Consider the following 72,089-nt stretch of genomic DNA (forward strand, 5'->3'; position numbering starts at 1 on the left):
AATTGGTGATAAGAATCTCAAGGGGACTTTTCTGCACAGGCTGGCATTGAACTGCAATCCTCAGATCTCAGTCTCCTGAGTAGCTAAGATTATAGGCGTGAGCCATCAGCACCGTGCAAGAGTTCCAATTTTTTTCTAACTTTTTTTTATGTATGCACATTGTTACAGATAATTTTTCCAATATGTCACGATAATACATTGATAATAACGAAATCAATAACAATATTTCTTCTTGTAAGATGCTTATTGAAACTTTCATATTTGTTCTAAGAATTATTTATTTTAATCTTCACTACTACTGTGACTTAAGTATTTCCTTACCCCCACTTTATTAGTGAGCAAATTAAGACTTTTAGAATTTAATTTATTTTCCAAATTTACACAACTAAGTCTAGGTTTCTGGACAAAATATTTGTGGTAGTAATCTTTTTTATCCATACCCTTAGTTTACTAAATATGTCTTGAAACATTCTGTGGAAATGTCATTAAAGAAAACATCATAGTTCTTACAGAGTTTCATCTCAGACAATACACTAATGCAACAAATTTTTAAAATTCAACTTTTCCATAGTACATACTTCTTGAAATTTTTCTTTTTAATAGATTACTCTTCTCAGTTTACATCTGTGTTAGCAGTTCTGAGCTAATTTATTAACATTTCTGTCTCAAATTTTATACCCCTACAAATCTCTGAAGCTATTGATGCATGGTTGTGAAAAGAATGTATGCTATAACACAAAGATAACAACAAAAATGCAAATTCAATAAATGCAAGCAACAAAATATCAATAACCTGCAGGTATACTTGCTGTGATAAATTGTCCCCAGATACTAAATAAGTATCCGCCAAGATACAAAGGCCACTGACCACGTACTGACATTTTCCAAGTTTGAGGCATAAGTGTACTTTGAAGAATGTACAGTAAGAGAGTAAAAGGATTTCTATAAGGATCATGATAACTAATTTCAACATCATAATACATTTCAAATGTTTGTGCCCTCCCAAAACACTAAGGTTTCCTATAGTCTACTTAAGGGACTTTGGGGAAACACAGTTCCTTGGCTTTGTATTTTGAAATAATTTTCTATTTCTAGAATAACTACAAAAATATTTCAAAGAGCTACTTGTCACTTATCAGCATCTCCTAAGGCTGAAAACCCACAGAACTTTAGTATAATTACCAAGAGAGGTAATGCTTTAAACTAAACTGCTTTAGTTCATTGGCTTTATTAATACTCACCAGCATTTTTCACTAATACTCTATTTCCATCACAAAATCTAATCTAAGCTGCTTAGTTATCTTGTCTACCTAGCTTACCTAATCTGCAACAATTCCTCTGTCTTGCCTTGTTTTTCATTAACTATAGCCTTGAGGCTTTCAAATATTAATTTGAACAAAGTCTTCCAAGAAAATGGCCCTCATAAACAGGCTGGGGTAGTAATACTAATATCAGATAAAACATATTTCAAATTAGAATTAGAAAAAACAAAGAAGGGTATTTCATATTAATAAAATGAACTCTACATTAGGTTTCTGTCTGATGTGGTTCTCTAGTCTTGGTTATTTTCTTCAGGCTATATTCCTCCATTTAGCACTTTTTTTTTTGTTTTCTGGGTCCAGTCATGGGGCCTGAACTCTGGGCCTGGGTGCTGTCCCTCAGCTCTTCAGCTCAAGGCTAGCGCTCCACCACTTGAGCCATAGCACCACTTCCGGCTTTTTTATTTTCTGCTTATGTGGTGCTGAGGAATCGAACCCAGGGCCTCATGCATGCAAGGCAAGCGCTCTACCACTGAGCCACCTTCCCAGCCCCATTTAGCACTTTCTGTAGTGCTAGCTTCTTGTTCCTGAATTCCTTTAATGTTTCTTTATTATTAAAATTTTTAGTTTCTCCATCACATGTGAATGCTAGTTTCACTGGATATACCAGTTTGGGTTGGCAGTTTTGGTTTTCAGGGCTTGGATGGTACTTTTCCAGGCTCTCCTTGTATTGAGGGTTTGTATGGAGAGGTCTGTAGTGACACTAATTGTCTTTCTGTTGAAGTATACAGCCCCTTCCTTCTTTGATTGTACAACTTTTAAAATCAGCTCTTTGCAATTCAGGTCCAGTAGCTTTACTACAGTGTGTCTAGAAGTGTTTCTTCTAGGATCCTGTCTTCTAGGTGTTCTGTATGCTTCTGTTATGTGGGTGAGGTTTTCTCTATTGAGATTGGGGAACTTTTCTGTAATACTCTTATTGAATAACTGTTGTATCCCTCTATTCTGGTATTCCTCTCCTTCATCAATCCCAATTATATGAAGATTAGATTTCTTGGCATTGTCCGCCAGTTCTTGGATCTCCCTTTAGAAATTTCTGAGTGTTTTTCCCATATCTATGACTTTCTTCTCCAGCTCCTCTGTTTTATCTTTAACTCCTGATAGTCTATTTTCTATATTATTCATTCTGTTATCTATTGTTTCCATTGTGGTTTGCATTGTGGAAATAGATCTATTTATGGTTTCTATATGGATTCTCAAAAATTAATTTCATTTTAAGGAGTTAAGTACTGTGTCCATTCTTTATTTTTTATAATTTTTTAGTTTAAGTGATTACACTGCCCAGTCCTGGTGGCTCATGCCTGTAATCCTAGCTATTCAGGAGGCTGAGATCTGAGGATCATGGTTCAAAGCCAGCCCGGGCAGGAAAGACCGTGAGACTCCTATCTCCAATAAACCACTCAGAAAACTGGAAGTGGCGCTGTGGCTCAAGGGGTAGAGTGCTCACCTTGAGCTGAAGAGCTGAGGGACAGCACTCAGGCCCAGAGTTCAAGCCCCACGACTGACCAAAAAAAAAAGTGATTACATAAATTTCACAGTATTGTGGGATAGTAATACTTAAAGCCACAAACACATTTTAACCTTCACGAGGCAAATTGTCTTTATTGTGGTCTATAAAGTTGGTGAATTCTATGAACTTTGACAATACAACTATTTCTTCTTTCCCTCTCGTTTCCTCTGGGTCTATTCCTGACTGCATCTCTTTTTTTTTAGTTCTGGGAATTCCTTTGGTATTTCTTCTTTGTACTCTTGAAATCGCTGTTGTTAGCTCTCTTTGTATTACTTTGGCCAAGTCTGCCATCATTTTTTTGGGGGCGGGGGGGTCTGGTTGTGGGTCCTGAACTCTGGGCCTGGGTGCTGTCCCTCAGCTCTTCAGCTCAAGGCTAGCGCTCTACCACTTGAGCCATAGCACCACTTCCGGCTTTTTTCTTATGTGGTACTGAGGAATCGAACCCAGGGCCCCATGCATGCAAGGCAAGCGCTCTACCACTGAGCCACCTTCCCAGCCCCTGCCATCATTTCTTTATTTACTCTTCTGTTCTCCATTTCTTCTTGGCTCTCACTGGAGTTCTTTCCCGGGTGGACCACACGCGTGTTTCGCGGTACTGGTGGCCTCAGCAGCTTAGGATCCCGGTTGGGGTCCACTTGCTTGTCAGTTCCCAGTGGGTTGGGGGCACTCTGAGCTTACACACGATTCCCAGCTCCATCTAGCCAGGGACCAGCGGCGCAGGCCGCTCCACACCCCCTCCCAGGGCACACACAGGTGCTGGAGCCCTTGAACAGTTACGGTGGGCTCGGCTGTCTACACCGTCAGGCTCATGAGCTATGGGAGTTTTCTGCGCTGGAGTTCTACAGGCGGCCTGTGGCTCTGAGGTCTCAGCCCTGGGCGCCAGGGAAGGGGTCTTCAGCTTTGTGCAAGTTCTGAGGGGTTTTTTTTTCTTCTTTTCTTTTTTTTTCAGTTCCTTTCTTTCTCTGGATGTTTGCCTTTTTGCTTCTGTCGATCTCTTGGGGGAACTGCATGTTGTAACTTGAATTCTCTAGTTGGAGAGAGAGGTGGCGTTTCCTTACTGGTTCATCGCCATCTTGGATCCTCTCTCCAAATGTTCACAAACAAGACCACACTAAAGCTACCAGCACAACTATGTTTATTGCAGCATTATTTACTATAGCTAAGATATGAAATCAACCCAGATGCCCCTTAGTAGATGAATGGATCAAGAAAATGTGGTATATATACACAATGGAATTCTATGCCTCCATCAGAAAGAATGATACTGCCCCATTTGTTAGGAAATGGAAAGACTTGGAAAAAATTATATTAAGTGAAGTAAACCAGGCCCAAAGAAACATAGGTCCCATGGTTTCCCTTATTTGCAATAACTAGTATATGTCTGAGTCAAGCAGAAAAGGTCAAATACGCTGATGTTAAGGAAATGAACCCTAAGATATGTATTCAAATGTTTTTTTTCTTTCAGGTGATTGTTTCTAACGCATTTATAAGATTATTTCTTTGTTGCTTTGTATGTCCCTCCCCCACAGTATAACCCCTGCTTTCACTGTATTTGATGTTGATATAACTTATGGAGGGGAAGGGAAAAAACAAATTGTTTAAATGGGGATAGAGGTGGACCCATTGCAACAATGAGATGTACAAGTCCTTATGTCGAAAAACGAACTTTACAACTTTGGGGGTGGGGGAGGATTGGGTGAGGGGTGGGGAGAGGATGGGAAGGGATGGGAAGGGGAAACAAAGGAGGAGGCTACAATACTTGATAAGAAATGTACTCATCTTGGGGCTGGAAAGGTGGCTCAGTGGTAGAGCCCTTGCTTTGCATGCATGAGGCTCTGGGTTCGATTCCTCAGCACCACATAAGCAAAAAGAAAAAAGCCGGAAGTGGCGCTGTGGCTCAAGTGGTAGAGCGCTAGCCTTGAGCTGAAGAGCTGAGAGACAGCATCCAGGCCCAGAGTTCAGGCCCCACGACTGGACCCAAAATAATAATAATAAAAAAAAAGAAATGTACTCATCTTGCCCATGTAATTGTAACCCCTCTGTACAGTATTTTCACAAAAAAAAGAGTTCCAATTTTTAAAGGTGCTAAATTCCCTAACCAAAGTTGATTGTCCAGTCAATTGTTTGGAAAATACTGGATTCAACTGAAAGATTTCTCAGAAACATAGTCAATATGCACATTGACCATGGTTCCAGGACTTGTTGCATTTTCCAAACTGTTCCTAGAGCAATTCTCTCCCCATAGAGTTTCCCTCAAGGATCCTAAAACCAAAACATGCCACAGGAATACAGAGACTAAATGAAGCCAGGTTATAAATAACAGAGGAAAAGGCTGATGAGGAAGAACAAGACAACATTGCAGTGAAACCAACGGTGGTTGGAGGAAAGAAAAGATAGGTAGGGGATAGCAGAATTCCTTGACACTTGGTAAGATGTTCACAAAATCTATTATATTAAACAACTAAAAGCCACTTGTAAAACAAACAAACAAACAAACTTTGATGTGACACTTCTCAAATAAAAATTTACAGGTTAGATGAATTAAATAAAGGCTATTTGCTATAATGTTATGGTGACCTCTTGTGGTTCAAGACCAAAATGACCCTTTGAAAGCAATTCCAATGCCCTGAGTAGATTCATTTATTTTGGTATCTTGTTAGTCTCATTCAACTGTTCATACGAACTGTTATTAGTGGATCTCTTTTCAGAGGGTTTTCATCTCATACATTCTTATAATGGTTCAAAAATATGTTACTGAAAAGATAATAAGAGTTGGAGTGTGGTGACATGGCTGTAAATCCAGCACTTAGGAGATGGAAAACAAGCATTGAAAATTCTAAACCAGCCAGGGCCACACAGCAAGACCCTGTCTCAAAACAGCAAAAAAGGACCTGGTATGATGGCATGTGCCTGCAATCCTAACTACTTGGGAGGCAAAGTTAGGAGAACTATGATTTGCAACCAGATCAAAAGTAAGTGGAATCCTAAACACTGCGTGCGCGCGTGCGCGCGCACACACACACACACACACACACACACACACACACACACGCCGGGTGTGGTTCATGTCTGTAATCCCAGCTACTTAGGAGCCTTAGGTAAAATGATTGAAGCCTGAGACCAGTCTAGGCAAATAGGAGAGGCACTATTTGAAAAGCAAACTAAGAGCAAAAAGAAGAGGCCTGTAATTTAAGGTAGAGTACTTGCCTAGCTGGCAAGCTTCAAAGCCCTGAATTCAAACTGTACTATCACACACACACACACACACACACACACACACACACACACACACACACACACACACACGAGGACAGACAGAGCAAAATAAAATATATTTTAAAAAGTAAGTACTGCTGGGCACCAGTAGCTCACGTCTATAATCCTAGCTACTCCGGAGGCTGAGATCTGAGAATTGCAGTTCAAAGCTAGCCTAGGCAAGAAAGTCCGTGAGACTCTTATTGCCAATAAACCACCAGTGCTGTGGCTCAAGTGGTAGAGCACTAGCCTTGAGCTTGAAGAGCTGAGGGATAGTACCCAAACCCAGAATTCAAGCCCCTTGACCACCACCACCAACAACAAAAAAGTAAGCACTCTAAATTACTTTTAAAAGTAAGTTCATTCCACTGTAAACCAGACAATACTTTTTTCTCATTGAAGTACTAAGGAACACCCTGAAGCATTTGAAATAAACAGCCATTCCATACTTTTTCAACCTTTCACCTCACTTATTTTTAATCAAGCCAATGTATATAGCTTCTCTCATTGCTAATGAGTACTGATCGACTTTTCTCCTCTTCTACTCAGCTTAAAAATTCTTGCCATAGAACAGATTTTATAATAAGGAATCAAATAAGTCATCCAAGAACAATGAAATACTGTGAAGGCGCATACAAACTCAGGTCCAGGGTTAATTAATACAAAAAAGCAAAAACATCATTGTACTAAAGTACAGAAGGGGAAACAACAGGGCAAATGGTGTATCAGGAATCACAGAAGCCATGAATAATAGATGGCCACACCTGAAATTCCATTAGTCTTCTCTTCAAGAAAAAGAAAATTTGTGAACACTCTTACGTCATCCCAAATCAGCCAAGTGTAAATGTTCTGAGTTCTAACCTCAAACCGAAAGGAGATGTTTATGGCTGGAGCAGTTTGGAAGTCAATGGCTCTGAGGACAGGCAGTTCACAAACTCCCAGGAGTACAAGAAGCAAATTAAGCCAGAACTGTGCTGTTCCTGAACATGGTGATAGCTGTTCTTAATCTAGAAGGGTTTTCATTGGCCAGCACCACAACAGTGCTGAAGACATTAATTAACATGTTTCCTGGTTTTGCTCACTGAAACCCACTTGAATCCAGATAGGATTCTTGGAAGAAATATACACAGGTTTTAAGATCATGTGGCCTAAAACTCGTTTTTTTCCCCCCCCAGGATTCCATTCTTTTTTAGACTGATATGGGAGGTTTGTTTTTATTTTTACATACTGTTAATCAAAACAGGGATGCAAGGAAAGTGAAGGATAAGTTAACCTCTTAGTCACCTACAAAAGCACTGGAGGCTCTTGAGCACAATTGTTCCCAGAAATCGGACACCTGGGCATGGACTCAGCTTGCACAAAGGAATGTGGCCATCATGCCACCTGCTTCTGACTCACTACATTTCAGGGACTTTGCCTTGTTCTTCTAGTCTTGACCTGAAACACTGGTGTACACCAGTAATCTTAGCTACTCAGGACGCTGAGATCTGAAGTTCACGGTTTAAAGCCAGTCTGGAAAGAAACATCCTTGAGACTCTTCTCTCTAATTAACCAGAAAAAGCCAGATGTAGATTTGTGGCTCAAGTGGTAGATCATCAGCTTTGAGTGGGGGAAAAAAAGAAGCCAAACAAGGGTGAGAGGCCCTGAGTTTAAGCCCCAGTATGGATGCACACACACACACACACACACACACACACACACACACACACACACACACACACACACTGAAAATTTTTTTTAAAGACCTGTAGTCCTCCATGGTTCATCTGTATTCTGACAAATGATAAGATTTCTTTATTCTTTTCTTTTTCTTTTTTTTTTTGGTGTGGTACCAAGGATTGAATAATTTCCTTATTTTTTATGATTGAATAATATTATACTTCATTTCAAAATTTCTTTCTTCATTGATCTGCTAGAGCTACTTGGGTTATTTACATGTCTTGACTCTTGTAACTATGCTACAATGAACATGGTAGTGAAGATAATCTTTGAGACACTGATTTCAGCATGTATATATATATATATATATATATATATATATATATGAATTAGGATGATGAACACCAGTTGATCTCACTTATATGTGGAATCTGAAACAATTGATTTCATAGAAACAGAGAACAGAATTATAGTGGTGGTCATCAGAGACTAGGGAAAGAGGAAATAGAGAAGGAGAAATGTAGTCTGAAGTAGGGATGCTGAGTCTAACCAGCACCATCTTGGCATATGGTAGATGATAGGGTATTAGGTTTAACTGACACCATCTTGTCTTCACAGTGGAGACAGGGAAGTCCTACCTACCAGTTGATGGGTGTGCCTGAATTCCCAGAGGCAGGGAAAGGGATTTGGACAATAGGTTGCTGGCCTGCCAGTCTTGGGTCATGAACTCTCAAGTTCCCTGTGACCCCTGCCCCTTGACCTGATTCTATATGGCCTGGACCAGAAATCAAATTTTACCTACTATCCATGTTATCAATAAAGTTTTATTGAAACATAGTCATGTTCATTCACTTATGTGTGGACTATGACAGTTTCCTCACTGCAATGGCAGAGGTTAGTAGTTTTAACAGAGATGGCATGGTGCACAATATAAAACAAATGTTTTATATTTGACAACACACAGACAAACCCTATTTATGTCTGATACAGCTGAACCAAGGTTAGCCATGAGTAGACAGATAATTATAGAGGCTGAGTGATAGAGACATGGGAACTAATTACAGCAAATTTTCCTTTCTATGTGTTTTAAATTCTATAATAATAATAATAGCTCTAAGGCTTTAAAAAAAATCTGATAATGTTAGTAAAAGCCTTGGCTTGACCTGGACTTTTCATTATGGCTGGTACCATGGGTCTGATCTAAGGAACATCCTTCACAACACTGCCGCTGAGGAAGTTCACAAAGCCTGTTTGAATCCAGTTTAGCAAGGTGTGGGCCTGCCTTTGGGGGAATCACTGCACCTACAGCCAGCAGCCTGCATTTCCACTGCTTGCTTCCTCACCATGTGTTAACAAGCTGAATACATCCAGAAAGAAGTTTGTCTTGCCTGGCATAGCAAACATAATCCTTCTTCAAGGGACATCTCTATTCTTTAGAAGAATAAATTGATCCTCTACTGTGATAAAGGAATGGTTCTTGAGAGATCTTCAAATGTATAGAAAGTCTTTGTGTCATACAGATGTATGCATATCCGCAATTACAGACATATAGACATCTACTACAAATATATATATATATATATATATATATATATGTATATCTATCTATCTAATACTAAAGCACAAAATACCCTCACTATTCAGCCACTTACCTAATGTAATGTTTCCTATATAAGCTGTTATGTTTTTGTTTTTCCCCTTCTGTTGCTGTACTTTTTTTTGTACTTTTTGTTTTGTATGTAAATTTATCTGTTTGGGGAAAGGCAGGGGGAAGCACAGAAATAGTGAGACAAAGGGTGAATTAATTCAGTAGTGATACTAGACACTGCATTGAAAATGAACTATACAATTTGGGAGGGGGAGAGGGAAGAAAATAAGGGAAAAAGTGACACTGTTGAAAAGAAATGTACTCATTACCTGACCTATGTAACTGTAACCCCCCTGTACATCACCTTTACAATAAAAATAAGAAAGAAGTAAGCCCTTCACCATCTTCATTTACATTCATTAATAGCATGAAAGTGAATCCATAAAATTAGTGAAGGACTGTGATGGAACTTCACTCATTCCACATAAGGGCAATAGTTGCTTTGCAATTCAGGTACTGAAAGATTTCTTTGAAAATTTTGCATCTCATGATGTAATTGTTAGAGACACCTCTCCTTCCATCTATCCATCTTTCTTTCTTTTTTCTTCCTTTCTTTTTTCTTTCTTTCTTGCTTGCTTCTTTCTTTCTTTCCTTTTTTGGTGCTGGTCTTGGGGCTTGAATTCAGGGCCCAGGAGTTGTTTTTTGCTGGAGGCTAGCCTTCTACCACTTGAGCCACATCTTCACTTCCAGCTTTTTGGTGGTTAATTGGAGATAAGAGTCTCATGCACATTGCTGCCAGGCTAACTTCAAATCCTCAGATCTTAGGCTCCTTTTGACACTTATTTCATTTTATTTCATTTATTTGTTTGTTTTTACTTATTTTTAATATAATTTTATTATTATTAAGGCATTATACAAAGGAATTACCATTTGACACCACACATTTCTAAATTTAACTTATTCTATTAACATTTTATCCATCATTTTCTTAAAATTAAATAATCAAACAATAAATCAAGCCCTATTTCTTTATCCATGTTCCTATTTCCATGGTACAAATGATCCTGCAATTGTTAGTGAAGGATGCCACACATCCATTCCAGGGGACCATGCAGAGGCAGGCAGGCAGGCACAGGAGAAAGATTATTACAAGGTTTATTAGAGGAACCATATTTCCCCCAAGAGGGAGCACATGGCCTCTGGACCAACCAGGTAGCAGGAGGGTCTGGGGGAGAGGAACTGGGGTAGATGGGAGTTCAGGCGGGTCAGGGGCCAGCTGTATGGTGGGAACTCCAGGAATGGGAGGGGGCCCAGGTCTGGGTGGAGCTGAGGACCAAAGGTGAGCATAATACTAACAGTTAGCCAAGAAGAGATGCATGATAGAACACTGTTCTGTGGAATATCTACAATACTTGGCAAGTGATATAGCTTAGTGGTACAGTACTTACTTAGCCAAATGTGAAACCTTGAGATCAATACCCAGTTTGGCAAGAAGGGATGGAAGCCAGGAAGGCAGAAAGATAGAAAAAAAGGAAGGAAGAAAGGACAGGGAAGGAGGAAGGGAGGAGGGAGGGAGGAAAAGAAGAATGGGGGGAGAGGGTGATGGAAGGAAGGAGGGAGGAAGGAAGCAAAGCACTCAAGATCTTTGAGGATAATGGAGTTGTGGGAGGAGAAATGATAATGAAATATTAGAATTTCTGTTATCTAGTGAATGCCTTCAAATTTGGGCACTGTATAAATTTAAGTTTGATTCCATGGAATTTTCATAAATTAAAGCGGAATTTACATTAATTCTCTCTTTTTTGCTTCTCCCAAACAGTTTGAAAATACTGAGACAGAGCCCAGAGAGTTTCTGGCACTTTAACTCCAATTAAGGATTTGACACATTACAAATGAAATACAGCACATGCAAATAGTGTTCAGGATATTTGACACAGTTTTTGGGCTAAGTATATTGGGAGAACAAGTACTCCTTTTTTGGAGCATGAAACTCAGCAATTAAGTCCCTGCTTCATTAAATACCTACTGTATTAGCAGCTGTGCAATTTGACTGCTTGGAAGCTTCTGGGAGCTAATGTCCTATCTGTGATCTGAGCAGAAATATTATTTGTACAGATACATCCCTGAGTAATCATGGAATTCAAATAGAAAAAAATCAAGCGTGCCTTGCAATCAGATTTTGCAAAACTGGGAGTGTTCTTGGAAAGTCAGCACAACTAATCAACCTTGATCCTTGCAATCTGCTAAAGAAGAATTCAGTGAAAGTGATGGAGAGTTGGTTAGGAAAGAAATTACGGCAGAGAAAGGAGATTATATGTTACAGGCATTCCCTGGGAAGACAGCATTTTAGTTCATCTTCGACCATCTTCAGAGTACAGATATGAGCATTAGGTTTAAACAGAGAAATAATTAGGGACAGGGGACAAAGGTAGGATCATGTGGCCTGCCTTGTCATTATATCAGTTCTGGTTCTTCCAGGTTCCAGAGAAGTTATTATCGACATCAACACTTAAAGAGAACAATTCTCCTGAGATGATTTCTGCAGTCTGATCATTATTGGCAATTACCCTCATCTGGGGTGATCTGTCCTGCAAGGCCCTGCTGTTCCTCAGCAGTAGTTTTGGTGCTTTGCCATAAAGACACTACTGAACTGTCCTGCCTTTCCTGGTGCCTAAGGTAGTTACAAAATGACTGAAGAGAACAGCTTTGAACAATGGCGAATGCAAGATGGAAGCTGTAGACCTCTCTTCTGTTTGTAGTTAATTGATAGCAGCAAAAACAGGTTAAGAACTGGTAACAAATACACTTTCACTAGACTGACAATGGTTTGTCTCTCTGGTGAGAATAACAGCATTAGCCTTAGGGGATAGAGTTATTGAGATTGCCAGAGAGGCATTTCCTATCCTTAGATCTATTCCACAGGACTGAGACTACCTTGAAGAAAGTTTAATTACTATATTTTGTCTGAAACCTTGTGATCACATTCTCCATTTAAATTCCCTTCATTTCCCTGTTGCTCATGGCTAGCTACTTTCTATCCATGGCTCTATTAAGACACACCATAGGGCTTTGTCCCTAGATTGCAAAGGAAACATCTAGCAGCGTTTGACAACTTTAGTACTGTGCATTACTAACCATCTATTCGATAAATGTAGTGTGTCAGAGAATTAATATTTCAATATTCTTCAAACTATCCACATGTGATCTAGTCATATAAATTAATGCATATTGAAAAGAGATCTTACATTGTTTGTATTATAAATCCTAAAAAAAAAAAAAAAAAAAAAAAACAGAAGCAGCAAATCTAATTTACAATTTCAAGGTTGGGACCCCGGTAGGGATGCTGACAAAACACTCAGGTGTTTGCAGCCTAAGAATAGCAAAGCCAGTCAGGGCAGGGCCTGGGGCAGGAAAGAGTTGAGCACCCCCCCACCCCCCTTCTCCTGCCCTTCCTCTCCCATTTCTTCTACTCTCCTCCCAACAGTGGTTGGCTTCCTGGGTCATCTGGCTGATTCATTGTTGCTGTAAAAACAGGACTGAGTTTACAGTGTGGGAAGCCACTGAAACCAGAGGAAACTAGTCACACCGAAGCTCTGCTGATCAGCTGAGCGATTGTGCCACCAGCCCTGTCCTTCACGGGTGTAAGTTCTTTAGGGCTGACCGGGACTTCAGAACTCTTCTAGCCAGAGTTGGCTGAGATCTTTCCCCCATGCTTGAGAGTGCAGAGCTATACTTCAACGTGGACCATGGCTACCTGGAGGGCCTGGTACGAGGCTGCAAAGCCAGCCTCCTGACCCAGCAGGACTACATCAACCTGGTTCAGTGTGAGACCTTAGAAGGTGAGTAGAGCTCTCCTTACCCTTTGAAAAGGAAGAAAGGAAATGATGGTTCTCAGGAAGCAAGGGGAAGGGACTAGGATCACACCAAAAAGCCTTAAGCAGATTCCTTTTTTTTTTTTTTTTTTGCCAGTCCTGGGGCTTCAACTCAGAACCTGGGCATGTCCCTGAGCTTCTTTAGCTCAAGGCTAGCACTCTACCACTTGAGCCACAGTGCCACTTAGGGCTTTTTCTGTTTATGTGGTACTGAGGAATCCAACCCAGAGCTTCATGCATGCTAGGCAAGCACTCTACCACTGGGCCACCTTCCCAGCCCCTTAAGTGTATTCTTATTCCTGCAATCTAAACTTCTAGTGATAAAGACTTAGATGGAGAAAAACATTAGATCTCTATTTCCTGGAATTTAGACTTCTAGTGATCATGACATAGATGACAAAAAACATTAGATCTCTATTTTCAATATCTTCTAAGTGAGTTTAATATGATCTTTCCTTAAGGTTATAAAATCCCAGTAGTTAACAGAATCAGTGTCTGTGATGATCACCAATAGAAAATTCAATATTGTCCGATCTTTTTAAAGTTCTTACAGATACTTTAAAACATCATGGTGGGTTTTCTCCATTTTAATATCTCAGTAAGGAAATATCAATATTTATTACAGTTTACAACATTCTAAGCCAGATATGGTGGTGACCCCAGCACTCAGGCAGCTAAAATGGGAGGATCATGAGTTCATGGCCAGCTTGGTATAGCAAGACTCTGTTTTAAAACCCAAAAGGAAAACATTTCATGACTATGTCACAAGCAATTTAATTCCCTTTGCATTTCCATTCTACGTATTTATGAATACAAATTGGAACAGACCTTCACCAAATTGCCAAGTGATCGCTGGCAAAACAAAAACAACATGAAAATTTTGGTTTGTCTTTAACTGAAGTCTAAAAAAATAAATGACTGGACTGTGAAGGGTCTTGGCATGAATTCAGAATTCCTGCCTTTGACCTCTGCCACTTTAAGTAGATGACCTTGGGACTCTAAGCCTCTGAGCCTCAAAGTCATCACTTGTGAAGAAGATGTTGACTTAGGTGAGAAATAGTGAAAAATATAGGAGAAAACTCTCAGTGGAAAGAAATTACCTTCAAACTACATTTGTTCCCCCAAATTTTACCAAAGATAGCACATGTAGAGTAGTAATCTGTTATTAACAACAGCTCTACTGGCTCATGTTGACTTATACAATCAAATAGGATACTTTAAAGCTTTTACGTTAATTTTAGAAGCAGCAAGTAAGCTCTATAGAGAAAGCCTCCTAAGAAGGGTATTAGCAGGTGAAAACAAACTAGAAAAAAATGTGAAAGTGATCTTGCAGGCTTTCAGGATAGAACAGAAGGGGATCTGGCTACTTGTTTTTGATTGTGACCAGTTAAGGCTAGAGTTCTGGCCACATTGGCCAAGCCAAGAAAATCTGACCTATCTATCATTAGCATTAGGAATAGGAAGACTCTTTCAGATGAGAATTCTGCTGGCTATAAATCGTCATCTATAATCACTGGAAGTTTGATGACTGAACAGTGTTTAGGCTACTCATAAAACTATTCAGAGAGAAACCAAGGGAATTCATAACTAAGGCCATAAAAAGAATCCTAGGTAATAAAACGGTAACAAAGATTAAAAAAAAACAACAAGAATTAAAAGGTATACCCAATATTTTCTGCTATGGGCCTTCTGACTAAAAGACTCAATTCAGAGACGGAGAAGGAAGAGAAGCCTTTAGGATAACACATCTGTCATCTGAATAGGCATTTGGCTGAATCTGGTCCCTTTATTTTCAATTTGGAAGAGAAAGAAAGGATTCAGACTTATTTTCAAGAGACCACAGAACACAATTGGAAACATAAATAAGTTCACACATGCAGAATCCTACCCCCAACAAAGTTGGGCGCCAGAGACCACCCAAAGCCATCTCTGACCCCTGGTTAAGAATGCCCGCCACACACATCATTGCCTTCATGCCTCTACCTTTCTTCCTAGAAATCAGCTTTCTCATTTCCCAACTCTATTTGAAACTGTGTATAATCTGCTGTTTGAAGAACTGCCAGAAATCAAAGTGAGCCATTAAACCATGTTTGGGCTATCCTGGCTGTTGGAGAAATAAATCTAAATAAGATTTAATGTCTTCAGGTGAGGACATTGAAGCTTAGGCTGGTAGTAAGGAAACTACAGGCTGCCAGTGATGGAGTATACAGAGATGTCTGTCTCTTTTACCACTAAAATGCAACTGCTTCCTGTGTATAGGAGGTCAGTTTATTGATGAATGTCAGATCCTTTTGCAAATAGAAAATAAAAAGAACTACACTGCTGATTATTTTCTAGGATGGGGAGGGGGAAGAACTGGTGGCCACTTGTGAAAGCAAAATATTCTTCTTCTTCTTTTTTTTTTTTTTTTGGTGAATGTACTTGTAGAGACCCAGCCATTTCCTAAGCTAGATTCAGAGTTGAGAATCAATCAGTGTCATTTGTTGAGCTAGAATTAAACACTTCAGGGTTTGTGTTTACTTTTGCCAAGAGCATATCCGATCACAGATAAAGAAGAGAAGATAAAACTGTGTCCAGTAGACTACTCCACGCTGAAGCAGAAGCATGCTGAAAAAGAAAAGGTGACTTGGCAGTAATTGAATTGCTTGACTCTATTTTAAAGTCCTCTAGTCTTCCTTGACAAGTATTCTGGCAGGAATGGTGTTGAAGCACTTGAAGGAAAACATGAGTGTTTCAGGTAAATTTAGAAGAAAGGAAAGAAAGATGGTCCAGAAATACATTGGGAAGTCTTAGTATTAACAGCTGTGCTGGATTATATTCCTAAATGGGCAATGTGGTCAGAAATACTCATCTTTTCCATGGCCTGACCTTGACTAAAAGGGACTTGAGCCACAGTGGCACCACTGTGACTCACTTTTCTGGGTAGAAAAGAAGGAAGCTAGTATTCTTTTGAATTTATTTATTTATTTACTTATTTATGTTGGTTGTGGGGCTTGAACTCAGGGTCTCGGTGCTTTCTCTGAGCTCCTTCGCTCATGGCTAATGCTTTAGAAACTTTGAGCTACGGCTCTACTTTCGATTTTTAGTGGTTAATTGGAGATAATAGTCTCACAAGGACTTTTCTGCCCTGGTTGGCTTTGAACTGTGATCCAAATAGCTAAGCTTATAGGCATGAGTCACCAGCACCTGACTCTTTAAAAATATTAGCACTGTTATTTTCATCAACATTGGAAATACAAATAAATTACACGTAAATTTGTCTCTTGTGTGGCAAAGACAAAGACTAATACTTCAAGATTATCAATGAATAGCCTTTTCTGAAACATACAGGGTAAAGGTTTGCCTTGGCTCTCAGGATTCTGGGGGAGCTCTGTACTCTGGATTGCGTTTTCACTGTAATCCTTGTCACAGATTTTTGGAAGAGTCTGAGGGAAGAGCATGCTTCCCTCCCTTAACAAAGCACTTGACCTTCTCCAACTCTACTTCTCATTAGAAGTTAATTCAACAAGTGTATCTATACTAAGCACTTTCTACCAAAGGCCGGAGAATAAAGATGAGTTAAGATACAGATCCTGCTTCAAAGTAACTCCTACTCTGGAGAATAGAAAGAGTTGAAAAATAAGAAAGCTGAAAGGAAGACATTGGATACTAGCTACAGAAATTTGGCACCAACTACAGAAATTTCAAATGCTTATCCACTAAGTTTAGAAACCCCAAGGCTCTCAAAAAGTTCCACACAGGAGATGACAGCGCTCTTCATGTAGTCCTGTGAGGAGTACTGAAAGATGGAAATAAATCAAATGATTCTTTTCACTTCAGTAAGTTATGGGACTTTCTTATAATGGAATATTTTACAGTTAGGAAAACAAGCAAATAACAAGAACAGTAGCACAACAATAAACAAAAAAGCCCAAGGAAGCATTCTAAGAAGGCAGAAATAGATTTCCAAATGCATTAATTGAGATAAGCAAGGGAGAGAACCACTGTAGCATGATACTCTAAAAGGGTAGTTTTAACTTCATATGCCAGTGGCTCACACCACGAAACCTAGCTACACAGGAGGCTAAGATCTGAGGATGGAAGTTCAAAGACAGCCCAGCCAGGAAAGTCCCTAAGACTCTTATCTCCAATAAATTACTCCCCTCAAAAAGTCAGAAGTGGAACTCTGGCTCAAGTGATAGAGCTCAAGTATCCTTGAGCAAAAAGCTCAAGGACATCACCCAGTGCCCAATCCTGAGTTCAAGTTGCAGGACTGGCACCAAAACAAACAAGCAAATAAATAAAAAATAAGAATGGGGCTTTCACTATTTTTGGTCATGGGGCTTTAACTCAGGACTTGGGCATTGTCCTTGAGCTTTTTTCAAGGTTAGTCTCTAGAGCTCTACCACTTAGAGGCAGAGCACCACTTTCAGCTTCCAGGTGATTAATTATAGATATGAGTCTCAAAAACTTTCCTGCCCAGACTGGGCCAGCTTTGAACAGCAATCTTCAGACTTCAGCCTCTTGAGTAAAGGCGAGAGCCACCAGCACCCAGCTTATTTGTCAGTATTTTCTGTATAATTGTGTATCTATAAAACAAAAATTGTAAACAGATCCAAGAGAAATAAAAGGTAGTGATTATCTGAAGCCAGAAATAGGTGGCAGAGAAGGTACACGTATGTGTGACAGGTAGAGGAGAAAGTTCAGTTTACCTATGTTTATACCTACTGCTTATCATTATATTTATACATACAAACAAGAGGAAGACTCTTATTCCAGAAGGAAGACTCTTATTTCAGAGAACTTTCTCCATAATGTCTTAGATGTTGTTTGTATTTCTAATTGTATCTATTTTTTAAACTTAAAATGAAAACCAATGCACCCCCTGGTTTCCATGAGGAAAGACATACTTCTTTCTTAGCTTAAAAAAAAATTCTCACTGATCTCAGCTTTCTCTCAAGCATTTCTTCACATGCCTGCATTTTTCTAAAGCTGGTCCTTCTACCACAAATTCCATCCACCATCTGCTTTGCCTGGAGAACATAAAATTCTCCTTTCAAGCCTGACTCAAACCACTTCCTCCAAAGAGCCTTTGCTACTGTGTTCCTGTGAGGTAGAACTGCTGGGTGCCAACTTCATGTTCTGTTGTGACCAGTAATGAACTCAATCCTAATCAGTGACATCAACTTAAGTGTATCACCTTTGGGTTGGCCACTTGCCTCATCTGCTCACTATGGTGACTCAAACAGGGTAAGTGGCTTTGTCTCCTATGTTGTATGATGGATTTGTACTTTTCCTTATCTCTTCTCTCTCTTTTTCTCTCTCTCACTTGCTCGCATGTTAGGCAAGTGCTGAGCTAGTTCTCTAGCCCTATTCTTTAAGGCAGCAAAAATACCTTAATTTTCTTTTTCCTTCCCTCTAGAGTCAAAGATTGTACTTTGCATAGTCCAAGTCTGAAAGTATACACTAGAAATGTCTAAATGTTTGAGTTCAAGACCTCGCTCTTCCTTGCTCTGAGATGTTAAGCTGCTTTGTTTCCTAAAGCAACAACTTTCTTTTCTGATGTTTAGATAATATCTCTCTGGCCTACCTACGGTTCAAGAGAAGATCCGAAATATCTGACAATGTTTTCTGAAGTACAAATCTTAAGTATTTCTAGATTTACCTCTGAACTGTAGTGAATTTACACCCAAAATTAGATTTACCCCTATGTTAGACTTTGGAGTTCCTGAATCCATTTCTTCCCATTTCATAGTTTAGGGTAGTGGTGTTAGGTGTATGGCTAATTGATTTCATTCTCCATCAGAGACCACCAATATAACAATATCCATTCTGGGGGAGGAATTAAAATAAGGAAATCAGGTGTGGTGGCACATGCCTCTAATCCCAGAATTCAGGAGGCTGAGGCAAAAGGATCTTGAATTTAAGACTAGCCTGGGATACATAGCCAGCTTGGGTTACATCGTGAGATCATGTCTCAAAGAGCCCGAAACATTAAAAATGTGGTTCAAGCTTATACTGGAAAACAAGACAAACCTTGAATAACAATGGCTGGGAAAAAGTCATTGCTATGGTATCTGGGGAGGAAGAGTTGTGAGGGGCAAGATATTCTAGATGGGCAGGAAAACCAATGGATCACAGAGGAAAGGATCAAATGTGTAGTAATTATCTAAGAGGCAATATTGGAATATTTAGAGTCTATACTGAAAAAAACAAACATTGTAGTGTCTTGAAGATCTATCAATACTTAAGTTTAAAGGCAGTACTGAAACTAACATGGAATGAGGATCAGAGTCCTTGGAATTTTTAGCCAAATACCTGCAGCAAGGAAACATGCATGAGTTACTTCATTGAGTCTGGGGCTTATTTGTGACAGTTAAGAGGTAAATACATATTAAAATCATTCTGACCGCGGTAAAGCACTCTATAAATCCCACAAAAGCTGATCTTGGTTTACCTAAAGCTTCCAGTGGGGGCTGGGAAGGTGGCTCAGTGCATATTTAGTGCATGCATGAGGCCCTGGGTTTGATTCCTCAGCACCACATAAGCAGAAAAAGTCAGAAGTGGTGCTGTGGTTCAAGTGGTAGAGCGCTAGCCTTGAGCTGAAGAGCTCAGGCCCAGAGTTAAGGCCCCACAACCCCCCCCCAAAAAGCTTCTAGTGGCTTCAAGCTACTTGTAATATCATATAAGAATATTTGAAAAGATTAAACTGTAAAGGAGCTTTTGAGAAAAAATAAAGAAAGAACCTGAGCAGACCAATTAAGAGATTAACACAGTAATCTAGGTGTCAGGTGGTCATTCTAAAACACAAAAGTGGACAACAGAAATCAGAGGAAATGTAGGGATGTCTATCATCTCAGCTCTCAGGAGGTGGAAACTGAATTGTGAGTCCCAGGCCAGATGAGGCTACACAGGGAGACCCTATCTCAGACAAACAAACACACGATTAGTAAACATAAAGGAAGAAGTGTAGGCATGTCTGGTTTTGTAGATATAGTTATTAAAAGTGTAATTAATTATTAAACCAGGCACCGGTGGCTCATGCCTGTAATTCTAGCTACTCAGGAAGCTGAGATCTGAGGATCACAGTTTGAAGCCAGCCTAGGCAATAAAGTCCTTGAGACTCTTATCTCCAATAAACTACACAGAAAAAGCCAGAATTAGTGCTGTAGCCCTAAGCGGTAGAGCACTAGCCTTGAACAGAAAGTGGTTCAAGGACAGCAGGCCCTGAGTTCAAGCCTCAGGACCAGAAAAAATAGTTTAATTATTATTAGATCTAATGTTAGGAATCAATATATCTGCTAGGAATTTTTTTTTAATTTAGGGAATAAAAATCAAAGTTCTCAGACAACTGAATCAAACTATTTTGGAAGTTAACTAGTAGACATGGAAAGAAAGAATGACTGCTTTGTAGTAGATACTCTATGCTCACTTTACCTACTTGCATTACCTTTATTTCTTTTCTTTTGCCAGTCTTGGGGCCTGAACTCTGAGCTTGGGCGCTGTCACTTAGCAATTCAGCTCAAGGCTAGTGCTCTACCACTTGAGCCACAGCACCACTTAGGGCTTTTTCTGCTTATGTGGCGCTGAGGAATTGAACCCAGGGCCTCATGCATGCAAGGCAAGCACTCTACCACTAAGCCACCTTCCCAGCCCATCTTTACTTCTTTTTAAACCAATGATTAAAGCAAAGCTATCCTCTTACTTCTTTAATCCCTGCTATAACCTTAAAGTACAGATTCATTGTGTGTGTCTGTGGTCTGTGTGTCTGTGTATCTGTGTGTCTGTGTTGGTTTGTGTGTGTGAGAGAGATAGAGTCTTAGGACATAAATTCAGGTCCTGCAAGCTGTCCCTGAGGTTTTTTTTTTTTTTTTGGTTAAGACTAGCACTCTACGAGTTCAACTATAGCTTTTCTTTTGGGGGGCTAATTGGAGATAAGAGTCTTATGAACTTTCCTGCCCATGCTGGCTTTGAACTGTGGTTCTCAAATCATAACCTCTTGAATAGTTGGGATTAAAGGAATTAGCCAATGGTGCCTACCTGGCACTTTTTGTTGTTGTTGTAGAAAGGTCCAAGCAGGAAGCTACAGGATAAGAAAGAATAACTTTCTAAGTGATCTGCCAATGAATTAACACAAGATGATCATGAAGTCCCAGTTCCCTGTCCTGACTTACCCGCTGGCCACATGATCTCAGGTCAGCCCCTTCACCCAGTGGCTCAACCCTTGGATAATGCTGTTTTACACAATCTGGACACACACACACACACACACACACACACACACACATACACACTCCGTTATGTTAGAATATTATTGTGGATTCTTTTTATTCTGTTGCTGTTTAGGATCAACTTAATTGCTTTATTATCAAGTTTCAGAATTTGGAGGACATTCTACTTCTTTTTGGGGGGGTGAGGGGTAGGGGAGTGCCAGTCCTGGGGCTTGGGCCTGGGTGCTGTCCCTGAGCTTTTTTGTTGAAGGTTAGCTCTCTTACCACTTGAACCACAGCTCTACTTCTGGCTTTGTCTTTTCTTTTCTTTTTGGTGATTATTTGAAGACAAGTCTCATGGATTTTCCTCCTCTGGCTGGCTTTGTACCATGATCCTCAGATCTCAGCATCCTGAGAAGCTAGGATTACAAGTCTGAGCTACCAGAACCCAGCTTGCTTCCTCATTTAAGAAAAGAAAACACACCATTTCCACATGACTTTACTAGATAAAAAATAAATAAAACAAATCAGTTTAATTCTACCAAGTACTGGATGTGAACCTCCCTGGCTAGAGAGATTCTGACCATGCTCTTTTCAAACAAATCACCCACATTAATGTTTTCATTTACAGAAATCAGTTTCTTCCAAACTTATTTGACCTCAAAGTCTTATTCCTGACATAGCTATTTGGATAAGCATTTAGGGAAATGTAGGAGAAAAAAAATTAAGTGAACCCATTATGAAAACTTCAAAACTAGAAGCACTGTTGTGTCTATCCTCGTATCAAAGCAAACATTCAGACCCTAATTTTCCTGCAATCTGCCTGCCAGTGTTCCTTGGATCTTTTGGTGCAGGGAAAAGATCGGGGGCGGGGGGGGGGGGGGGGGGGGGGCGGCGGGGAAGGGAGAGTTTCTGTTCCATTGACTGTTGAGTAACTCCACTCCACAGTTCCAAGATCCTGCAGGGTGTGAATGCTTGAGATGTTTAATTTCAGGATATCACTGGCAGCTGAAAGTTCAAAGTTATTTAACTTAAAAGAAACATATGTCATGGAGCAAAATAGCATGGTTTTGGGGAAAAAATAGCATTTGTGTCACTTTTGTTGGCAAATATCCGTCCTTGCTAAAAATGCAAACTGTCAAATGACATTAAAAAAAAAAAAAAACAAATGTAACAACTACCAAAAGAAAAGCCAAAACAAGGCATGGGGAATAAAAGCATAAATGTTTTAAACCAAGTTAATTAAATAAGAAACTGTGCGAACAAGAGCCATTTTTGAGGCAAGATCTACTCCAGATGCTGAGGAAGAATGCTTGATCTCTGCACCTGCCTCAGCGTCTCATGAACCAGTGACTTCAGCTCCAGCAGACATCTGGAGCTACATCAACCCAGCTATAAAAGCAGTTCTTAGACCACAGAGTCTCCCTGTTGTCTTCAATAGAAAGATACTATGCCTTCTTAATGACAACACATGCTATTTCTTTGGTTTCAATTCTTCTTCTTCTTTTTTAATTGCTGGTGTTTTGGCAGTTCTAGGGTTTGAAATAGGGCCTTGCACGCATCCAGATGCCTGTCTTTTGCCACTTGAGCCATGGTTCCAGCCCAGTATTTTAGTGGTTAATTGGACATAGAACCTCATGGATTGTTCTGCCTGGCTGGCCTGGAACCAACCAAGATCTTCTGATCTCAGGCTCCTAAATAGCTGGATTACAGGCATGGAACACCCAGCATGGAACATCAGGCTCCCACTCTCACAGAGTACTTGAGGACTCCTCTATGGCTTAACCTCCTTCAAGGGACATGCCTCTTACTTCCATCTTTCTGGATAGAGTGTAATTTTCTCTAGTCCCATACAGTCAACCTTCTAACCACTGAAGTTAACACGTGGTTGGATTGGCATGGTTGTGGCTGCCTTCTCCCCACCAGATTGTGCGTTTCCTTCAGGGTGAAGAGTTCATGTCTAATATAGTGTTGAGTTTCTTGCAGCAGACTATATATAACAAGTGCTCAATAAATATAAATGGAAGGTCTAACTAGCCCTAGGATACGGTATTGGCCCCACTGGTGTGCTAGATGGAACCAAAGACATTTTAGATATTCTAAATTTTCAATTTTATTTTTAGATATATTTTTATGTTAGGGAGGATTCAAAGAACTACAGATATAACTAAAATTGTGTACCTTTTGAATTAATATGTTCAAAGTCTATGTAATATCCTGTAATAGGTGATATACTGGAGGCATTATTATTCAAGTACTTGTAAATTCTGATCAGTGAAACTGAATAATTCCACATGGAAGAATTAAAGATTTACCAAACAAATGATAATCTGACACTTATAAGTGTCTTTGAAATCAAATAAATCTAGCTTTGAAACCTAGGCTTATGCATTCTTAAATTCCACAATTTAACCCTACTGAACTTCAGTCTCTTCATCTGCATTGAAAGGACATTAAATTCAGACATAAAGGTTGTCTATGTCATTACGTATATTTACCATGTTAGCTGTTCCTAGTAAAATTTCTCTTTCCCATCAATTTAGGGCCGAGCCTTAAAACATTCAGCCAACAAACACTTTCCTGAGCAGCTCTTTTCAAGTGACAAAAATTGTCTCAGGGAAAGCTGTCTGTGGACTAGGTGCTTATTTATTTTTAGCTATGAAATAACAGGTTTTTTTGATAATTGGAAACTTTTTAAACGTGTAAATGCATATTTCCATAGACTTCTCATTTCTTTAGAGGTCAAATATTAAGTCTAACTAATGTATAGACCTATGCTAAAAGTCTAACAAGTACTATGTATTTTCTTTAAAATTAGCACTAAGGTACAAAATTTAACCTGATTCAGGGGGTTCTTGTCATTTTAGACCTGAAAATTCATCTCCAGACCACTGCTTATGGCAACTTCTTGGCTAATCAAACAAACCCTCTTACTGTTTCCAAAATCGACACGGAGATGCGGAAAAAGCAGTGCCAGGAGTTCAGCTACTTCCGGAACCACTCCCTGGAGCCGCTCAGTTCCTTTTTCACCTACATGACGTAAGTAGGGGCAGGACAAGCAGCTCTGGGCAGTAATTGAGCGAGTGACCCCTAAATTACCCCTGGTGTAAGGCCTGACACGGCTGAAGACCTTCCTACAGGTTAGATGTCTGAATACCTTCAAATTTTGTGATAAACTTGCAGCCATTTTTTTCAGCTTAGTACACAGACTACCAGGTGGGCACCAGTGGCTCGTGCCTGTAATCCAAACTACTCAGGAGGCTGAGATCTGAGAATCTCCTTTCAAAGCCAGCCTGGGCAGGAAAGTCCATGAGACTTTTATCTGCAATTAATCACAAGAAGCTGGAAGTGGAGCTGTGGCTCAAATGGTAAAGTGCTAGCCTTCAGCACAAAAGCTCAGGGATAGCGCCCAGGCCCAGCGTTCAAGGGAGACAGGGCAGGGGGAAGTAAAAAGATTTAAGTAATTTATAAAAGTATTATGATAGGTGCTGTAAAGCTGCCCGTGAGCGAGGCTTTGCAAGCTGTAACGTCCCTTGCAAAAATGTTTGGCATGGATAATTAATGAGGCCATTAAAGGTTCCTGGGCTGAAGGACAAAAGGGTCCTATGTGTGTGGAAGTAGAAATGTTCATCAAAATGACAGACAAGACTTTGGAATGTTCCTAAATGCCAGGGGCTCTGCTAAGTGTGTCACCAAAATAATTTCCTTTAACCTTCCTGACACATCTTTCACAATTCTTACCAACAACCTAAGAATGAGGGAGCCAAATTTTAAGTCTTATAACAGCTCTAAGGAGTGAAAGAGTCATGATTTTAAAATAAATATTAATGGAAAATGTATAAAGCTATTTAGCTCTGATCTTGGCTCCATTCAGATAGAGCTGAAATTGGAGATGATAAACAAATGACAGCTCAGTGTTAAGAAGGTCTGAAAATTGTGAGCTTCTTTACTGGTAGACTGGGAGGCAGATTTCATATAAAGGAAATTTGCTGCAAAAAAATCACTGGGAAAGATTCTCGCTCTAAGAATGATAGCAAGTCACATGATCAACTGCTCCCTTTATGTGATGAGTTTGATGCTTTAGTTTCCTAATCATAAAATCTCAGGCCAGAACAGAACCTCAGCATTATTAAGCAAGATCTTACTTTATCATAAACTACAGTAGTATACATTCTGTTTCTTAAATTATTTTAAATTCCACATCGTTCTAGTCATTAACACTAATTTAAAAAGATACATAAGAATGAAGATTGTTGTTGGAAATGGACTAAACAACTTGTAGATGGGGATGACAGAGGAAAAACTGGGAGCCAGGGAAGAGGTAACATAAGTCATTACTTGACTTGTGTAACTGTATCCTTTCTATACATCGCCTTTACAATAACAATAAAAATACATATAATAAAACTTTCAAAAAGAATGCAGATAGTCACAAAGCCATAGGTAGAACATGAAACTGGAACTGGAAAGGTGGTTTTGATAGTGTGGTTAATAGTGACATAGTTTGCTTTCATTACTGGGTATATATTCCCAATATACGTCTTTCAGGTTCTCTTTCTGTACACATTAGGATAATGAGGACTGGTTATTTGTTGAATTAATACAGAGTCCTGTATTTAACAACCTTATATAGAACTAGAAAATATAGTTCTGCTGAACTTCACACTTAAATCCAGGACCTGGAGTTTTACTGCTCTACTACTTGAGTCATTCACAAACCCTTTTTGTGTTGGTGTTGTTTTGAGATAAAGATAATTTTTCTGAGGTAGCTCTGCAACATTTTACAACACTTTCCAAGTAGCTAGGAGTATAGATATGTGCCACCATTCCCGACTTAACAGCTCAATGTTTCAGAAGCTATTTTCTTCTAAGGTACATTTAGTCGGGGTTTGCATTCTCCAGTGAACCACAGTGTCTAACACTCCCTGTTGTCTTTCAAGCTTCCTGTTATTAGGTTATATATCAAACCCCTGGAGATACTTACTCTAACCTGAATTTCCTACCTGTAGGGTTACACAAGAATACTACAAAGAAGGTCTTATCTCCATTCTTAAATTAGAGAAACTGAGATTCCGTGAATTAATGAAATTCTAAAGTCACAAAAATAGGACAGTTGAAAAGCATTCTATTCTGCAGTTCCATTAGTTGAGAATGCTTATGAGCTTGTCACTGTCCTGGAAGTTCATAAGAAGAAAATGACAAATGTCTGTGGGTCTGCTCCTTCAGGAGATTCTGGTCTCATTGGCCTTGGAGTGGGCCTGTGGGCTTTTCAGGAGTGCTCAGCTTATTGTGTCTCACCACGTGGAACTCAATTTCTCAAATACTCCCGTGAGCCGTGGACCTAGCTACTCAGAAGGCTGACACCTGAGGATTGTCGTTTGAGACCAGTGTAAGCAGGAAAGCCTGTGAGACTCTTATCTCTAACTAACCTCCAAAAAAGCTGGAAATGGGGCTATGGCTCAAGTAGTAGAGCACTAGTCTTGACTATGAAAGCTCAGGGACAGTGTGCATGCCCTGAGATCAAGCCCTAGGACTGGCACATACACAAAAACCATCAACTACTCCCCGGAGTTTCTTTGACAGTTATCCAAATGGTTAGAGTTATCTCCCTACCGAAGATTGGTTAGCTCCATGGCTGTAAAGCCCTAGGACTGGCAAATCTATCCATGAGTGCTTTCTTGTTGCATTTGTGGATTATTTGTTTTTGTTTGTTTTATTTATTATAGTGCTGAGGATTGAACCTAGAGCCTTTCGCTTGCTAAGCAAGTTTTCTATGACTGAGATATAACTCCAACATCCAGTTGATTAATTGATTGCATGATTTTGAGGTAAGGTCAAGCTATATAGTGCAGGCCTGCCTCAAACTCAAAACCTTTTCTCTCTCTTTGCCTCCTAGATACTGTGATTATAGGCATGTGTCAACATACCCATCCAAATTTATGTTTTGTTCTACATATTGTCCTGTGGTGACTTGTGACCCATGGAAACAGTTCTCCGCTTTATTAATTGAAGCGGAAACTTGGAGATTTATGTTTACAATGAAGGGAATACAGGTGGGAAAAAGGTGTCCTACAATTCTGAAACCATTAAAAAAAATTCTTCTCAGAATTTTTTTTTAGCAAAGAATAGTGTCTATCTAGAATGCAAAAATGTATATCAAGTAGAATTAATTCCTGTCCTATTTGAAAATGCCCATAGCAATATTAGAGCAATGGCTAAGTCAACCCTGAGAGGCAGTCTAAATTTAAATGGATGTAATAAATATAATATTCAGCATGACACATTTTATATAATATAATTACTGTACATGAGAAACTTATTTTGAAAATCTGGAACAGATATTTTTAAATACCTAATGGCAGGAAGATCTAAAAGTTTTGTATACTATAATTACACACAGTGGTAGGAAACAAAGGAATGAATCCAACAGCATTCTAATGAAGACTATTTAATACAGTCCCGGATTATTTCTGTCTCTTTCCTTCCTACTCAATTCTTCCCAGAAGCATTTTAACTAATATCTCTTTTGAAATTAGCCTTCTCTCATGCTTTCAAATTATCCCACCTCCTGGGGCTACAAAGTTTTTGAACATAACTAAAGAATATAATCTGACGTACTTGGCATGGTAGACCTGCCTATCTGTAGCTTCAACATTTGCTGATTAAACCACTCATGGTTAAGAATATTTGGACAATTAGTGGGGCATGGTGCTTCACATCTGTCATCTTTGCTACTCAGAAGGCTGAGACCTGAGAATTGTAGTTCGAAGCTAGCCCAGGCAGGAAAGTTTGTGAGATTCTCATCTCCACGAAATTTCCAAAAATGACAGAAGTGGAGCTGTGATTGAAATGCTATACTGCTAGCCTTGAGCAAAAAGCAGCTCAGGCCCTGAGTTCAAGCCCCAGGACCAGCACCAAAAAAATAACTAAGAATATTTGGAAAATAATACATCTGCACTGATCTTGAACAGAATTTTTTGTTGTCATGACTCCCTAAGTAATATGGCAGAACATTTACATAGAGTTTCATGATATGGACATGTTTCAAAACACAAAACAGGAAGTATGTGTTAAGAGTAGATACTATAACATGATCTTTAAAAAATAAACTTGGGCTTCTGGTGATTGGGGTTTCAGTAGAAGTTTCCACAAGTAATTACCTCTGTGGATTACTACAATGAGTAGTCTTAGGTTAAGGACCTAAGATTATTTGGAAGCAGAAGTTAAGGGCCAAACCCTGAAGAAATATCAGAAGATTCACATATGAAGGCCAATAAAAAGTTATGATTAAGCAGCATCTACAGGGCAGACCCCGCTGGCTGTTCAGGTGACATCAACTCAGGACTCTCAGTACTAAACCAGGGAAGTCCTTGGCACCCGACACATCTTCATCCTACTTGGGAATCAAGATATAGATAGCATGACTTTTTGCTGGCTAGGAGTTTTCATTCCACGAAGCAGGCACGTATGTCCACAAAAGGAGAAAAACTGAAACAGAATCAAGCAATGGCTCTCCCTGAAGCCTGGGTGTTCAACCAGAGGAGCTTAGACAGGTTGGGCAAGTGGCTCTAACCTTGACAGAGATGCAGAAGCAATGGAAGAGTTACAATGCAATACTTAAATGGCTTATACTGAGGAAATAGCTGAAGCAGGAAAGGATTGTCTGTGTGGAGATAATAACTCATCTCATATGTGGTTGGAGCATAGGCTGGGATGAGGGCAGATCCTTCCCAGCTAGCTGTAGAGTCTGGATGTTAAGTACAAGATGAGGAAAAAAATAGCCAGTAGGGGAACACTGATTCTCAGGTTTCTTTCTCTTTTTTTTTCCAATTTTTATTTGAAAATGCCAAAAACAGAGGGGTTACAGTTGCATAAGTCACGCAGAGTCCAGTTCCTTTTAGACAATGTCACCCCTTTCCTCTCTCACTCCCAATGTTTCCCTCACATCTCATCCACACATTGTATAGTTCATTTTTAACAGTCTCCAAGGAGTACCATTTCTGTGCCTCCCTTTACACTACCAAAGACATCTAGGCAAACAAATAAGACAGGCTTCGGTGCACAGAAGCTGCCAACTTTCTTTGTGTGTTCCAGTGTAAAGTCTTTTCTGTGAGCCTGTGCAAAGGCTTCGGACAGGTGGTGAGGCCTCAGCTCAGACTTGTGGAAATGCCTTAGGTTTCTATGTGAACAACACTATACCCAGGCAAAGCCTGCAGAGAGAAAAAGAAAAACAACACTTGCCTTGCAGTACTGCTGTTGGGTTGCTGATGCCAAATGAAGTCAGCAAAATTACTGCCTGGGGTTATGGCTATTAAGGTGATGAATGCAGAAGAGTAGGATTGTAAGCAAGGCCAGGAAGGGCATGTACTTGTCAACTTTCTGGCTAGCCATGGACTATCCACCAGGGGGAGCAATTGACCTCAGTAACCTGTAGTCGCCTTTGCCCAACAATTGCTTTGTCTAAACAAGATTTTAGGTTGTTCCAATACCCTTCATTTTTAGGATGGAGACTAAAATCTACCCTGGTACTAATCCAAATATCTATTGCCCAACTTTTATTTTGCCTTACTTTTCTTTAATTGAAAAGAGGCACTTTTGAAAAGAAGTGTTTTTAAAGATTTTAATTAAAATTTACTTGATACTCACTAGAAGCCAGTACTTTTATGGCTATTTTATACCTTTTAGTCACTTATTCTCACAACAGCTCTATTGGATGCTAAAATATCATCTCCAATTGACCAACAGAAAACCAGAAGTGGAGCTGTGGCTCAAAGTGGTACAGCACTAGCCTTGAGCAAAAGAGTTCAGGGACAGTGCCCAGGCCCTGAGTTCAAGCCCCATGACCAAAAAAAAAAAAAAGAAAGAAAGAAAAAAAAAAGAACTAGGATCATGCTACATGGATTAGTGTATCTATTGTAAGTTTTCCACAGAAGTGCATAAAGCTCTGTCTTATATAATGAATATGTGTCATTATGTTATTGTGTTGAGTGTTTCATAATTTATTTAATCATTCCCTTTTATCCATTGAATTTTTTTGTTTTCTTTCTTTTTCATTTTCTTTGTTTTTTGTTTTGTTTTGTTTTGCTTTCTCTGCCAGGAGTGGGAGTTAAACTCAAAGCTTCACACTCTTACTTGGCTCTTTCTTACTCATGGCTGGCACTCTACCACTGGAACTATTCCCCAGATTGGTCTTTTGCTGATGATTTTGGAGACAAAGTGTCTTAAGATTTTTCTGCCCCAGCTGGTTTTGAACAATCTTCCAGGTCTTGTCCTCCTGTGTAGCTAGGATTACAGTTGTAAGCCATTTGGCGTATAGATTGAATTTTTTTCTTTATTATTGTTATCATTATCCTTATTATTATTATTGTCTCTGTGTGTGTGTGTGTGTGTGTGTGTGTGTGTGTGTGTGTGCTAATACTAGGGCTTGAACTGAGGGCCTGGATGCTGTCCCTGAACTCTTTTGCTCAAGGGTAGCACTCTACCACTTGAGCCACAGTTTCACGTCTGGTTTTTTCAGGTAGTTAATTGGAGATAAGAGTTTCATGGACTTGACTTCCCAGGCTGGCTTTAAACGTTGATCCTCAGACCTCAGCCTCCTATGTAGCTAGGCTTTGTTTTTGAGACAAGTTCCCAAACTGACCTAGAATTCATGATTCCCCTCCTCAGGCTCCTGTATGCTGGGATTATAGGTGTGTATCACCACACCCAATTTAGGATGCTCCAAAACTTGTGATGACTGGTATTTTGAATATAATAAAAAATGAGATACTAGCTGAGCATCAGTGGCTCCCATGTGTAATCCTAGCTACTCAGGAAGCTAAGATCTGGAGATCCTGGCCCAAAGCCAGCCCAGGCAGCAAAGTCTGAGACGCTTATCTCTATATAACCACCAGAACAATAACAACAACAAAAATGCCAGAAATGGATCTGTGGCTGAAGTGGCAGAGCATTAGCTTTGAACACAAAAGCTCGCAGACAGCCTCTAGGCCTTGAGTTCAAGCCTCAAGACTGGCACAAAAAAGAGAAAGAGAGAGAGAGAGAAATACCATTATACCTGACCATGTGGAGAACAACCTATGATAGACAAGTGTGTTTAATAACAAGAGCCATCACCTAATTGGTGTTTATCTCTGGATTACTAGACTATCCCATGCTGAGTTAAAAGACAGACCAATTTCTTTAGTACTATAGTAATTCTCTTAGATGGAAAAACTGCAGATAATGTAAGAAACAGGTAGCCAGAAGTTCTAGAAAGAGAACTCAGGTAAGATTACAGGTAACAAGTTATTCCCTTTATTTCTATTTACCCAATGAGATAATGCACTTCTGTAAACACAGAGAAAGGGTTTTTTTTTATCAGTCATCAAAAAATAATAGTGTCCATGCTCTGTATGAGATAGAATCCAGGCCTCTATGAGTCCTTAAAATGCATTTGATAAAGCTTCTGTCTTCACAATCAATAAAGATGAGTATAAACCTATAAATAACTTTATTTGAAATGAACATGTAAAATGACTAATCCAAAAGCACACAGTTGAAAGTGGCAGAATTAAAAGTTTCGAATCCAAGTCTTACATTCTTATCTCCAATTAACTACCAAAAAAGCCAGAAGTGGGGCTGGGAAGGTGGCTCAGTGGTAGAGCATTTGCCTTGCATGCATGAGGCCCTGGGTTCGATTCCTCAGCACCACATAAGCAAAAAAGAAAAAAGCTGGAAGTGGCACTGTGGCTCAAGTGGTAGAGCGCTAGCCTTGAGCTGAAGAGCTGAGGGACAGCGCCCAGGCCCAGAGTTCAGGCCCCACAACCGGACCCAAAAAAGCCAGAAGTGGAGCTGTGGCACAGTGGTAGAGTTCTAGCCTTGAGCAAAAAAGCTCAGGGACAGCAACCAGGCCCTGAGTTCAAGCCCCAGGACTAGCACACATGTGCACACGTGCACACACACACACACACACACACACTCACACACTCACACACACATACACACACATTATATATATAATATTTAAATATTTGTGAATGAAAATTTCAACTATCCTTTGTATTTACCACTACCACTGCCAATACTGAAAATGAATTTTGCCCCAGGATAAATAATATAAATACAGAAAGTTAGATAGAGATGCTACTTTTCACTGATGTCATTAGTTGAGATTAAGAAAAAAATATGAATTTGGATAAGGCCTTAAGATATGGAAAAGATTTCAACTCTTAGTATCTTTAGACATCTATGGAAGAGCAGGAACAAAGACACCAATGGAGACACCAGTGTTGAAAAGCACAAAAAGTTTTAGGAATGTCCAAAGCAAGCAGATGGCAAACCTTAAACACTAAATAGTTTGAAAACACCAGGCTACCAAGGGCTTGGGAAATGCCCAGTGATCAACTAAAATGTATTCATAAGGAAAATGCTAACTACTGAGTAATTTTTCTCTCTGTGTGTGTGTGTGTGTGTGTGTGTGTGTGTGTGTGTGTACTATAAGAAAAATGAATGGGATAGCACAATTGTTCTATAAAATAAAATTTCACTTCCTCTATTGGAAAACAAAAGAAAAGAGAACCTTCAGAGAAATAAGAAATGTGCAAAAAAAAATGCATGAGGGGGCAGGATGAGTGTGGGGATATTCTGAATCTCAGCAGACAATTCAGCAAATCATGCAGAACAGCAGAGCTTCCCCATGTGAGCACGTGGGGTTAGTGCTGAGCTGAACAAACCCTTCACATTCTGAAATGTGAAGCAATGTGAAGCAAGCCATTGGGAAGTACTTCTAACATGGCCCCTTTCTGGTCATGTCACAGTAAATCATCAGTGGGCTTGGATTCTGGGTGCATGTTGTCTTTCATAAGGAGCTGCATTGAGAAATGAAGTAATTTATGAAAAGTGGACCAAATACATTTCACCTGCTTCACAATGAACAAGTACTCCAGTATATACATCTTAGGACCCCAGGGTCTTTCCCATATTTACAAATGTGATCCAGTCAACCTATCAATGAGTTCTGCTCACCTAAAGCAGAATTGAATCATGGTTGTAGAGACTGCAATACGGTAGATTTATCAGAGAGAGGACTGCCGATGGGGCCTGAGAGGTAAAGAGGAACTTGTAGCAATCAAGGTCTGATTGAAGGGAGATTGTCATGACTAAGCCATAATTTAGTAGGATATTTTAGACAGTGAATCTGTCATAATCACCAAGCTGTTTGCTATTCATCTGAAGTCAAAGTCAAAGGAAGAAGAGTGAGTCATGAAGTGCCTCTCACAACTTATTAAATACAAAAGTGATTGTCATTTGCAATTATTTAGCAAGCACTGTTTTGCTTTTCTTTTTTGGGTTTGTTTTTCATTCGTGTGTATTTATTGTACAAAATAATGTGTTTCCTTTTTTACACATGTGCATATAATATACTTTGATCATATATTTTGAAATGAGTTAGGTAACACTGAACTTTATGAAATTAAGATTTCTTAAAGAAAACATCATATAGAACAGTGACCACAGAAAGACATGTAGGGCTCCAACTGCAGAACAGGTGCACAACTGTAATCCCAGCATTCAGGAGACTGAGGCAAAAGGATCACAAGTTTGAGGCCAACCTCATCTCAAAACAAGAAGATGCAGAGTGGTAATAAGCTTTCAAAATATGCATATATCAAACCCAGGAGCAAATCTCCTATAGGTAATGTGATTAAAGGCAGTCTTCCACATGACTGCACTACACAGCTTCTCATCTACACACCAGGGAGAACACATAAAAGAACAAAAACAAATTTTCACATTAAAGATCATACAGTTTGTAACATCTTCTCAGAATGCAGACTCTCCTTCATCATGCCCGCAGTTTGCTGCGCGTTCCTGTGGGGTTCTAGTCATAATGCCAACCTTTCAAAACTGGATAAATATTTCTATCCTTCAATGGAGGAAATGGAGTACTCGTTAAACTGGTTTTGAAGTGGTAGAACTGGGCTTAGAATCAGGTTTATCTGCTCTAAAATCAGGCTCCCTCTACTGTGACAGCCTTTGTTGATTTTACAAACCTTGTATGCATGATTTGGTTGAATTTGCAGTGACCCTGTAAAGTCTGTTCATCTCGGCCCATGTTACTATCTATTCTGTATTGTTCTATTACCTTCTATTTGCTCATTTTTTTATGTTTGTTTCTACTCCATCCCGCCACTGAAACCCCGGGGATTGCTCAAGCCCATGGATAGTTTGCCAGTCCTTTTCTAACTCTACATAGCTGTTACAGTTGCCAGTGTTCTTGTCACATTTATTTGTTTGTTTGTTTGTTTGTTTGTTTTTATCAGTCATGGGGCTTCAACTCTGGGCCTGGGCATTGTCCCTCAGGTCTTCAGCTCAAGGCTAGTGCACAACTTTAGCCACAGTGCCACTTCCTTCATATTTATTTTGATGGCACTTTTTCTTTTCACCATTCTGACTAATTCTCACTGGATCTAAGACTCCTGTTTGACCCTAAGAACTTTCCAGAGGTCTATCCTATTCTTTTTTTCTATAAGTGGACCTTTTATTTTTTCCATGCCTGGGAACTTGGAGCTTTGTGCAGTCAATCCCTGAGCTACATCCCTGGCCCATAAAAATTTTAAGGGCTTTTCAATGACTTTATCTACACCACATCTGGAAAAAATAATCAGAGAGCAATTAATAAATGACCTTCTATATGGGATGAGAAAGTCTTGTTTTACACCAAAGGCAGAAGGAAGTCACTGATACATATTTTTTAGAAGGAAGACAGTGATGTGGCCTATCAAAACAGAGATCACACATAAAGAGAAATAGATTAGGGCCATTCAGGTTGAGATTTTTTGTGTGACAGAAGTGCCTGTGGGGAAATCAAGCACTGACATCCACTGAAAGGAAGCAGAGGAATATAGAGTACAGCTGGGGATATCGCTTTGGATGGAGTACTTGCCTGCAATAAATAAATAAATAAGAATGGAATCTAAGGCTCCGGACACAAATGTTGCCTAGAGCTGAGGATTTGCAAGAAATCTGCTTCTAAAGAGGGAAGACTACCCTGGCATTGACACTGCAGTGCTAAGAATTTTATCCATAGAAGCTCTAACGTAGCAAGTTATAGTGCTATATTATGTCTTCATTTAAAAACTGTTATATCAGCCTCAGATTATATGGAAAATATATTTTAGCTCATTTCAATATCCTTAAACAAGTTTTTTTTTAAAAAATGAAGGGAAAGAACAACTCTTAAGACCAGAGGGAAATGCTAAAACTCTTGTCTAACTTAAGATGTTGTTACCTGAACCTTGCAAGGGAGCCTGAATTAAAACAGCTTTGGAAAAAATGATTATTTATTGACAAGTTTCAGAGCTGTCTAGACATTTGAAATATCTGAGGAAGTGGTGGGCACTTCTACAAGGGACCTTAGAGCTGGGTTCTGGTGGCTCACACCTGCAGTCTTAACTACTCAGGAGGCTGAGATTTGAGAATCAAAGTTTGGAGCCAGACTGGGCAGACAAACATGAGATTCTTCCCCCTCCCCCTGACCCTCTTTCCCCCTGCCCCCCCCCCCCCCCACCAGTCATGGGGTCTGAACTCTGGGCCTGGGCACAGTCCTTCAGCTCTTCAGCTCAAAGCTAGCATTCTACCACTTGAGCCACAGATTCTTATCTTCAATTAGGCAACAAAAACAGGGAAGTAGAGGTGAGACTCAAGTGGTACACTAGCTGTGAGCCGGGAGAAAAGGTGCTGAGCAAGAATGCAAGGTCCAAGCTTCAAGCTTCAGTACCAGCACAAAAAAGCAAAAGGTAGATAGTGGTAGCTACTTGTCAGCAGGTTAGAGCTGTGATCTAGTATTTTCTTTTTTATTGTCAAGGTGACGTACAGAGGAGTTACAGTTATAGAGGTAAGGAAATGAGCACATTTCTTGTCCAACAGTGTTACCCCCCTTCCTCATTTTCTCCCACTTTCCCTTGCCCCCAACTCCCTCCCTGCCTCCTAAGTTGTAAAGTTCTTATCCAGTGTCTTGTATCACTCTTGAATTGGTTCCCCCTTTGTCCTTTGTCTCACCATTTTGTTATTCCCCTTCCTTTCCCCAAATCAGATAAACATATATAAGAACCAGGGTGCCAAAATCAAAAACAGTAAAAACAAGGGGATAAACTATCAGAAAAAAAAAAGAAACTAAGAAAAAAGAACTGCAAACACCACACACACACACACACACACACACACACACACACACACACACACACACACACACCATCTCTCATTTCCATATCTTGGAGTTCATTTTGATTAGCATCATTTTATATGGCCATATGTACATAGCTATTGAGCTATTGTGATCCTTTGCTAGAACTATCCTAAACATATTCTAGTTATTACAAATAAGGGAACCCATGGAGCCTATGTTTCTTTAGGTCTAGTGTACTTCACTTAATATGATTTTTTCCAAGTCTTTCCATTTCCTGAGTCAAGGCAACACTTCGATGCTTCAGTTCTCTTAACTATGAAGTAGGGACAGAAATTGTCCTTATGGCATTGAACTACTGGGAGATTTGAGTAGAAACATACATGTCATCCCTGCTACATAGCGAGTTCCTCTGAAAGATTTAAGATTTACATCTAATTTTTTAAAACAGACCTTGATATGTAATCCAAGGTGGCTTTGAACTTAAAATCTTACCACCTCACAAGTGCCAGGTATTCATTCATCGTCATGCCCTGCCTAAAATATTCTTACAACTTAAAGTTTTAAAAATTAACTCTGTTTTACATGACTTCAGGATTTTCACAATTGCCAAATATCAGAGTTATAGAGTAAAACATTTAAAAAGAATTCAAAATACAGGTTTGTATAGCTCATGAATAGGTGAAAAATTACCCCCAATGAAATAGTCATTAATCCTGGCTGTGTCACTACCTATGAGGAACAAGATTTAAAACTTGAAGGATTTGAACTAGATCAGTAATCGGGTTCCTTGAAACTCAACACATTATTTCATTCCCAGCTGTCCTATACAGCCTTGGAGATTTATAAAGACTACAGTTGAAGAAAGTCAATTGTTCTCTGGGTGTATTGTCTCATTACCCCAGCAGTGACAGAGATGTACCTGGTACAAAGGTGTGTGATTAGGATAAGGGGCTGAGGAGAAGGAAAGATATATTCTTTACCTTCAGCATGAACCACACCCATGGATTTCACTGCATTCCCTGATCTATCTGAACTGCTGTCATTTCTCACTTTAGAAACAAAAGACAACTCAAAGAATAATTTGAAATAAAATCAGATCCAATCTATACAGCTCTTATTCTTTACCATATAGGAACTACCCTTTCTATTAGTTAAAATAAGCATGTTCAGTCCACACTGTAGACAAAGGTTGTATGTTACTTCTGGGCACTGTCCTCCTTATATCTTTGACATTGGTTTTTTTGGTCAATGTCATTCAACTAGTCATCTGTAAATTGGGACATTAGCAGCTCATACACTGTTACATTCCAGAGATGCTGGGGAACAATTATATATGTAGAGTCTGCTAAGGATTAATAAGTGCTAGCAATTTCCCTCCCAGGTAATCGCTTCTGTGCCATAAAGGGATAGTTAAATAAGTACTTCTATGTTAATATCATTTTCAAGAGATAAAAAAGAAGATTCTAAAATTCCCTTATGTCTAAATTGGTACTGCTGCTGGGGAGGTGCAGAAACTTTACAGTCATGCATTTTTTAATAAAGGCTGATTGTCTACTCCAATAACTTCTCTGGTTAGGATTTTTTTCAGTTCCACAGTGAAGGAGACTCGCTTTTCAGGAATGCAGTCTTGGTCAGGACGTCTGTAACTTAGGCATCTGGGCTTCAGTGACGTTCCTGCTAAGTGGCAAGGTCAATTCATCTGGAGCAGTGTGGCATCTTTTCACAGCTGTCTTGTGGCAGTTGTTCAATCTGGTCAAACCTCTGCTCACCAGTGGACTTTCTCATCTCTCACCTTCTCCATTGCCTCTTTCCCATGGCCTCCACTCACCTTTATGCTCTAACCTGAACACGAATACTAAAACGCAAAATCTAAGACTCCCCTAGCTAGAGAACAGGGATTGACCTGCTTTAAAATCAAGTTATAGTATATACACTCTCTCCTAACTTCCCATTCATTTTACATACAGCAGTGGGCTTCTGCCTTCCTTGCTCTTCTTTCTCCCACAAACACACTCCATGGAAGATTCTCTCATGGAAGACATTCTATGAATGTCTGTTTCAATGTCAACCTTGACAGACTTTTGACACTCTACTACTTCTTTTTAGAATTCTCTAGAGCTTTTAGGATTTATAACCTTTGGGATATAGAGTGCGTAATCTAGAGCAGTGTCTAGTACAAAGTGAAGAAAGAAATACAGAATGTTTTATCCACCCATTTAGAATACTCAGTTCTTGGGCTCTATTCTAGCTTCAACCAGTCAGTGTTTAATTCAGTAAGAGACTCCAGGTTTGTGTTTCTCAGCAATTTGAGACAATAGTGGATACTGTTTAAAAAAATAATTTGATACCCTCATTCTACTACATAAGGACCACTACACCAGCCAAAGTTAATTTAACTTTAGTTAGTTGATTTTTTTCCCAAAATATAATCTTTTCTGGAGTATTTTTCCCCACCCACAGCATTTAAAATAAAACACTTGAGCCAGGCACTGGTGGCTCATGCTTGTAACTCTAGCTACTCAGAAGGCTAAGATCTGAGAATCATGGTTGGAGGCCAGTCTGGGCAGGAAAGTCTGAGACTCGTATCTCCAATTAATCACCAGAAAGCCACCAGAAGTAGATCTGTGGTTCAAGTGGTAGAATGAAAAAGTTCAGGGATACCACCTAGGTCCTGAAATCAGACCCCATGACCAACACAATAAATAAACAAACAAACGAATGAATGAAGAGCTTCAAAGTCTAAAATAAAAAGATAGTCATTTTCTGTTTTGGCAAAATAATAGTCATTTTTTTTTTAAATGCGAGTGTGTACCTGGTCTCTGTTTTACACCATGGAGTGCTTCTTATCTTATTCTGCTTCCCTCACAGTCGAGAGTCTTCTTCTTTACCAGGTGCAGCTACATGATAGACAATGTGATTCTGCTGATGAATGGAGCACTGCAAAAAAAATCAGTGAAAGAAATTCTGCCTAAGTGCCACCCCCTGGGCCGTTTCACAGAAATGGAGGCAGTGAACATAGCAGACACCACCTCGGACCTCTTCAATGCTGTGTTGGTTGAAACACCATTAGGTATGAATATATGCATAGAATGGCTGCCTATGAGGTGACAGTCATTATGAAATGCACCTGAGTTCACAGTTTTTTTCAATGCATGCAATTTTCTACGATGAAGATTCCTGGCTGTGAAAGAGTCATTAGGAAGCATCCAATTTTGTTTCCTCACTTTTCAAATGAACACCAGTGAAACCACCTGCCCAGGGTCACATAAGAACCATTTGCAGAGAGGAGCTCTGGCTCACCTCTCAGCCTCTAAAGCCTTGTACTTTCTCTGGAGCCAGTGGATGACAGAACCTATCATTTCTTAAAATGTTAATTTTCTAGGTTGGTTTTATGTACTTAATTTCTTGCCCTTTCATTTTAAACTTCTGTGTAAATAATGTCACGTCCAGAGAGCATTTTGTTTTAGGAGGCTTAGCAGTGTCATTTATTTTCTGAGATGCTTAGGAATGTCTATCAAACCAATGAAGGCAATGAAATGAATGTGAATTATAAGTCAGCATTGACAGTAATCATATTATGCAAAGTGCTAAAGGGATAAGTCTGGCATTTTATATCTGTTCTTGTTAGGACATCTGAAGTAACAGTTTGCCATTGATCAATTTGTTAAAATACTTTGCTTTCTCCACATAAACCATCTGATTAATGTATGGTATACTTCCAATGGTGTCACTCCTTTGGACAACTAACTTGCAGACTAGCAAAATGAATACCAGGAAGCTGAAATGTGCATTGTCAGAGGAGGGCGAGATCAAAAGGAGGGGGCTGGATGAATGGAGAAAGAGTTGATGAATCCAGTCATAAAATTCAATGGACATACATGAAAATGGAGCCAGATAACTTGAAGGCATAAGTGCATTGAGAGAGATGTGAGGGAATGATTAAAATGGTAACATTTATCAAGATGCATTGTGCTCATAAACTGCCATAAACCTCTAGATAACTCCGTAATGATGATGATGATAATAATAATAATAATAATAATAGCGCTTAAAGAGTGGTGTGCTAAGGACTTGGGTGAACCTACAACCCCCGATAACATACTGGCCTTTTAAAACAGACATTTTAAAAAGGTAAATAAAAAAAGTTTGTGTCATCTTGAGTGCCCATGGCTAGGGCAGCACAGCCATGTGGACACAGGGTCAGAAATGAAGCCAAGCTTTGCCTGGTCCCAACAAGGTGACTTGAGGAAATTCTATTCACTCAGGTTTCCTCGTTGCAGAAAGAATTCTATCTTACAATAATAGAGTTTTGAAAACTAAATAAAAACATAGTTTTAGTACAAGTCAAGGCGTGGTATAAGTTTAATGGCAGATGGTAAACATTGCTGTTAGATAATCTGGGGTAGGGAGGAAGGGTTTCATGAAGTAAGTTTGAAATGAATATATATATGTGTGTTAAATATATATATATATATATAAGTTAGATAAGTTAAAAGGTACTCAAGTAATAATGTACTCAAGACATAATGAATAATAACTCCCATCATTATAACTCCACAATATTGTCACTAGCACTGAGCAGAGGGGGTTGTGTTCAGGAAACACTTTCCACAGTTTGTAGTCTTGTGTCTGACTCATATATCTTGTGTTTTAATTCTGGCTTCCAGCTCCATTCTTTCAAGACTGTATATCTGAAAATACTCTAGATGTACTGAATATTGAATTACTGCGTAATAAACTATACAAGGTAATGGTTTCAAGTACATAGTCTATTGTAGCTTGAGTTCTTTATTAATAAGGTTACTTTGCCCATTAGCTAGCTTCTGTCATTAAGAAGCTATGAAGATTTGGAGTCTGTCTTGTATTGTCTTGGCCTGTCTTTTACTTACAAGTGTATATGTCAGCTTCCTTCGGCTAGCAAGTTTTGTGGAAGAAATAGCATATCTGTGCTTCTGTGTTCCTTGCTCCTTGTGCTATGCTCTATGTGTATAAAAGTGAGTGTCTGGGTGATGGTGAGAAGAAGGATAAAAGAATGAGGAGAGCCTTATGAATTTATTTAAGGCAACCAGCATATAGAACATTTTCTGTTATATGGTGTTCATCTTTATTGTCAGTCTTGTTATTGGTAGAATCTTTGTATCTTAACAGTCTGCCCATGAAGTATTAAACTCAGTATACCAGACTGTCTAACTGGTGGACAAGATGCCATATGTACCACTGCATAATCTCACTGTCTGCCTGGTTCATTAGAAAAATCCCTATGTATCATAAGATGACTAACATCTGCTTCATACAAGGAAGTACTTTTGGACATTCTCATGAATAAATGAATATGTGCTGCCTTGCTCTATGACTATAGTATGTTATGATCAAATACATGTTCCCTCAAAACCATTGAATTACAAGAAAACTTTCTTTTCGTAAAGAGGCATCTCTCATCAAAAGCATGGTCTCGCAGGCAAGTTTTGTTTTTATAAAGACATATAGGCCTTGAGCATTTCTGAGCAATAATTCACACTTATATAAACAATTTAGAAGCTTCAACTCAACCTAACCACCCAACTATGACATCGGTTTGTGCCCATTCCTCTGAGACTAAATTGAGGCATGGAGAGGTCCGCTATCTTTGGCATTAGCCAGTTAACCAATGTTAATTCCAATCAGAGTTGGAATTCAAACACAGGCAGCCTACAGCCCAGACTCTGCCTTTCTAATATGTCCCCATATGTGTCTCCAAGAGAAGAAAGGTCAGGGCCATGAAAATCACTTGCTGAGCTCAGAGAAGAACTTAACATTACTATTAGAATTAACATTCTTGTTGGAATTCTAGCCAGAATTAACCAAGAATCATGGGGAAAATGCTTGTGAAGTAATTATGAGTTATGATAAGTTTACCTTTGCTTTTTTATTGAGTTCTGTGTTAGTCTATGTCACAATATTTCAATGTGAAAGTTTCTTCCAACCATATTATAAAATGTCTCCCTGTGGGAGAAATAATTCAATTGCCATTAATGCATTTAATAAAGCATGAAAACTCATCTAGAAATTTCCAAGAGGAAAATTATTCATTTTATTACTTGATGATTTTTTTTCTTCTTTTTAAGTCTTACCTTGAGGCATTCTATAAGTTCTGCAAGGATCATGGTGATGTCACAGCAGAGGTTATGTGCCCCATTCTTCAGGTAAGAAAAACTCTTTGAACTTTTCTAGGCCACATCATTATGAGTTTCTCAGACTTTCACTTCTCTGAGTCTGCTTAGGTTGTTTTTCTTTTTTTTAATCTTAGTTATCTAAAAATGAAATAAGTACTACATTTTATTATATGTATTTTAGTGGTAGAGCATACACAAGGTACTGTAGTCAAACCCTAACAATACAAAAACAAAAAGAAAATACAAAAAAAGTTAAGTGTTGACAATAGCTGGCATGGTGATATACACCTGCAATCTCAACTATGTGGGAGACGGAGATGGGAAAGTAGAGGTTCAAGGTCAACCCTAGAAAATGTTAAGGACACTTTATTTCAAAAACAAAGCCAGGCATGGTGGCACACATCTTTAATCTTAACTGCTATAAAAGAGAAGGAGGGGGCTAGGAAGGTGGTTCAGTGGTAAAATGCTTGCTTTGCATGCACGAGGCCCTGGGTTTGATTCCTCAGCACTACATAAGCAGGAAAAGCTGGACGTTGTGCTGTGGTAAAGTGGGACAGCACTCACCTTGAACTGAAGAGCTCAGAGACAGTGCCCAGGCCCTGAGTTCAGGCCCCACAATGGGCAGAAATAAATAAATAAATAACATAAATAAATAACATAGCATAAATAAAAAACACAGAAGTAGGAAGATTGTTATCCAATGCCCACACAGGCAAAAACAGAAAAAAAAAAACTTAGAAAAAAATGCTGTGAATGTTGCTCAAGTGCTAGAGCATTTGCCTAGTCAAGTTCAAAGCCCACTACCCTTCCAAAATAAAAAGAAAAATGTGGACAAAAATTCCCTTATGATTCATTTTGGTGGAATATAAAGAAATTAGATAATTAATTTAAAATGTTACATAGTATAATCAGTTGATGAACTATAGATATTTAAAAAGTTCACCCAAAAAGGAGATATTGGCAGCTGGGAACCCCCACAATTTAACAACAAAACCCCATCCACAATAACTTTGTAAGGTTTAAAATACAGGTTGCACTACACAGTCCTGGAACATTCTAATTTCCAGCATAAACACACCAGTCAAACAGGTCACAGTGGGCAAACTCATTTAATTATGAGTCAAATCCACTATGATATCTACCTCTATAGTTGGTATTTACACTCTTTAACTCTTCTTTCTCACCATAAATCACGTCTATGTTCGGAGTTTCTTTTGGGAGAAGGTTGACATGCACGTGCCTGGGACAGCGGGAGAGTGGGAGGCTCGGCAGCGTGGCTAGCATTGAATATTGAATATTCAGCTCTCTCTGGTCTCTGCATATACTTGAGTAATAAAAGGAATATGGGCTTTCTGAGACTAACTTTTATCTAAGGAATGTTTTTAATCATTAGATAATCAGTTTCCGTGACTTTAACAGTGGACAGACATTCAAACAACTCAAAGACTCCTGATTTCAAGAAAAATCTAATCCGTGATATATAAATATATAAATGTCATTTGCATTAATTTTTGTCGGTTATGGGGCCTGAACTCTGGGCCTGGGCACTGTCCCTCAGCTCTTCAGCTCAAGGCTAGCACTCTACCACTTGAGCCACAGCACCACCTCCGGTTTTTTCTGTTTATGTGGTGCTGAGGAATCGAACCCAAGGCCTCATGCCTGCAAGGCAAGCACTCTACCACTGAGCCACCTTCCTAGCCCTATTTGCATATGTTTTAACTAAATATTCTGCAATGACATAAGCTAAAATTAGCTCTTAAACCATCTATTACTATTTGTTTGTTTATTGGTGCCAGTCCTGGAGCTTGAACACAGGGGCTGAGCAATGTTGATGAGCTACTATGCTCAAGGCTAGCACTCTATAACTTAAGCCACAGCTCTATTTCTGGCTTCTTGGTGGTTAATTTGAGATAAAAGTCTCACTGGCTTTTCTGCCCAGGCTGGCTTTGAACCATGATCCTCAAATCTCAGCCTCCTGAAGAAGTATAGGCCTGAGGTACCAGTGCCTGGCATAATCATTAAAATTTTCAGTTAAAAAGTTATTTTGTTATTTTCTGTTGATTGTGTGTGTGTGTGTGTGTGTGTGCGCGCGCGCGCGCGCGCGCGCGTGTGCGTGCGCGCGCTGGTTCTGGGGCTTGAACTCAGGGTCTGGGCGCTGACCCTGAGCTCCTTTTACTCAAGCTAGTGCTGTACCACTTGAGCCACAGCTCCACTTCTGGCTTTTTGGAAATTTATAAGAATTAAGAGTCTCACAGATTTTCTTGCTTCAGCTGGCTTCAAACCACAATCCTCAGATCTCAGCCTCCTCATTGCTAGGGTTAACAAGCATAGGTGTGCCCCCCCCCCCCCCCCCCCCCCGGTTGAAATTAAAAAAAAAAAAAAAAGAATCCTTGAAGTAAAAATCTGATAGAGCTTAAAAAATTGTCTGCATTTATATCACACAGAAAATGGGCATTAAATAAATAAATGATTTTTTCATGGTATATTTAATGTCAAAAGTGACATGTTGGTCCTATAACATCAGTAACCTGGTGACGTTATGAAGCTGTCTAGAGTGATACTTAAGCAAAAACATGCTCAGGGACAGTGCCCAGGCCCTAAGTTCAAGCCCAGAACCAGCAAAAAAAAAAAAAAAAGGTAAGGTAGGTATGCATACAGTTGTAATATATGGAAATAATAAGAGATCAAAGGTAATAATATCTGACAAAGGAAGAAATAGGCCTCATTATGAAACAAATATGCATTGGATGTTTATTATTCAATTCTGAATAGCCTGAGGCTGCCACATAGAAATATGTTAACCAATTCTAACAGAGACTTTTTAATTTTTGGAACTTTCACAACTCTCCAATATTCCCTCTATTGTTGCTTCTCAAAGTCAAGGCACAGTAGCTTTCTTTTTGCCAGTATAGGGGCTTGCCAGATTGAGGCTTCACACTCTCACTCAACAATCTTGCTTGTGGCTGGTGCTCTACCATTTGAACCAGACACCTCCAACCTAGCTTTTTGATGGTTCATTGGAGATAGAATATGGAAGACTTCTCTTGTTGTCTTGAGTATCTTCAATGCTATCTGCTCTGCCCTTTTCTCTTCATAAAACCCTAATGTTTTAAAAGAACATCTAAGAGAATTACCTCCATGGTTACTCCCGCTGTCCTCATGTTTATTTAAGATTTCTTTCTCTCTCTCTCTTTTTTTTTTTCGGTCCATTGCAGGGCTTAAACTCTAGGCCTGGGCGCTGTCCCTGAGCTCTTCAGCTCAAGGCAAGTGCTCTACCGATAGAGCCACAGCTCCACTTCCAGTTTTCTGGTGGTTAGTTGAAGAATCTCACAGACTTTCCTGCAGGGCTGCTCTGAACCATGATCCTCAGATCTCTGCTTCCTGAGTAGCTAGGATTACAGGCATGAGCCACCAGCGCCCAGCTATTTAAGATTTCTTATTTCCATGAAATCTCCCATTTGCATTTCTTCTCTTATTCCTGGAAGCTCTAAAATTACTGACAAGAATTCTTGTACACAGTAACCAGAAGCAGTTGCCTTTTTTCCCAAATACGGCCACTCCCTGATTCTGGCCCTTGTGTCATTTCCATGACTATCATCCAAAGGGTCAGAGGGAACTCACTCTCGCTTTCCTTCTGATAGGAAACACCTGCTCTAACAAAAGAGCTCCAGTAAAATTTGTTGCAAGCCTGTTTTTTTCATGACAGTCATGAAAGGAATGAAAGATAGCCTAGAGCAATTCTTTTCACTTTTCATACACATAGGAATGACCTTGGAATCTTGTTAAACTCGGGATTCCTGTTCAGTGGGATTGGATTATGGCCTGAGACTCTTCATTTCCAATGAGCTTTCTGATGATGCCAAATACTAGCTACTCAGCAAGCTAAGACATAGAAAATTATGATTCAAAGCCAGAAAAAGGTCTTCAAGACTCTACCTCCAAATAACCAGCTTTTTGGCTTTTTGCCAGACTGAAGGCATGGATCAAGTGGTAGAGCACCAGCCATTAGCAAGAAAGCTCAGAGCACGAGGCCCTGAGTTCAACCCCCCAATGTTGACAAAAGGAAAGCTACTAAGCCAGGACTTTCAATACCATCATTGTAGGGAATACTGGAGAATTTCACAAGTTGACTGTTCTGTTAGAGTCAAAAAACAACTAAAATAGTCCTGTAACAGACAGTGGCTGTTCAAAACTGAACAATGAACAAGGGAAATATGATCCTTCACAGACAGGATCATGTAGTGAATGCAAACTACAGATGTAAAATTCAAAACAATGGGGAAATCGCAGGGCAATCCAAGGACCTGGAGAAGAATTTCTGAGGGCCAGAAATTCTACCTACACCTAGCACTGTAAACTCTACATACACCCAGAGTATGTAGAGAAGGAACTCCTGAAACCAGCCATCCAAAAACAGAATGATCAGACTGGACTGGATAACCAAGAGAATAGGACTGCGAGAACAAAGAAATAAAAAAGAAATCTAAGAAAGACATGGTTTAGAGGAAATAGAGAGGTGTGACTTGGTATGGAAAAGCAGGCTTACTCAGGGTTCAGCACAGAGAAGATGGGATTTGAATATCTGTTGTTTTGGTTTGGTTTGGGGGCTTGAACCCAAGGCCTGGGCGCTGTCCCTCAGCTCTTCAGCTAAGGCTAGTGCTCTACCACTTGAGCCACAGCGCCACTACCAGTTTTCTGGTGCTTCATTGGAGATAAGAATTTCACGGACTTTCCTGCCCAAGCTGGCTTTGAACTATGATCCTCAGATCTCGGCCTCCTGAGTAGCCAGGATTACAGGCGTAAGCTACCAGCACCCCTCGCCCCTGCTGGGAACTTGATGATCATATAGCCAAATCCCCTCATGTTACAAGCGAGGAAACAGACCTTGTAAGGAAGATGACCTATCCTAAGCCATATAATTCTTAGCTACAGAGCTTAATTGATAGATGGACTGATGACTGATTTTTGCAGTACTGATGTTTGAACTCAGAGTCTCATGTTTGCTTTGGTTTGCTTGCTTAACTGGTACTGTACTACTTCAACCACACCTCCAGACTGCTTTTTGCTGGTTACTTACAGAATGAAGTCATTTCTACTTTTTTGTCTGGTCTGGCTTCAAATGGTGATCCTCCAGATTTCAGCCTCCTGAGTAGCTAGGATTGTAGGCATCATATACCAGCGCCCAGCTAGAGCTAATTATTTTTATATGTAACCTAAGACATTCAAAAAGAAAAAAAAAAATCATGAAAGCACAAACAAATGGTAATTAGCATAAAATTTCATCACATATGGTAGCTCATGCCTGTAATCCTAGCTATTCAGGAGACTGAGATCTGAGGATCACAGTTTAAAGCCAGCCTGGGCAAGTCTGTGTGAGTCTTATCTCCAATTAACCACCAGAAAACTGGAAGTGGAGCTGTGGCTCAAAGTGGTAGAGCACTAGCCCTGAGCAAAAGAGCCTAGGGATAGTGCCTAGGCCCTGAGGTCAAGCCCTATAACTAAATATATATAAATATATAAACATAGAGAGAGAGAGAGAGAGAGGGAGGGGGTGGGCTAGGTATAGTTCAATTGTAGGGTAATTGTCTAACCTACATGAGACACCGATTGATGCCTAGCACCACAAATAACAATAATGGAAACAATTAAAAATAAACAAACATGTATGATATGTCCTTTCTTTTAATATAAACACCCCGATAGGCACTTCCACGCACATGATCTTATTCTATGCCTGATTGGACTGTAGTAAATATTGTTGCCTCTTTTATGGAAAATACATTTGTGACGCTAACAGTCTCTGTGCTCCTTGTAGGATGCTCGGAAAATAAATTTGGTGGGGTTTTAGGAGTCGTAGGCCGTCGCAGTGCTATGCAATCCTCTTCTGGCAGGCAGAGTTACTCCCTTCTACAAAAGAGACTAAAAGAATGTTAATAACACCTGTCTGCATCATAATTCGACGTAGGTTGGGGAAAGGAAAGCCAGAATTTGTCTATTTCAGGTTATGTTTGCAGCATTTAACAGATGATTCAACTTCACTGATTTTATGTCTTGCAAATTCAGTTTGAGGCGGACAGACGAGCTTTTATCATCACTCTTAACTCCTTTGGCACGGAATTAAGCAAAGAAGACCGGGAGACCCTCTTTCCAACCTGCGGCCAGCTCTATCCTGAGGGGCTGCGCCTGTTGGCTCAAGCAGAAGACTTTGACCAGATGAAGAGAGTGGCTGATCTTTATGGAGTATGTTATTCCACCAGGTCCTCCCAAAAAACTATGCTGTTTCATCCCGTGGATTTCTTTCAAAAGCTATCACATCAAACTTATACTTCTCAGTCAAAGAAGTTGTCATGTCTGTAAAGTAGCAAGCAGTCTCTCTTACTGTAGATTTCTTTCTTGAAGAAATGTTCTAGTCCAAGCTAGTTTTTTTTTTTTCCTTCCCTTAAGGTTCTTGGCAAGCAAATTCTTGTTTAAATCTCCAAGGAATGGTCATGTGAAAGCTCCTTTGAAGTACTTGATAAAGCACATTCTCCCTAGAGTCTAGGGCGGTGTTTTAGAAATGTGAGCTCAGGTCAACATTATATAAAGTAGCCTGACCTTGTGGTCCTTTCTAGTACCCAAAGGGGAAATAGAGTTAAGGCAGAGTATTTATATGCATTATGGGGAGAATAAGGATCCATGTATGGGTTTTTCCATTCCCTTTTTGAAAGAGGAAAGAGAATTGCTTATGTCCTTCCTCCAGCATTTATCTGATCTGAGACAGCCCTGAGCTTCTCAGATCAGTTTCACAACTTAGCCCAGACCCTGTTTCCTCTGGCTTACACATAGTTATGTGCAGATCCCATGGGTGACTTCTCCTGGACTAGAATGACACTCACCTCTTCCTGTGGAGTTCTGATAAGCCTTTACAATATCTCAAGTGTAATTGTATGGTACTCTTCAGTGTTATTACGACTTGGGCTTTCTCCAGATTTCCACCCCTTCCTCACCTGAAATTTTACGGTAGTTTTAGCAGCTCTCATCTCAGAGTACCTGTGAACCTATATGGACCAAACTACAAATATTTACAGCACTCCAAGAACTTAAGGGGGAAAGAATCATGAAGTGTATAGTGACACTAGAATTCATCTTGCATCTTGCCTTGGTATTTTCTTTTGCAGGGGGTGGGGGATGGGTGGGCTGGTTCTGGGGCTTGAACTCAGGGCCTGGGCGCTGTCCCTGAGCTTCTTTCGTTGAAGGCGCTACTACTTGAGCCACAGCACCACTTCTGGCTTTTTCTGTTTAAGTGGTACTGAGGAATCAAACCCAGGGCTTTACAGATGCTAGGAAAGCATTCTACCACTAAGCCTTGCCTTGATATTTCTTTTTTTTTTTTGCCGGTCATGGGGCCTGAACTCTGGGCCTGGGCGCTGTCCCTCAGCTCTTCAGCTCAAGGCTAGTGCTCTACCACTGGAGCCACAGTGCCACTTCTGGCTTTTTCTGTTTATGTGGTGCTGAGGAATCGAACCCAGGGCCTCATGCTTGCAAAGCATGCACTCTACTGCTGAGCTACCTTCCCAGCCCCCTTGCCTTGATATTTCTGAATAAGCCAATAGGTTAAAATTTCCACAGACTCTTGAATTATCTTGATTTGTTTTAATCAGGAAGAAAAAATTATATGTTCCAGTATAAATTTTTAAGTACCATCTGTACATTTCTAAACAACATATCCATATGTATTTATATGAATATTTCTGTAAAATTGATCTCTTGCCTTTGCTTTTAAGGTGTACAAGCCTTTGTTTGAAGCTGTGGGTGGCAATGGGGGAAAGACATTAGAAGATGTTTTCTATGAGCATGAGGTATGACATATGTTTATATGCTTTTCTATTATTGTGGTATTTTTTTTTTCTTTTTTTTTTTTTTGTCAGTTGCGGGGCTTGAACTCTGGGCCTGGGCACTTTCCCTGTGCTCTTCAGCTCAAGGTGAGCGCTCTACTGCTTGAGCCACTGCACCACTTCCAGTTTTCTAGTGGTTTATTGGAGATAAGAGTATCATGGACTTTCCTACCTGGGCTGGCTTTGAACTATGATCTTCAGATCTCAGCCTCCTGACTGGCGCCTAGCTTATTGTGGAAATTTTCAAAGTATTTTCTTCAAGATTTCCTTTTACCAAGGATCAATTGACCAACTTGATGGTTGTGAGTCAACAGTGTATTTGTAACTGCTGTAGCACACCAGACACTGTGACTCACAAATGATAGACAACACCACATGGAAATGTCCTGTGCATAAAGACAGGACATAGTGAAATTTGATGGAATATAGCTTTTCTATAACCAGTTGACTAGAGAAGCAAAGCTAGGATATTAGTACAATTGAATATTGACTCTCCTCAATGTTTGGTTCATCTTACTCTAATGCAACTCTCCCGCAAGAAGGAATTATCCATGATTATAACACATGGGCACAATTAGGACCCTTAAGAATTATTCTCTTGGAAATCCACCCACAGGTAGTCTAAATCATCTCCTTTCCTAAAAAGGCAGAAGACTATTGAATCCTTTGATAAGCAGTTCCTGGGCTACTGTACTATTAATAAACAGATGGTTATTTTTCTAAACAAGTAAATTCCTATAAATCCCAAGAAATTTTCTAAGTGCATCTGTTTCTTTGAATACATTGGCATGTCCATCTCAATCTGACTGAAACTAATAAAGAACCAGAGTTCAAGGTTAGGCTAGTTACAGACAGTAGTTTAGGAACATCCTGTAACTGGGTAACAGACATATTCCAATAGCTCCAACGTATCTGTTATAGAAAGAATTAAAACTGCATACAGGATCATTCAGAATTCTCTGCTGCTACCCCTCTCTGGAGAAGGAAGCTGTTAGGAAGCTACACTTGGCAGAGAAATGAGTGTCTGTTCCTGAGAACAGAGGCAGCCTTAGCTTCTTGATAATTTTGCTTGAAATTTTCGGAGCTGGGTGAGGGTCTGTATCTCTCCCCTGTCCTTTTTTTTTTTTTTTTTTCTGTCCTAAATGGCCAGTTGGAAAAGAATGTAGAAATTGCTCAATTTCTGACTTTACTCCAGATAACAAATACTTTTTGGAAAAAAATATTTTTGCTCACTTAACTTTTGCAGGATAAAAACAATTGAACAGAATGGAAAGTCGCCACAGACTATTCTAAAAAAGCTTTGACTATTCAGTCTAAATTCCAGAAGCTTGTGACAGTACCCTGGAGAGGAATCAGAGAGCTGGAATATCTTTTCAAAATTTATAAAGTTATGGCCCAAAAGAAATATTTGAACTACGTGAGGTGATCCCACTAGCTGGAAGCCAGATAAATATGACTACAAAGTTAGACACAGTCCAAAAAAAACAGCCAGAAAGCTTTATATCAAGGAAGCTGCTAAGATTTGAAGCCCGTCCTGTGAGTCCACAGACATACAATAAACCACTGTGATCTCTAGCTGTCAGAGTGTCACTCCAGGTACCAGTGGCTCACACCTGTAATCCTAGCTACTCAGGAGGCTGAGATCTGAGGATCACAGTTCAAAGTTAGCCCAGACAGGAAAGTCCATGAGAGTCTTATCTCCAATCAACCACCAGAAAAGACCCTATGGCTCAAAGTGGTAGAGCACTAGCCTTGTACAAAAGAGCATGAGGACAGTGCCCAAGCCCTGAATTCAAGCCCTACCACCACCCCCAAAACAACTTTTTAAGAAGTGTCATTCTCCCTTTAGAACTTTCCAAGTTGCCTCTGTATTTCTCTATTTGACTCAGCTTGGACACTATTTAAATACAAATAAGCAGAAGCTCAACTGTAGCTTAATATTTCATATATATTTGAAATTAGTTCATGGTACAAATTGTTTTTTTCTTTTTTTCTTCATCAGGTACAAATGAATGTGCTGGCATTCAATAGGCAATTCCATTATGGAGTATTTTATGCATATGTAAAGCTGAAGGAACAAGAAATGAGAAATATCGTGTGGATAGCAGAGTGCATTTCACAGAGACACCGAACGAAAATCAACAGCTACATTCCAATTTTATAAATTAGCAGAGAGGTCTCAAATGCAGAAAACCATGAATGGTAATAGAAGGCTACTGAGGAAAGTGAAAAAAAAGAAATCTGTTACATTATCAAGGTCATAGAAAATAAGCCACCTTGCACCTTTGTAAATTGTAGGTCCACTGTGTAAGGTCTGCTCCTGGATGGCTAGCAGACTCCACCCTCCTCGCAGCAAAGTCTCCACCCATTACCTGCGTTACCTAGGCAACTGGGACACCTGGAAGAGGTCAGATCTGCATCCGCTGAGGTCACATCTGAATTTGATGTGGCCACACCTTTCCCCGCCCATACCCTACATAAGGCCTAGCCCAGGCCCAGAAGCTCTCTTGCTCTTGCTCTTCTTTTCTAGCTCTCTCTGCTCTCTCTCTGCTCTAGCTCTTTCCTCTCTCTTTCCCAGCCACGTGGAGTGCCAACCTTGCCTGGTCCCAGCAGGTCTACTGAATAAACCTACCCCTTACCTGAATACCACGTGCGTGCTGGTGCTGTTCTTACTCGATTACCTCTTTTAAAAACCTAACACACTGGAGATCCAGTAATCTCAACTTGAATTAAAGTTGTTTTTTTGTTTCTTGTTTGTAATGCAGCAGCTTTAACTGGATTCTACATTTTGTCTCAATCTTCACTGGGCCTTACACATTAAATCAATTAACCCTATAGTACTTTTTCTCTTCTAATTTTGTTGTGTTAGAAATCAGATCTAATAAAACTGTTGCATTTTTGCTTTCTCATACTCCTCTACAGACCCAAGTATTGAGTATCTGCTTTATTTTTTAACTGTCTGTTCCTGTCCTACATCCACAAGACTCCAGAGCTGCGTGAAGCCAACATGGACCACATTTGACAGGAAATGTTGCATTCTTTTCTAGAACATTTTGATGTGAAAGGCTGGGAGAGCTACACAGTTCTCTTCAAACAAGTCATGTTAAATTTGTTAGCAAATTATTTCCTCACAATGTTCTTTCAGTTAATATATATGTCATATATATACACTTCATATATATTTACTTCATATATATATATTTGTATATATATATATATATATATATATACATATTCTTCACACTTTACCAAGAATAAAATAACCCCATTGATTGTCTTTTATTCAGAAGCAAAATTCATAGAGATGGACTCTTCACAAACCTCAATAAAACTAGTGTATAAAACCACTCAAGAAAAAATAAGAAAGCAGGGGCTGGGAAAGTGGCTCAGTGGTAGAGTGCTTGCCTTGCATGCATGAGGCCCTGGGTTCGATTCCCCAGCACCACATAAGCAAAAAGAAAAAACGCCGGAAGTGGAGCTGTGGCTCAAGTGGTAGAGTGCTAGCCTTGAGCTGAAGAGCTGAGAGACAGCGCCCAGGCCCAGAGTTCAGGTCCCACGACCAGACCAAAAAAAAAAAAAAAAAAAAGAAAGCAACAGAATACTGTACCTTTAACAAAAGATCTTTTTAAATATAAAATCTGTGTTTATTATGCTTTAAGAATTAAACATGTGTAGCCCAGAGCTGGTGGTTCACGCTTGTAAAGCCTAGTACTCAAGAGGTTAAGATCTGAGGATCACATTTAGAAGCTAGCTTGGGTTGGAAAGTCCATGAAACTCTTGTCTCCAGTTAATTTCACCACCAAAAAGTTGGAAGTGGAGCTGTAGCTCTAGTGGTAGAGCACTAGTCTTGAGCAAAATAGCTCAGGGACAGTGCCCAAGTCATTAGGACCATCACCAAAACAACAACAACAAGAAAAAGAGCAGTGTAGATAATTTGAAAATTCATCCAATGAAATAAATATGCATACGAAGTATGCATACATACATATATACATCTAAAATTAGTATGTTTCTAAAATATAGATATCTAAAGTAAATATATATCCAGTCACATCTATCTATCTGTCTGTCTGTCTATCTAATATATATGTATATGTATATATATATATATATATATATATATGTTTTTAAACAGCTAACCCAACTTGTTTTAGTGAACCATTTTAGAAATTTCATTGATGAGCATTTTTAAGCATAAACAAAAAAACAGACCCATAGAACCAAAAGGAAAGATAGGTGTCCAGGAGCACATCCATGCTAATGAAAACTTCCACCATGTTCTGTGGTATCTGAGAGTCTGCTAACCAAGCGACCCCTGGACCAGACAGCATCCTCCCCGCCTTAGAATCAGAATCAGACATTTTATGTTTTCATCTGCATTGGCTACCAGATAGGTTAAGTTGAGAGCAGAGATCTTGATAGGAAAGGGGTATGAGAACATGGAAATGCCTTTCAAACTACCCACTTCACACTCCACCCCTGCATGGTAGAAGCAGTGGCCTTCTTGTCCCATAAGCTACAAGCTAAAGTTACTTCCTTTTCTTGAATATCCCAGGAAGATTGCAGATCCACAGTCTGTTCCCAGTTGCCCCAAAGCCCAACCACTGTGAGGACCTAAAAGAGGAACTTCCTTGAGGCAAATTGTGGACCAATCACAGATCAAGAATGTACGCCTTGGAATATGAGGAACTTGTGTTGAAGTTTCTTAGTTTTTTAAGTGGCTGATTGCCTCAGGGCAATGATTTACAATGGATAACACAGATCTTTGAGGGCATTTTATTTTATTTTATATATATATTTTTTTTTTGGTCCAGTCGTGGGGCCTGAACTCTGGGCCTGGGTGCTGTCCCTCAGCTCTTCAGCTCAAGGCTAGCGCTCTACCACTTGAGCCATAGCGCCACTTCTGGCTTTTTTCTTTTTGCTTATGTGGTGCTGAGGAATCGAACCCAGGGCCTCAGGCATGCAAGGCAAGCGCTCTACCACTGAGCCACCTTCCCAGCCCCGAGGGCATTTTATAAGATGAGATCTAAAAAAAAAAAAAAAAAAGATGAGATCTAGATGTCTAGTGCATAGAACCACAAAAAATAAGTCCAAAGTTTATTTCTCATTCTGCAAGGATTATTTTTGTTCATCTCTGTGTTTCACTGTCACAAGGCAGGCTAGATTTATTCAAGATGCTCTCGCCTCAACTTCCCTTTGCTGGAATTATAGATGTGCACCACTGTGCTTAGTTCATTGTGTTTTTGCAGCTACTGGTTTATCATCTTCCCTTCCACATCCTCCTCCCAACATCTCATTAGTTTCTCAAACTTCTGCCTTTATCACATATGTGTGTGTGTGTGTGTGTGTGTGTGTGTGTGTGTGTGTGTGCAGTGAAGAAAAACTCAGTGCTGATTTTGATTTGAGGCTTTCACTAAGAGTACCACTTAAAATACTATTAATAATGCATTATATTCACAAATAACACATGAGTGGCGTACAACTGCAGTTTCACTCTGTGTGTCTTAGTTAATTTTAGGACAGGAAAAAAATTCCCAGTTGTATGACTCATTTTGAGTCATTTTTGGTCTACTTTAGTTCATGAAAGTATTAATGCATTAATCACTAATGAATAAAATCATTAATGAATAAAAGTATTAATTAATGAAAAAATTGTTGGGAAAAATAGGTCCAAAGGACATTATTCTTAAGAACTACATCATTTATGTACCACAGCTAAGCCCCAAAGTTTGAATGTCATTTTGGATGACTGCATAACCATGCATAAGAATAAAATCTAGACACTATCATCTGCTAAGTCATTTCTCTACCCCCACCCCCATCATTATTCCATCAGTGACTTTCCTATTGTTCCCCGTAGGCTATAGTTTTCAGTCTCCCTCATTGACCAAAGGCTTGGTCACTAGTTGAAATTCAACCTGCCAAGCCCTGCAACCTGGATGGCACCTGTCTACTTACGCTAGGGAAGGCAAGTTGGAAAGAAAGGAAATGAAATAAAGTAAATACCTGTAAAAAAAAACAAAACAAAAAACAGGATGAATATCAATATACTTTTTTGTCTGTCATGGGGCTTGAACTCTGGGCTTGGGCGCTGGCCTAGCTGGGCTAGCGCTCTAACACTTGAGCCACAGTGCCACTTCTAGCTTTTTCTGCTTATATGGTGCTGAGGAATTGAACCCAGGACCTCACGTATACAAGGCAAGCACTCTACCACTGAGCTACCTTCACAGCCCTAAATATCAATATTTTTGAAAGGAGATGTCATCAGAAAATAATCCTTTGAAGCGATGGGCTATTATCATTTAAAAGCTAGGATCATTGACAACCTAGGAAAGCATAGCAGTGACTCTAGAGCTGTACCAAACTTCTGACACCCTAGGACTGGTGTTCCTTGATAGTTAGTGTCACTCTCTGACAACATGGCAGCACAAGATTCACCAATACTATGTTGTATGTACCTCTTTAGCAGTGAAAGTCACCATTACCTTCTTTATCTTTTAAACAAACAGAAAGTCTAGCTTTTAAATAACTTATACAAACATTTCTGTCTCCTTTTGTAGAATTTGAAAAATTAGAACATCATTTTTCTGCTCAGCTATTAATGTTGAGACGCATACTTCATTGTATAAGATACCTAGTGGTTTATGCTTTGAGGTTGTATTGTCTCTTTTTGGAGTTTTTGGCTTGGTTTGTTTTTCTTTTCTTCTTTTTTTCTTTCTTTTGTTTCTTTCTTTCTTTTTTTTTTCTTTTTGAGACAATATATATCTTGGGCTGGCCTCAAACTCAAGTTTGTCCTGTCTCCAATTCCTACGATTATTATGTGTGTGCATCACTACATTTAAGCTAATTTGTGTTTTAAAACAATTTTATTTTTCATTTTAATATGAGTGGATGTTAGTGTATTTCCACTTATTTATACAACATCTAGACTATTTTAAAAATGAAAAGAGAGTCGGCACACCAATGGCTCACGCTTATAATCCTAGCTACTCAGGAGGCTGAGATCACAATTCAAAGCCAGCCCAGCAGGAAAGTCCATGAGACTCTTATCTCCAATTAACTACCAGAAAACCAGAGGTGGCGCTGTGACTCAAGTGGTAGAGAACTTGCCTTGAGCTGAAGAGCTCAGAGACAGCGCCCAGGTCCAGAGTTCAAGCCCCACAACTGACAAAAAGAGAGAGAGAGAAAGAGAGAGGGGGGAGAGAGAGAGAAAGAGAGAGGAGAGAGAGAGAGGAGAGAGAGAAAGAGAGAGGAGAGAGAGAGAGAGAGAGAGAAATTTTAAAATACAAAGGAAACTAAGAAAAAGTTTTGCTTTGTTATATTTTGTTTACGTTGTGCTGAAGATTGTTCCCAGGGCCTTATCCTATCCCAGAGCTCTGTCCACATCATCCCAAAGCTCTACCCACAGCTCAGAGCTGAGATTTCCTAAAATAATTTTCATGATTAGATATTTTAAAAACTCAATAGTACAATTTTGGGGAAGGGATGAACTCATGTTCTTGAACTTGCTAAACAGGGACTCTACCACTTAAGTCATGCTCCTAGCTCTGAACGATGTATTTCTTAAGGTTTGCAGAGACTTGGGAGATGAATAAGTATGGATGCCAGCCCCTAGTGTCCAAAGCACATAGTTATACTCAAGGATCTACCCCAAAATACAATGGGCTTTGGAAAGTTTCTAGTAGAAATAGAAGGATAGATGGACAAAATCCATACATACAAATTAATAAACAAATTACACTACAGGGAACATAGCACTTCATAATTCGTACCCTGTGCTGGATGTAGTTCATGAAAGCCATGGAATTTAACAAGAGTCCTTAGAACAACGCCAATCATTTGCACTTACACACCATCTAGGAATCTAAGGAGCTCCCTAGGACACATTCTCACATCCACCTAAACATTTCACAACACACAAAAAGACTATGAACCCTTTAAAATCCATTTATGAGCAACTATTGGTCTATAGACACCATGTTGCAAAGGCTAAGAAAAGGAAGAAAATCACAGTGTAGAAAGTAATGAGTTAGAAAAGATTTTAATTTAAAAAATAAACCATAAGTGCTCCATTGGATCTCCTATCACTTAGAAGGACATCCTGTTGAGCTGTTCCTCCAGAAGAAGAAATGTGCTTAGTGGAGAAAGACTCCCTGCCTGATCACTAATTAAGCATGGAGCTCATGGGTGGGTGGAGGGACTACAGTCACAACCAATTTCCTCTCACATTAAGTTGAAATGGTAGCCCAAAACATCCATGTGCTACTTCTTAAAATTATTGACATCCCAATCCATCCAATGTGTTAGCCATGCTTCAGGGTGCTGTCAAAAGAGTGGGTGAAAACTTGGTGAGTTAGTTAAGACATCAAGGCTTTCCTGAAGCCTATTTCCAGAATTGAGTGATCTCATGCAACACAAGCTCTCTCCCCCAGGGGCACACACAAATGAATTTGTTCTATTATTTTAGTCACCACTCATTGCTAATGCCACATAAAAGTAAGTCAAGTGGAAGAGTAAAGAGTGAGCAGGATAAACGGGTGACCTACCTCCTCGGTAAACATTATAAATCCAGGAAGACAATTACATCAGTCTATTTCTCAGAAGGAAGCATAGGTCTTTGTGTTCAGGAAGTAACCCATGTTGCTCTGCCTGAGGACCCCATTTCCAAGCAAGACTGGAGATAGTATGTATAAATCAGCAGCACCTGGCCATGTACTCACTCCTCCTGAGCTACATGTAAAGTCTCAACAGGCTAAAGACAGTAGAAACTTGAAAGCAATGGGAAAGTAGCAACCAATAACAAAAAAAGATGCTTCAAGAAAGAAAGGAAGGAAGAAAGAAAAAAAGAAAGAAAGAAAGAAAGAAAGAAAGGAAGGAAGGAAGGAAGAAAGAAAGCAGAAATCAGCAGTGAGTTCCAAGGAAGCCTCAACATTGGACTTTTTATTTAGAAAATGGGCTCAAGGTTGGAGCTAGGATAATTATCAAATTATTGTCAAATAATTGTCAAAGATAACTTAGGAGAATTGAGTAAAAGCCCATCTCAATGTTGAATGTCAAGATGCTGCTTTAACATTTTCCCTTGTTTTTCATTTTTTTCTTTCTATTTTTAGGCTTTTCCCCTATGTATTTTCCTAGTAAAGTAGAACAATAGTTCTATTAATTCTATTAATTAATTGGAGAAAATAGACTTAGAACAAGAAAATAAATGCTGGTTTTAACTGTAAGTTGCAGAAGGCAGCAAGGTTGAATCTCTCTGCCAGTGCACAGGAAGAGGGGACTGCAGCTTTTTCTAAATATCCAAAGCACCTATCAGAGCAGCTCCTGAAGTGTTCTACATGTACCTCAAGAAGGTTCATCTCAGCTTTAACTAATGGTTGTTAGAAAGTCTCCAATCTCTGTAAATATGGGCACAGGCACAAAAGGACAAGTCTTTATTAAATACAAACTTGAAGAACCTACTTATTGCTTGAACAGATGTAAGTTGAGAGTTTTCTTTTCAAGCTTATAAAAATATTAGGATGGGCTGGGAGTGTGGCTTAGTGATAGAGTGCTTGCTTAGCATACATGAAGCCCTGGGTTTGATTCCTCAGTACCACATAAACAGAAAAAGCTGGAATTGGCATTATGGCTCAAGTGGTAGAGTGCTAACCTTGAGCAAAAGAAGCTCAGGGACAGGCCCTGATTTCAAACCCCATGAATATATATATATTTGAATATATATATATATATATATATATACACACACACACACATATATACATACATACCTATATGTATACACACGTGTGCGTGTACACACACACACACACATATAAAACCTGGCTAACCTAAGTTTTAGGGACCAAGTAGTACTGCAAGCTCAAAGTGAGAATTTAAGAAGAGGAGTTTTTGAATTTTCCCTTAAGTAAAACAGAAACAATAGGGATATAGAGCTGGTCCTAGGACTTGAACTCAAGGCCTGGGTACAGTCCCTTTTTTTTTTTTTTTTTTTGCTCAACGCTGGTACTCTACCACTTTTGCCAAAGCTCCATTTGGGGCTTTTTTTTTTTGCTGGTTAATTGGAGATAAGAATCTCACACAATTTCTTTCCCAGGATGGGTTCAGACCATAATCATCCTATCTTGGCCTCCTGAGAGCTAAGAACCTCTTGGTGGCTCATGAGACTCAGTACCCAGCACTTTTTTTTTTTTTTTCCCAGTCCTGGGGCTTGAATTTGGGGCCTGGGCGCTGTCCCTGAGCTTCTTTTGCTTAAGGCTCGCACTTTACCACTTGAGCCACAGCTCCACTTCCAGCTTTTTTGTTTAAGTGGTATGGAGGTCAGCCTAAGATGCAAAGTGAGACCTTGTTAAATGGAAGGAAGAGAGGAAGAAAAGAAGCAGGGAGGGAGGAGGGAAGAGAGAGGAGGAAAGAAAGAGGAGGGAAGGGAGGGAGGGAGGAAGGACAAATTAGATACAGGCACAGTACAGCCAGAAACATGACATCTCTGCCACCACCCCCACCAACTTTCCATATGTCTTTTATATTCTTTTTTTTTAAATTACTATTACTTTTGTCAGTCATGGGGCTTAAACTCTGGGCCTGGGCACTGTCCTTCAGCTCTTGAGCTCAAGGTGAGCACTCTACCACTTGAGCTACAGCACCACTTGCAGGTTTTTCTGCTTATGTGGTGCTGAGGAATCGAACCCCGGGCCTCATGCATGAAAGGCAAGCACTCTTCAACTAAGCCACCTTCCCAGCCTAGATATCAACTTCTTGAGTGTGTAGGATTACAAACATGAAGGTTCGCAGCTAACAAAAATATTTAACCCAGAACCTAAAATTAGTCCTAAATATAAGTGGTGGTCATCTTTTGTCTAGATTAAGCCTGTTGAACTGGCATCCATGCTGTCTCTTTTCACCCATTATCCTCTGAACAACTGGGAGAACTTTTACAAACCAAGGGACATTTTATCCTTTTATTTAGAACTCTCCCAAGGTGTCTCATTATATTTGAAATAAAATCAGCTGTTCACCACAACTGACAAGGACCACAAGGCACAGGATTTTACTTTTTTTTCTCTTCTCCAACAAACATCCCTGTAGCCACACCCTGTGTTCTCTGAATGCCAGTTCTTGAGCTCTGCTCCTCATTTGAGGGCCATATGTGTTCTCTCATCCATTTGTTCATCTTTTCCCACTGGATACTCATAGGGTGGCTCTTTCATCCTTTTCCATTTCAATGTCACCATGTTACCATGTTGCCTAACTTCAGGGGATAGCTTTCATACATTGAGAATTATGCAAACCACCAGCACATAGAAACATTTCACACCTCCTCGAAAAGGTTTTAGGGAGTTACCTTGCATTCACTCTCTCAAAGTACCCTGTCTTTTATCTCATAACTTTAACCACACTTTGTTACTATACATTTATTTGTTTTGTAACACTGGTCTCTATCCAACAAGGCTCTAGGTTACAATTGTACATTTAATATTTGCCACAGAACATGGCATGTGCCAATATATGTCTTTAAGGAATGAATGAGCAAATTCTTCCATCTATGAAGTTTAAGGCACATGTATATACACATTATATATATATATATATATATATATATAGTTTAATGTCAAGTTTGATATCAGATATGATCATATATATGTTTATATGTGTGTTTGTGTGTGTGCACATGTGTGCTTTGTGTGTATGTGTTTTCTATTGGGGCTCAGGAACAGAGAAGGCAAAGCAACTGAAAGATGGCCACTGCCTTACTCAGTGAACACACAGAAATGCACCTAAAGATATGGAACCTGCTGTCTCCTTTGATTCTGATGAATCTCTGGAGCCTACTGCAATCTTGGGTGCAAACAAGGCACCCAGCATGTACTTGTTGGATGAATAAATCCATATCTAGAGAAATTATCACATCAGCATCCACATTTTACCTCTGCGTAAAACTGTAAACTGTAACGGGACCTGCATGAGGCCCAGCATTCACTGCGAGAAGGGGAACAGCCAGATCATCATTCTTGGCCTGCAGGAACACTTGGCAGAGAGCCCTACCAGTCAGATGCCAAGTTAGTTCCATCTCCCAAATTATGCATCAGCCAACAGCTACTTCATTAAGCAGATGCTTCTTTCCACAGTCTAAAAATACAGGTGTCTACGGTAGACAAACCCAAAGGATAAGAATTCACTGAGATTGCTCCCCAAACACTAAGACATAGCACCTAGGCAGTGACTCTCAATACAATTTTCCTGCTCGCTCATATACTTAGTATCTAACTTCCCATTTACAGGAATCGAAAATACACAAAGAGCTGGTGATTTCCATCATTTGAAGAAGTATATTAAAAGGCAAAAATTCACAGGGAATTGTCAAGTAAGATTTGCTTTGCCTTGTACTGTTTATTTATTCAACTAATTATGTTAGCCCTCTTTCCAAGTGTTCCAGGCACATACATCAAAGCAGAAGCACACAGAATTTTCCATTTCAGTGATGAAAATTAATGAGCATTTTGAGGGGGAAAAAGATAAATGATGTAAAAAAAGGTTGGTATAAATTAGTTCAAAGCATTTGCAAATGGCACTTAAAGCTAATTCCCTGGCTTTTCTAAGCCCATTGTCTATGTGCCAGCAACGAGCCACCCACTGCTCATTGAGTCAAAAACAAAAGAGCACTCCAGCTACCATTAAGCTGAAAAAAAGTGCTACCAAGATTTTCAGAAATAATTGTTTTGGGAGTCTCATACATATTATGCACTCATAGTATGCCCTTCTGATTATTAGCTAGTAGTTCATCATCTACCCTCCAAAAAGCAATCTTTTTTTACCTAAATGTAGGCTCCTTTAGGCCTAGGTTAAAATTAAGAAGCAATGTTCAAACACAAACCAAAAGCCACAATGAACAGAGTCTTCTGAAATCCCAGTAGTTATGCAATTCTCTTCTGAGGTGAGGAATGCTAACATGCACTCACCACACACGGATTCTGTGTTCTTCAGTGGCATCCACTTCACCCAGGCACTGAAACAATAAACTAACCTCTTCAAATGCTCCTCAGATGTGTCACTCCAAAATAAGGGCTCCAAGAAACATTTCCCAAATAAACCACTTGAATATCCTAGTACCACATAACTTCTTGGATGGCCTGTGAAATATGGGCCTAGATTAAGGAGAGTCGTGAAAAGTGAAGGCAGTTTGGATCGACTTGTCATAATTTATTGCTCTTCCAGCCATATGTATTTAAGGACTTACTATACCTTATTTCACAAACATGGAGAAATATTTGTAAACAAGGGCTACCTCAAAGACTGTTTTTGACTTTGTTAATTCATGGAGATGGAAGTTGAAGATTGAAAGTTGTGAATGATAGAACTTCCTTCTCCATAGTCAACCTGTAGAATAGTGCCATCTCCAAGGTCCCTCTTTCAAGTCATGATTGCTCCAAAATCTATTGTATTCACTCTGCAAGGCACAGCTGAGACAGCAAAAGCCCTATAAATTAATGTTACATAGCTTTCTGACTATGAAATAAATAACATTTGGAATCTAAGAAATTAATAGATGAGAGTATAAAAGGAAAGGAGTCTGCAAATCAAAGGGATTCAAGCCTGTCTTCTCTAATTTCCTACAGCTTTCACTTGGCTTTTTTTGCTCAAGACTGCCACACAATTGAGTCACATTTCTACTTCTGGCTTCTCAGGGTTAACTGGAGGTAAGAGTATCTTAAACTTTTCTGCCTCACCTGGCTTCAAACCTCTATCCTCAGATCTCAAGCCTCCTAAGTATGAGCCACTAGTAGCTGGCAAGTTACTGAACTAATTATTATTATTTTTTGCCAGTCCTGGGTTTGAACTCAAGGCCTGGGCACTGCCCCTGAGCCTCTCTGTGCTCCAGGGTAGCACTCCACCACTTGAGCCACAGCACCACTTCTGGCTTTTTCTGTTTATGTGGTACTGAGTAATAGAACCCAGGGCTTCATGTGTGCTAGGCAGTACACATTTTCAGCCATTACTGAACTTTTAAAAGTCAGTTTCCTCATTTGTGAAGGGGAATATACCTGGAATGTGAACCCAGGATCTTGTTCATCCCTGCATCACCATTAGTTTATATCACAATGCTTGCTCAAAAGAACACATGCTGGCTTTTGAAATAAAACAAGTTATAGTACTGATATAGGATACTGGTATATACAGATGTAAATTAAAATCTTTTTTCTTTTTCTTTTCTGTGCTAGTCCGTGAAAGGATCCATCTCATCCATCCCAGGGGACCACATGGAGGCAGGCAGGCACAGGAGAAAGATTATTATGAAGTTTGTTAGAGGAGCCATATTTCCCCTGAAAAGAAAACACGTGTAGCCTCCTCTATCTAGGTAGCAGCAGGGTCTGGGGGTAGGAAGTGAGGTAGATGGGAGCTCAGGTGGGTCTGGGTGGAGAGAGGGAGGGGCCAGCAGTATGGCAGGAACTCCAGGGCAGGGAGGAGCTGAGGACCAAAGGTGGGCATAATGCTTACATTCCCTGCTCTGTTGTTTAATAAAAATAGGGGGTACCAGGCCAGAGCTATGGGCGGAGGTTGTTTCTTCTGGAGCTGCTTCCTGCTGTAAAGGGGCAAAGTAGTCAGGGGTCCCTGTTTTGTTGCTGGGCTGGTACCGTCCTAGAAGCATCTGCTTGACAATGGTTGGTAAAGGTCCTCTTTTTCCATGGCAATAGTTATCTAAAAGCAAAACGCAATTAATAAAAGGCAAAAATTGTTGTTAGTACCCCAAGAGAGGAATATGCCTTTTCTGTCTTGGATTGGAGACATAGCATGGTACCTGACTTCCAGAATCCTGGAGGAAGGGGAGTAAGACTTTTCCTGCTTCAGGTTCACAGTAACCTGAGGAGGAGGTAGCAGAGATATTTAAAGGTACTAGAGCCAACGGGTGTCATGGGCTCTTTTGGCTACTTCCTGCTGGCCTGGGGGCATCAAGGAATCCCTGAAGCTTGGGTCTTTAGGGTCAGGGTCTGTGCTGGGCAAGGCAGGGCAGTGTAAGTGATGTTTCTGGTTGCTGTAGTAGGAAGACCCCTACTCAGGCAGGCAAGCCCACCTAGTCATCTGGAGTGACAGAGCCCACTACAACAAAGTTGTTAACACAGAAGCAACTTTATTGAGAAGGTTCCTATACTGACAGGTCAGGGCCATAGCACAGGCTCAGGAGCTATTGATACTGTGACCCTGAGCTGCCCATGTACTTTGGTTTTTAAAGGCAAAATCCATAAGGTCGAGCCTGGTCACTCAGGTGAACAATGGGATCATAACACACACAAAGGATTGTACAGTCATATCTGGCCAATGAGCTTACAGTTTGTCACATAATGGCTGTTTAAACCAGCCTATCAGTTTTGGTTTAATGACTCACAAATTCAGTGGGTAAGGCAGAGCTTACAGTAAGCATGCGCAAAAGGCGGAGTTTATGGTAAGCATGTATAAAGAAGGAGTTTAGTGGAGTTTACCGTGAGCACGTGAAAAAGGCGGAGTTTAAGGTAAACTGGAGATGTTGCCAGTTTGAGGCAGATTACAGTTAACTGAACAATCAAGATGGGTTAGGTTGTTAAGGGAAGAGGCCTTAAAGGCATTCTTTCCATTCCAGTAACTGGGCGGGTTGGAGCCAAGGTCTAGTTAACTTTGTTTAAAGGTTTTTTTCTAAAATCCCTAAAACAAAGGCAAAGCCTGGAAAGAAGCTGTACCAGCTCAAGTCTCCTCTCAGGGCCTTCAGTTGCCTGTAGGAACAGGATAGCCTTGACTTGTTCCCAAGTGGTATTCTGGGCAGGAGATGTTATCCTGTTGAAAGAGACTTTTGGAAAGATTAGGCAAAAAGCTGACGAGGTGACAAGGTCAATTAACATGAATGACATAGGGAAACACACATTAGCCATGGATTAGAAAAGTTCCATTTGGAGTACAAGCCCAATTGTGGCCCACTACAGAGAAGGAGGAATAACTGGGCTGGGGGCAGGAAGGGGATGTCTAGGGTCTTTTTGGCAACTGGGTAGGGGAGAGCATAATTGACTGGTTGGGAGTACCAGTCAGAGGCTACTCTAAATACAAATAGCAGGTGACAAAGGTAAGCCTGTTAACTTTCTGTCCAGTTAGAAGGTAGACAGGTATGGACATTAGGTGGGCAAGCAACTATTTCTCTTGATCTCCCAGCTCTGATTAATTTGAAAGGGTGAGCATTCTCCATTTAGGATGTCATCTCCTCTTACTCCTCTCCATTCCGTTGTCAGGACTGACCTTGTCCTGGGAGGTTCTCAGTGTCCATTGCTGGATAGCTTGTCCCTGTTGGCATTTACTGGGTTTGGACTCAAGGCTTGGGCACTGTCCCTGAGCACTTCTGCTAGAGGCAAGCACTCTACCACTTGAGCCACAGTGTCACTTCCAGCCTTTAGCTGGATACTTAGATGTAAGTCTCAAGCCATGCCTCCAGCCTGGCTCTGTGCTGATTAGCTGGGAGAAGGAGTTTTAGACGGATTCTTTGTGCCTAGGATGGCTTTGAACTATGGCAAAAGGAGTCTTTGTCACAAAAGCCCTCTTATTTCCAATTAAAGCAACAAGGAGTTCAATGAGATAGAGATCACCTATAATTTGTTAACAATTGACTAACAATTACTTGCCAGAGTTTTCTAATAAAAACCCAGTAGAAGTTTTTAAACTGGGACTGATTGGCACTCTAAATACCGCCCATTGCCTCTGGGCAGCCTGTTTAAAGTGCCCTATATCTTGGGCTATAGCAGTGTAGCCTGTTTAACACTCTGGTTTGTAAAAGCGTTTTTCTGGCTGGCTGAGGAATCTGATTTAGGCAGATCTCAATAGGGACATAATCTCAGGTTTACAAACATTTTTACTTAACAGATGAATTTATTAAACACTCATTCTGGTAATCCTAATTTATCTTTTTTGGACTTTAAAGAAACCTTTAAGACAATTTTAATTTTAAACTTTGGGAGGCCAGCCATTCCCCACAACTTCCCAAATTTTTCAAAGGGTACGCCATTTTTAATCCCTTTTTGAAAAGTCACTTTAATCAAGTTAATTTGCATTTAAATGCTTCATTGAAACACTGGGCTTCATCCATTACCCCTTGGCCAAAGGTTTAAACTGGCCACATTTTTCTTTAGTCTCAGTTACAGTTAGGAAATTAGCAGTTTTGGGGCTGGGAAGTTAACTCAGTGGTAGAGTGCTTGCTTCGCATGCATGAGGCCCTGGGTTTGATTCCTCAGCACCACATAAGCAGAAAAAGCCAGAAGTGGCACTGTGGATCAAGTGGTAGAGCACTAGCCTTGAGCTGAAGTGCTGAGGGACAGGGCCCAGGCCCAGAGTTCAAGCCCCACGACCAACAAAAATAAATAAATAAATAAAAGTGCAGCGTTTCAGGAAATCAGCAGTTTTTCTTAATGTACTAGCTCTGTAGCATCTCTTTTCATTTAGAAATTCATCCAATTGTAAAATAGCATAGAAGTCAACTTATATCCTTTGCTCATACACCCCTTTAGATCTAACTTGTGGGGATTAACATTACAGAAACAAATATCTGAAGTGGCTTGTGTTTTACCCCAAACTAGCAGGCTTTTGGTCATGTGTATTAGAGCAAGGCCAGAGTCTGAGCAAGGAGTGCATCTGTTGCACTTGCTGGTTACCTGCAAAAATGTCTACATATATTGGTTAAAGAGCTGGTTCACACTGGCTTTTACAGGCTGGTGCCACTGGTTTCACTCTGGTCCCTTGATCTTAAAAGGAGCTGATCATCACACAGGGGAGAAAACAGAGAATTAAAACCTTAGCCTTAGTTTACTAGCCATGGTCAGAGGTGCAATATTTAACTCTTAGCATAGATGGACATAGGAATGACATAAATCACAGCCAAATTAATTACCAATTTCATTTACTTTGCAAATAAAACATCTTTTCTAACTCCTTTCCCAAAGCCTTTTAAAACTGCCTGTTTTTAATTTGGCTTATAGTCAGGTCACAAACTTTTAAAGCAATTTAGATTAAATCACAGCTTCCATTGACTAAGATTTTTAGTAAGCAGAGTACTTGGTAACCTCAAAACCATAATCATTTACATATAGACAAATAGACAGACATGTTTATGCACAGATTATAGAGTGCACTTGCATTTTAAAATCAGCCATTTAAGGTTTTTTGGAATTACTTTGCCTAATTATGATGAAACCATTGGTCAGTTTAAAATACAAAACTTTGCCAACAACAAGAAATTTTAGTAAACAGGAGACAATGAACAGACATGTAATAGGGCCACTGCCCAGGTCGGAGGGGGGGGGTAGGGGGGGAGAGGAGGGGGGGTCACAGAATCGAGTTGGTGCAAAAATCGAGTTGGCACGAAATAGCAGCTGAGTTCCCACAATGCCAAGATGGCGCATCCGCCACATGGTCAATGCTAGGGAGAGCTGAAGATTTTGACAGTGAGGGTGCATTGTTTCTAGCACACATGGAGCCAGAGGAGGGGCCCCACAGGGAAGTGGGGCCTCACAGGGAAGGCCTCAAAAGAGGGGATGTCTTGCATGGCTGGGGCCTCGCAGAGAAGGGGTGCATCTTACAGAGGAGGGATCCCGCAAAGGAGGAGTTTAAACTTAAAAACTCATCCATACTTTTACCTTCAGTTGGAAGAGAGAGGTTAAGAGAGAGAGAGACAGAGAGAGAGACTTACCCATCCTAGTGCTCACATAAGTTTTAAATTTGGGGAAAAATTTGATTGTAAGGAAATTTAGTTGTGTGTCCTTCTCCATGGTAAGTGATGGTGGAACCAAAATCTGACTGCGAGCATCCCCAGCAGTGAATTTGGCTCAAAAAGTGAGAAACAACCAGTGGGAAATGCCATCACATTTCTCCATGGTGTCCCTCAGCCACGGAGGCCATCAGCTAGATACTTGGCCAAGTTTTTTGGGGGGCCCCTGAGGGCTCCCCCACGAACAGAGGCTTGGAGCCTGCACAGTGTAATCTAAGACTCTTCACTTGCCTGGAAGGTAGGCCTTAATTAGCCAGTGTTGGGCAGCAGGTAGACCACTTGATCAGGAGAAAATTACCTTGTTGGTCCTCTGGCAATAGGAGTGTAGGATCTCAGGCTAGATCCCAGGGAAGCTAGATCCAAAGTGAAGGGGGTGGAGGGAGCAAATCCACCGGGGAACCTATCCCAGTAGAGCCACCAAGGAAAGGATCCATCGTTCCTCTCTTGGGGTCCTAACAACAATTTGTGCCTTTTATTAATTGTGTCTTGCTTTCAGATAACTATTGCCATGGAAAATGGAGGACCTTTACCAACCATTGTCAAGCAGATGCTTCTTGGACGGTACCGGCCCAGCAACAAAACAGGGACCCCTGACTACTTTGCCCCTTCACAGCAGGAAGCAGCTCCAGAAGAACCAACCTCCACCCATACCCCTAGCCTGGTACCCCCTAGAGCAGGGAATGTAAGCATTATGCCCACCTTTGGTCCTCAGCTCCTCCCTGCCCTGGAGTTCCTGCCATACTGCTGGCCCCTCCCTCTCTCCACCCAGACCCACCTGAGCTCCCATCTACCTCATTTCCTACCCCCAGACCCTGCTGCTACCTAGATAGAGGAGGCTACATGTGTTTTCTTTTCAGGGGAAATATGGCTCCTCTAATAAACTTCATAATAATCTTTCTCCTGTGCCTGCCTGCCTCCACGTGGTCCCCTGGGATGGATGGGATAGATCCTTTCAGTCCGGACGTTTGAACTGAGGACTTAGGTGCTGTCCCTGAGCTGCTTTTGTTCAAGGATAGCACTACAGTTTGAGCCACAGCTCTACTTCTGGCTTTTGTTTTTAGTTGTTTATTGGAGGTAAGAGTCTCACAGACTTTCCTATCCAGGCTGGCTTTGAACTGATATCCTCAGATCTCAGCTTCTTGAGTAGCTATGATTGCAGCCACAGGAACTGAGCTACAATCTTCTTACTTTATTCTCAAATTAATGCTGACTGTAGGTTAATTCTAATCAATGGCGATCATCCTCCACCTCTATCCATAGAAAGTAGCAGGATTTTGGTTTCCTTTGTTACCAAAACACAACCTCTTTTCTCCAATCCCTCAGAGCAGTTCCTGAACTTTCCTAGCAATTCTAGTTACTCCCTCACCCAACTTCCTTCCTCTTTGTTCTCCCAAGTCCTTTATGCAGTGTCTGCTGAATAACAGCTGAGCTCTTAGTCACATCTGCATCTACTTTGTTTACTGGGACTCCTTGCTTCTCTTGTAGGTCACTCCCCCACCCCCATACCTCCTGTTGTAATAAATCCTTTTAGAAATTTAAATAAATATCCCCTAGCTCTCTTAAATAGAGGCTTCCACACAAGATATAAACTCTTCTTAATGACTTGGAATACCTCCCCACCTCAAATAGTAGTCACGGATGCTTCAAGGGACATTAAACTGAATGTGACTATTTGCCCTTCTTTGAAATGACTCCAGACATGCACTAGTATTGTAGTCTTATGCATGTGGTTTCTATTCTTATTGGCCATCTATTTAGATTTAGAAGTAGGCAGAGATTTTTAGCACCTTCTTTTTCTGATGCTGCTTTGAATTCCCAGCAAGCTCTTGGCTTTAGAGATTCTTCCCTACTTCCTGAGAGAGTTGAGAATACTATGTTAAATAACCTCTGAGTATGCTAAATATTTTTATAATATTATTATTGTTGACAGGATGTAGGACAGCTGAATCAGCAGACTAATATGTCCTCAAAATCAGTACTAAATAATGTCTTGTGATGATACACAGAGACCTTGGGTGCTGGAAATGCTGGTTGCCAAACTGCATTACAAACCAAGCCTTTAGTTCCTTCTGAGTATTAAGTATTCCACTGAATACGTGTGATAACAAAACAGTAGAAGATATTCTCTTCCCAGTGTTCTGCCAAATCTCAGCTTGAATGTAATACCCTGGCCAAACACATTTCCTCTCTCTGTTTCATCTGGATAAATTTTGTTTTTCTGCTTCCTGTCATATAAGGTTATGTTTATAAAAAGGCCATAATTTACAACCTCTCATCTTTGGGTAGAAGGCATTTCACTGTGTACTATTAAGATCATCAGTAAGTAAAGCCTCTCACTGCTAATTATAATGGAACTATCAGATACTCCACACATCAGAATATGTCATTTAACTGACAATGAGAGGAAGTGAAAACAAGAACAATGAGATATCTAGTAATAACTTAAGCCAACATCATTTGCTAAGTTAACATGGCATTTTAAATTTTAAATTGAAATTATATTTCTTCCTATTATTATTTATTTGGAGTTGGTTTATTTGAGGCAGTTTAATTACACAGTCCAGGCTGACCTCAAATTCTCAATCCTCTTGCCTTGGCCTCCCTGGCATCAAGATTATAGACATGTACCCCTACACCCTGATGGAAAGGTTATCATAAAGGAAAATGATACATGCTCTTGTGGGGGAAACACACATTAAAAAGGACTCTTAAAAAGAAAAAATGTATTCAAATTGAATTCAT

The 72,089-nt window shown here is 40.0% G+C and overlaps 1 protein-coding gene across 1 annotated transcript; it reads left to right on the forward strand.

Moving 5' to 3' along the window:
* The first annotated feature begins 12,796 nt into the window (after positions 1–12,796).
* On the forward strand, positions 12,797–52,802 carry Atp6v0d2 (ATPase H+ transporting V0 subunit d2). Its single transcript, XM_042667304.1, has 8 exons — positions 12,797–13,167; positions 24,257–24,428; positions 39,447–39,625; positions 41,223–41,302; positions 42,660–42,737; positions 48,771–48,947; positions 50,471–50,545; positions 52,584–52,802. Exons 1-8 carry the CDS (start codon positions 13,038–13,040, stop codon positions 52,743–52,745), a joined length of 1,053 nt encoding a protein of 350 aa, XP_042523238.1. The 5' UTR covers positions 12,797–13,037; the 3' UTR covers positions 52,746–52,802.
* The last annotated feature ends 19,287 nt before the right edge of the window (positions 52,803–72,089 follow it).

Source organism: Dipodomys spectabilis, unplaced genomic scaffold (genome assembly GCF_019054845.1).
Source record: "Dipodomys spectabilis isolate Male_0828 unplaced genomic scaffold, ASM1905484v1 ptg000387l, whole genome shotgun sequence".
Lineage (NCBI taxonomy): Eukaryota > Metazoa > Chordata > Mammalia > Rodentia > Heteromyidae > Dipodomys > Dipodomys spectabilis.

Coding starts and splice junctions, on each gene's coding strand:
- Atp6v0d2 (XM_042667304.1), top strand. CDS start 13,038: ATGCTTGAGAGTGCAGAGCTATACTTCAACGTGGACCATGGCTACCTG. Junction 42,738..48,770: donor TTATGTGCCCCATTCTTCAG/GTAAGAAAAACT, acceptor TTGCAAATTCAG/TTTGAGGCGGACAGACGAGC. Junction 50,546..52,583: donor ATGTTTTCTATGAGCATGAG/GTATGACATATG, acceptor TTTCTTCATCAG/GTACAAATGAATGTGCTGGC.